Genomic DNA, 72,089 nt, shown 5'->3' on the forward strand with positions numbered 1-72,089 from the left:
TTTATTTTGTAGACCATCTTCCCAACCCATTTAAAGAGCCCAGAATCTTCCTGGAGTCCTTTTCATTCAAGCAACAATTTTAACTAACACAGGAAGAAAACAGAAGGGTATCTCTCTTCTCTTGTCCTCTCTGAAACAATTATGCAGGGTCTTTATCCATAGGTACAACTTGAATGGAAGAACAGAAAAACAACAAGTTTTGAAACCTAGAAAACAGGTGGCTGTGTGGTGACAGACTTATAACTCTTGAAAAGGCTAAGTCATGAGCAAGCAGTAAGGAAGGCCCAGAAGCAACCCAGCTTCCCTGGGAGAATCCCTTGAAGCAGAGATGAGTTGCCTTAGGGTACCACTGAAAATGAGGGTGCCAGTGATACTAAAGGTTGAAGCAGCAGATAGAGTCCCAGCCTCACTATACTACTCTACAGTCATTAACTGTCCTCCTTGTACCTCTGCAGGTGACTGGAGAAGTAGTCACCTGCAGACACACAAAAAAAGAAGACAGGTCTGGGGATCCACTATCCCCTTTGAGGGAATGCCCCTAATGACATAAAGACCTCCCATTAGATCCCACCTCTTAAAGGTTCCACCACCTCCTAGCACTTTGGGGACCAAGTCTTTTACATATGGGCCTTTCCAAGATACATAAGAGCCAAGCTATAGCACTGATATTGGGGGTTCCCCAAGGACATGGTGCAGGCCCACCCCCAGTTTTTGACAGGAAGCTGTAGTCCCAGGGAATCAAAAGGATCATGATCTGAGGTTCAATCCCTACCTGGTCAAGTGGGAAGGGAAGTAGTTACTTGCCAAAGGGGGCAACATTTCAAAACCATAGTTGCCTGCTTTGCAAGCACAAAGGCCTAAATTCAAACCTCAGTCCCACAAAAAAAAACCAAAAAACCAAAAAACCAAAAAAAAAAAAAAAAAAAAAAAAACCCAACAAAAACCCAGTTGCCTTTTGTGATTCTTCCCTTAGGGCATGTAAGAACCTCATACAGCGTCTGAGTCTGCTGGTAATCTACTGAATCATGAGGGCTGAGGACAGAGCTGCCTGGAGCCTGAACAGACAAAGACCAATATCATTCTAGGACCCACCTGAAGCAGGCAGCTTCTCAGGTTACTTCCAAGTTGGTTGATCCAAAACACCCAAATATGACATGTGTGTCATAAATCCAAAAATATGGGGGGGAGCGGGAGGGGGTGGAGTGGGTGGTAAGGGAGGGGGTGGGGGCAGGGGGGAGAAATGAACCAAGCCTTGTATGTACATATGAATAATAAAAGAAAAATGAAAAAAAAAATCCAAAAATACTAAGTACTGTACTTTTTTTTTTTTTGGTGGGACTGGGATTTGAACTCAAGTTTCACATTTCTATCACTTAAGACATTCTGCCAGCCCCAGAACCGTATTTCTTGTTTAACAGAGAGGGGTAAATTCCTAACTTAAAAAAATTATCCCAAGCTGGCCATGATGGCTCACATCTGTAATCCCAGCACACAGGAGGCTGAGACAAGAGAATGTCAAAAGTTGGAGTCCTGTCTGGGATACATAGAGAGACCCTGTCTCAAAAAAATTATTCCAACCATAGTCACTGTGTCTGTACATCATCCTTCAATGTTGGTAACTCCCAGAGGTGTGGTAGTGTTGATTTATTAGTTTGGCTGGGAAGAGTTCTGGGAACTTCCTCTCTTCCCTCCCTCCCTCTGTTTTTGCAGAGGCTTGAACTCAGGGCCTACATCTGGAGTCACTTCACCAGCCTTTTGTTATCAAACCATGATCCTCCTGATCGCTGCCTCTTAAGTAGCTAGAATACGATGTGAGCCACCGGCACCCAGCTCTTCATATATTCTGGATACAATGACTTTATCTCATGTTTTGAGTATCTTCTCTTACTGCTGGGTCAAGCCTTGCCAGTCTCAGTGAAAGCTCTTGATAGTTCTTAATTTTAATCTAGTCAACTCTATCAATCTTTCTATGTTCAGTCCTTTGCATTGCTCACCTTTATGAGTCAGTTTGTGCATGGGGGTTTGTTCCCGAGATCTGTATTCTGTTCCAGCGGTTTGTATGTTTAACCAGCCCCAATTCCGTGGTCTTAACTACTCTAGTTTTGTAATAAATCTTAAAATCTGGATCCCCTCAAATTTGTTTTCTTTTTTCAAGACTATCATGGCTATTCTAGATCCTTGGCTTTTACACATGTATTTTAGGATCATCTTGTCAGATTACACACACACATGTCTGGCAGATATTTTTTGGCGGGGGGAGGCAGGACTGGGGATTTGAACTCAAGGCTTCATGTTTGCAAAGCAGCCACTCTACCCCTTAAGCCACATCCCCAATCCATTTTGGTCTGGTTATTTTTGGAGATGGTATCTGGTGAATTATTTGTCCAGCTGGCCTTGAATCACAATCATCCCCATCTCAGCCTCCCAAGTAGCTAGGATTACAGGTGTGAGCCACAAGTACCCAGCTGTTTCTAATAATGCTTTCTGTCTTAAAGTCTACTTACTTACTTTTGGTTAATATTTGCCTGATCTTGCTTGGTCCATTCCTTTAAACATTTTCCTGCTCTCATGCTTCAGGCAAGACACAGAGACCTTCACTAAAGGAACTTTCAAAAGATACATGGTACTCAGGTGAAGGAAAGTGATCAGATGCAAGGTCTCAGATGCATGAAGGAATGTATTTTAAAAGTCAATCTACAGCTCACTCCTGTAGCTACTTGGGAAGCTGAGATAGGGAGGATTGAGATTCAAGGCCAGCTGGGCAAATAGTTCCTGGAACCCCAACTCTAATATCCAGAGCAAAATGGAGTGAAGATGTGGCTCAGTGGTAGAGCACCTGCTTTGCCAGCATGAAGCCCTGAGTTCAAACTCCAGCCCCACCAAAACCCGAACAAAAACAGTCTCTTCACAGTGGTGCAAGAGTGAGATATCTAGAACTCAAGTTTGACTGTGTCATCTTGCTGATCACACTTCTGGTTAAACTCCTTCCTAGGATAATAGGAAGGCTCCTGGCCCAACTCCACCTGTTTCACCTCATACCACAGAGTCATATCATACCCTACAAATATCCAACTGCTTGTGCTTTGCCAAAGAGTCTGTGCTCGCTCTTCAACTCTATTTATTTGTTCACATAATTCACTATAAATTAAGCCAGGTCCTTTCTTCCCTCCCTCCCTTCCTACTTGTGGTGTGCTGGTGATCAATCCCAGGGCCTCACACATTAGGCAAGAGCTCTACCACTGAGTTGCTTCCCCAGCCCTCCTTTTGCTTTTTTTTTTTTTGGGGGGGGGCACTGGGGTTTGACTCAGGGCCTCATGATTGCTAGGCAGGCACTCTAATACTTGAGCCATTCTGCCAGCTCTTTTTTGTGATGGAGTTTTTGAGATAGGGTCTTGAGAACTATTTGCCTGGGCCTGGCTTGGAACCACCATCCTCCTGATATCTGTCTCCTGAGTAGCTAGGATTATAGGCATCAGCCTCTGGCACCAGGTGCTCTTACCTATTCTTCCCAAATCCTAAAAGCTGGTTGGCCCCAAGGCTCAGCCTTCCCTTTAGGTGAATTTCTGAGGTGAATTTATTTGGTCTTTCCATACCATTCCTACCGATGATTCCCAAACCCATACCTCCAGCCAAACAATTAAGGACACACATTTACATGTGTTTTACTCTTTTCTCCGTATCTCCACCTCATGGGCTGTTTATTCAGGTCTCATTTCCAATGTAACCTCCTCCTGACTAATGCATCCAAATGGTCCCCACACCCACTTTCTCTTCTTACCTTATTACTCTGTGAAATTCAAATGATTTATCCATCCATCTCTTATCATATTATCCCACTTAATTGGGGAATTCTTATTAATGCTTTATCTCCAGAGCCTAAGACAATGTTTGGCACACTGTTGACATTTATTAAATATTTGTTGAATGAATTAAATCTAACATAGGTCTGGCAGAAAATATTTGCTAACATCTGAATACTTAACTCAGTGCCCAATATTGTGTGAACTGCACCACAGGCAATGGTTTATTTTGTCCTAAGTATTATAATTAGCTCCATTTTACACAGACACACTAGGGTTTAGTAGTCTGCAGGGATCCCAAAGTGAAGAAGGAATATGAATACTGGCAGCTTGCTCCACAGCCCACCTTCTTGGCCACTGTGCTATCCTCCCACTTACATCTGTAGGCATTCAAAGGTGTACTTGAAGGAGAAAGAAGGGGACAGAGGGCAAACAACCCCTTGTATTGAGAGCAGAACAGTCAAACAGAAGAGGAAATGCACTAGGGACCATTTTCCCTTTGGATTTCACACCAAGGGTGTGGCGCTGTCTCTCCTGACACTGGTTTCAAGTCCAATTTCTCCTTGTTCTGACCGCTTACAGGGGGCTGGGTTTCATTTATCAAACAAAGCTACTGCTCCCTTGGTAGGGAGAAGTTTAAATTCCCAATTTAATCACCCAGGTATAGGAAAAGGACAAGAATCTATAAGGCTACAAATTCCTGGAGGCTCTGCCAAGAAAGGGCTCTTTCTAGTAGACCTAGACATGTATTTCCTTTCTCTGAGTCCCAGCTTCTCCAGTTGTAGGGGAAAACACACTCCTAGTTCTGATCTGATGCCCTTGCACGTGCAGAGCTCCAGTTCCCTCAGCTCACAACTCTGGACACCACTGGAGAGAAGCCCCTTTACTGACTGCTGGAGCTTTGAGCCTGGCACTTGGTATACCAAGAACAGAATTCTTTAAAATATAAGTGAAGGTAGGAACTGATAGAACAATAATGTCGCCATTTTGTGAATCGGCCAAAATGGCAGCCCCGCCCTTAAACAAATTCCCGCGCTCTAAGACAGCCCCACCCCTACCAGAGACTACTGCGCATGCCCTAACCTCCTTACCCTCCCCCTTCTATAAAAGCCACTGCTCGCCCAGGCTCTGGGCTGCACCATCTTTTCCCAGCCAGCCTGGCAGTTTGGGCCTGCCATTAAACTTTGCTCTATGGACGTGAGACTTTTCTCGTGAGCTTTCTTTGTGAGCAGCGTTTTTCCTAACATTTGTTGCCGTGACTCGGCTCGGGTTGAGTTCCCGGCACTGACCTTGCTCTCCCAGCACTGACCTTGCTCTCCCAGCCTCCTCCACCCCATCCTGCTTTCTCTCTCTCTCTAATTCCCATTTCCTCCCTCCGGGATCTGAGCTGCTTTGCCGGGACCCCTGATCCTAGAAAATGCCACTCTCTCACTAGCTCACAGGGAAGTTCCTCTGCCCCAGCGTGCCTCCAACTGCCATCCACCACCGGCCAATCTTCCCTCAAGGTCCTCTCTCCCTTGGTGAGTCCTCCTTGCACACTGAGCTGTGGTCTCTCTCTCATTTCCTGGAAAACCCTAGTGCTAGGTCGCAGCTCACTCTCCTCCCTGGAAACGGTTCCCCACTGGGGTCACCACTGTGGACCCCAGTGGTGAAGACGTTTCCTCTGGGTGTTGTGTTTCACATTTTTCTCTCTCTCCTGAGGACATGATATTTCGGGGACACCCGCCATATCTCTCCTCAGGTCAGGCCTTCACCATGGGAGTTGGACCATCCCAAATTCCTTCAGACTCCCCACTGAGATGTCTCCTGGCCAACCTTGGGCCCTTGTGGCCTGATCTTAAGCCACAAAAGCTCATTTTTCTCTGTAATCAGGACTGGCCCCAATACCCATTAGACAATGCCTCCAAATGGCCACTTAATGGCATTTTCAATCCCAATATTTTAAGGGATTTTTACAATCTCTGTGAGTGTGCTGGTAAATGGAAGGAACTTTCCTACATCCAATCCTTTCCCTATCTCTGCATCAAACCCTCCCTCTATACTTTCTGTTCCCCTGTGCAGATTCTGTTAGCCTGTAAACCAGTTTCTAAATCAACCAATTTCTCTCCCAAACCTCCTCCTTCCCCATGTAAACAGACTCCTTGCACTGCTTACCATACCTATCTCCTCCTATCTTCCTGAAGGACTTTCCCCATCATGGAGTTAAGCAAGCCACTCCTTGCCAACTCTGGCCTCAAGGCGATTCCAGCTCTGGGAGAGCTCATGCTCCCTTCCTGTGGGCTGAGACCAAGCCCGGGGTTTATTCAGGTATGTCTCATGCTACATTGGTGGAGTCCTGTTTGATTATGTCATCTGATGACTGCTTCTCTTCCCCCTCCTATCTAATGTCCCTTTTTCCTGAGACAGCGACTGGAGAGTGGAGGTTTCCTTTTGCTGAAAGTGTTCCAATACCAGTCAATGGGAGTAACCTGGAGACACAGGTGATGGTTAATCCTTCCCCTCCCTGGGCTTACTGGGACCCTGCCTCCTATGAAAAACCTGTAGCATGGTACCTTATGACTTAAGTTATTCCAACTAGTTTGCCAGGCCTCTCAGTCTAAAGTAACTTTAAGTCAGCTGCTTTACAAAAGCGCTTACAAAAAATTGCAGCTACCACACTCACACTGTAACTCCGCCCCCACAAGGGGAGGAGGGAAAGCAAACAGGTGTGCTAGTGCACAGGATGCTGGCTCCTGAACACAGCAAAAACGCCTGCCATAGCTAAGAAAATCCGTAGAAAGGACCCAGCATATCCTGGGCTGCCAGCCACACGTGGTGATGGCTGCAGCCCGCAGCCACTTCCCCTAGAATAAACGCACGCAGAGTACACAGGAAGAGGGGAGGGGCGACAGGCTGCAGGATCAGGTCTAGGCAGACAGGCTCACTTGTCCCAGGTGTCTGTGGAGGGCATTGGTGCCTTACACACACCCTGCTCCTAGTCCCACCTCACACCTCGGGGCATCAGACCCAGCCCTTGTAAGTCAATTGTTAGCTCAAGGTTATAGTTCCAGAAATAACAAAATAGACATTACTGTGGTCTCTAAACTTCTCATTTAAAATTTTCTATACAGGAAATTAATGCGAGTCAACTCCCTGTATAGCCATCCTTATCTCAACTAGCAAAAACCCTTGTTCCTTCCTATTATTGCTTATACTCTCTCTACAACAAAATTAGAGATAAGGGCAAAATAGTTCCTGCTGGGTATTGAGGGGGTTGGGGGGAGAGGGAGGAGGCGGAGTGGGTGGTAAGGGAGGGGGTGGGGGCAGGGGGGAGAAATGACCCAAGCATTGTATGTACATATGAATAAAAAAATAAAAATTAAAAAAATAAATAAATTTTTCTATACCTTGGGCCTCAACATAAATTTTTCCCTCCTATTAACACTAGTTGTCCCATATGGTACTGTTATTTGCCTGAAATGCCCTCTGAATGCCCTTCTCTAACTTTACAAATGATTTACTTCTTTGTTAAAAAGTTAGCCTTTATTAAAGAGGCTGCCTGCTGTTAGCTAAAAGACGGGATCCTAGTGTTTTGTTCTTTCTAGATGGACCTGCCCCATTCCAGTCCTCTGGCCTATTAAAACATTAAAAAAATTATTAAAAGCTTTGTACTGAGGCCTGGCCTCAGTATGCCTTGGGTGACCAAGAGAAGTGGCCTTCACAGGGTTCCTTAAATTACAATACCATACCCCAATTAGACCTTTTCTATAAAAGTAAAAAAAATAAACTGAGGTCCCCTATACAAATTTCTACCTTCTAAGCCACCCCAATACTCAGAACCTCTTAATGAGTGCTTCCCTCTTCAACAGGCAATGGTAGGAAGAGGGCAAGTCTTATGTCCCCTTCCAGTTATCAGATCTAAGGGAAATTTAAAAACATCTGAACAGCTGTACTGATGCCCAGACAAATACATTCAAGCCTTTATCTCTGTGATCCAAACCTTTCAACTGACATGAAAGGATATTATGCTTCTACTAGACCAGACTCTTATCTGGGTTCTGGCCCAGGCCACTCAGGTTGGAAATGATTATATGGCTCAAGCAGTAGAGTGCTGCTTTACAAGCATAAAGTCCTGAGTTCAAGCCCAGTATACCCCAAAGCAAAGACAAAAAAATATATATATATATAACAACTTTAGTTTACAGCAACAACCTAAAAAAAAAATCCTCTTACCTTTCTACCACATCTTAAGGTGGTTATATCAGAAAGCATATCATGATGGACCCAGAGTCACAGGTGAGAGAGGTTTTCCTCAAAGATAAATTTCTAACAGTCAGTCCCAGATATTCATAAAAAACTCAGACTGTGGCTGAAGGGAAAAAGTCATTGAACCAAGTAATACAGGTAGCCATGTCTGTATTTATAGCTATGTCTGTATGTCCGGGACCTTACTAACAGGAGAGAAAAAGATAAGAGACACCATGGCCTCATTGCTGCTCTCAGAGTGGGCCCCACCTGACTGGGGCCTGTAACCTGAACTTGCTACCATGGTGGACAGGAGGGGCACTTCTGCAGAGAATGCTTAGAGGGGACAGCCCAGGAGACAGTCCCACCCCCAACCAGGACCCTGCCCTCTCTGCAAGGGTAACCACTGGTGGTCTAAGTACCCCCGTCACCAGACGGAAGGCGAGGTGCCACCTCCTATGGATTTATGTGTCCCGGCCTCCTTTCCATGCTCCACTTATTAATATTGATATTGAGGAGCCTCAGGTCATAATGGTAGAGAAGGGAAAGGTCATTTTCCTCCTAGACAGTGGAGCCCATTTCTCTATTTTACCTTTTTCTCCTAGTCCCCGGTCCAATGACAAATGTTATAGTTTGGGCAAATCTGGCAAGCCCCTAGAGTGCTAGTTTACCTGGCCTCTGGCCTGCTCTTGGGGAGACATCATCTTCTGTCACTCCTTCCTCACAGTACCTAAAACTCCAGTGTCCCTGCTGGGACGGGATTTACTATCTCAACTAAAAGCTCACATTCTCCTCCCCACAGACAGCTATCTCTGCTGCCTCCTCCTTCAGGAACAAAGAGATTCCACAGTGTGGACTGATGAGATGAGTGTAGGGTGGGCCAGGACAGCCCTCCCTATTCAAATAAAGCTCAAAAATCCCTCACAGTTTCCACACCCAAAACAATATCTCCTCAAGCCTGAGGGACATGAGGCCTTATGCCTATCATAAATTCCTTAAAACAACAAGGGCTACTAATTAATTGCTTCAGGCCCTACAATAAATTTAAAATTCTTATAAAAGTTAATTTTAAAATACAAGTTACAAAGTAAACAACTGGAAAGGATATAGATAGGTAGTGAATGTATTTTTTGAGAAGTTAAAGGAAAAAGAAGTGTTTTTAGATGAGAAAGGATTTTGTAAAGAAGGGTTTGTCCTAAAGATTGTTTCAAACAGGAGGGATAAAGACAAACCATCAAAGGGTTTAGTATGTTATATAAATGTCTAAGTAAGTTTTAAAAGTGTATAATAAAAAAGCTTCAGTGTGTTATAAAGTTAAAGTTGAGTATAATCTAAGAGTTGCCTAAAAGATTTTTAAGGTCATATCAAACTAAAATCAAATCCTCTGTCTATAAAATAACAAGGTTATCTTAATCTTGTTCTGCTCTGAGTAACATCTACAAAAACCATTACAGAGAAAGATTTTATCAAAAAAAATTATTTGTGTTTTCTACTGATCTTGTCAAGCTTTAAGTACTACTAAATCAGAGTTCATTTACATATTTGCTTATGTGTCTTAAATGACCACCTTGTAACAGCGTTGTTATACTTTATCTAAATATGGTACAAACATTTACAAAGTTAAAAGTGTCAATTTATATAAAATAATGAGCTAAAACTCTCTTTTACCCAAAGGTGTTACATTTAACCTAAATCCTGACAGCCCCTGCCTCCCACAGGTCACCTACCTAGGTGTGGCCTTAAAGGGACAGACTCACTCCCTGAGTCATGAGTGCATCAACCCAATCTTCTGTTTCCCTCCCCCTCCCCCATATCAGAAGGCAGCTTAGAGCTTTCTTGGGAGTTACAGGACTTTACAGAATTTATATCCCTAGGTATGCAGTCCCTTAGCAGACCCCTTTTTATGCTCCTCCTAATATTCCTACTTGGGTCTTAGATAATGCATGACCACCCATTTCTCCTAGAAAACTTGCCTCCAACAGACTTTGCTCCTCTGGCTGACTACCTGCCTTCTCAGGGAACTTCTCAGAGAAGTTCCAGATCCTGCCCCACCCTATAACAATTTCTGTTAAACCAGGGCATCTTGTTCTCCTAAAAGGATCTTCTACCCTTTCCATTGGGACTTTAATGGACCAGCCCTCATTTGGTCATTCTCATGACACCCACTGCTGTCAAGCTCCAATTAGAAAAATGGAGAAGGGAATTGGAGGACTCTTGAATTGTCTAGGGAAGAACATTTCACAGTGGTTCTCCTGGCCAATGCCCATCCTAATGCCTATGTTTCTTGCTCTCCTATTCTTAAGCTTCCTCCCTTGTATCATACTGCATGTCTGCTATTGCTAATCAAGTTTAACCAGTTGTACCTCCAGGGATATCAACCTCTCCAAAACCATCCAGAGGAGTGCTGTGAGGGCCCCCACCAGGACACAGGAGCCTGAGGATCCTGCCCCATACAATGCCCCCTGCCAGCAGGAAGCAGCTAAAGAGACAGATGCTTTGCCCCAATTCCTGATCCTCAGCCCCTACCCTCATCATTATTAAAGAAAAAATGGGGGAATGATAGAACAATAATGTCGCCATTTTGTGAATGGGCCAAAATGGCAGCCCCGCCCTTAAACAAATTCTCTAAGACAGCCCCACCCCACCAGAGACTACTGCACATGATGCGCTAACTTCCTTAACCTCCCCCTTCTATAAAAGCCACTGCTCGCCCAGACTTGGGCCTACGCGCCATCTTTCCCCGGCCAGCCTGGCAGTTTGGGCCTGCCATTAAACTTTGCTCTATGGACGTGAGACTTTTCTCGTGAGCTTTCTTGGTCAGCAGCATTTTTCCTAACAGGAACTGCCTCTGAAAAGCAGGAAACCTGAGTGTCCCCTACCATCCTCCAAGAGTGACATACAGTGACAGCCAAGCAAATGGTCCTTCTCTGCAATATTTATTAAGGAATTTACACATACACAGAAGAAAGATAATCAGGCATTGTGGTTCCCACACATGAAATCTTTTAAACAAAGTTTTCTTGTTTGACTTTCCCAGTGGGGTGAACAATGGCTGAGAGGAAAGCTGTCCAGGATCACTGCCTCACACACCTGGAAAAGGTGGGCAGAGCACCTAGATATTCAGGCATGGAAGAGTGACTGGGAGGAGATAGGAGAAAGGGAGCTATCAATGAGATGGCAATTTTTTAAAACTGTAAGAAAAACTGGCAACAGTTTTAAATTGTTGATAAATTAACTCCTCTCTGTTGTAAACCTAAAACAAAAAAAACAAATATACCCAGAGCGGAAAGGGAGAGGTGGGTAGTGGGACACACACAGACACGCGCACACGCACACGCAGTGCACATATTAAGCTCTGCATTCCCACATGGGGCTGGCCCTCCGGCCACAGGTCGGATCCTGCTGAAGGCAGGTAGGAGGCGGCAGGGCTGCATGTGTGTATGGGGCCTTCATGAAGTCTTTGGTGCTAATGAAGGCTGACTGAAGCAGCGAGTCCTGAAGCCCCAGATCCAGAAAGTACTCAGGGTGAAGTGCAGTAATATTTTTGCTCATCCTCATAGGAAGGGGCTTGCCTTACCCCAGGGCTTGGGCCAACCTGATCCAAGACCCAAGGAGTATTTGATTGCAGGATGTTCTTCATTCCCATAAAGCATGGCAACACGATGCTTACCTTTTAACTAAAACTTTAAACTCTTACAGCTTATTAACACATATAGAAGGATCTCTACACTATACCCTCTTTGCCGAATACGTACACTTACAGACCTCACTGAGGGTCTGATAGGGCTCCACCTTGAGAGAAGGTGTGCACATTTCCCCTGCAGTTCAAGTGCCTTCTGCCAACAATTTCTAAGGTGCTGGTGCCAGGAGAAGATAGGGGCTATGGCTGGGGAGGAAGTTGGGACAGTCAGGGAACATGAACAACAGAAAGCAACAGAGAGGTCTGTGTGTTTGGGAAGTGGTTGGGTTGGACAGGATGCCAAACCCCAAGTGACTTGTTGAGCAATTTATAACCCAAACAGAAAAAAGTAGGAAAGGGGATGGAGAGAGGAGTTGGGAAAAGAAGAGAAAGGGGGAGAGCGAGGGCTGAGAAGAGTGGCAGCCATACAGGTGTTTTGCTTTTATTTCCACATCTGAGGACTCAGAGTCTGATTTGTTGCCTGTCCATTTCCACCGTTCATTGACTGTCCATAGTTCATCATCCCATTGGCTCCATAGAAATTCATCCCCGCCATCTGCTGGGTCATCTGAAAGAGAGAGAGGAGATTTGCAGACTAGGCAGTAAGCATTGAGCCAATTAGTGTTCTGCACTAATTTTCAGGGCAAGATTCCTTCTGTCTGCAGTGAGAAGAGGATTAGACAAATGGAAACTGCTATGGTACATAAATGCCCTTAACAGATCACTTCAAGGACACCAGATGCATATATGAAGGACTTTGCAGCAGGAAAATGTCACCAGAGATTGTCAGGGAGGGAAAGAAGGAATCTTGGATCTAGTCAGCAAAAAGCAGCATGAGCAGTTCTCTTCTTCCTTTCCAGCCCTCATCTAACCAGAGGGGACTATTGTTAATGGGCCACAGTGGATCCAAAGACAAGTCCAAAGACAAGCCCCCACCTCAGTGCTCCTTCCTTCTCTCCAGCAGAGAGCAGTTAGTAAGCTTGTGCGAGCTCACTTGTTTACAAAGAGAAAAAGAAATAGAAACCATACTGTTCCAAATGAACAAGAAGAAAGACCAAAGAGTCTTCAGTGAATGACAAAAGGAGAATCAGAGGGAAAAGGAGTCTGTGGAATGAGACCTGGGTGGGGCAGGGGCCTCTTTCTGAATTAGATTGAAAGACTGGCCTCTAGCCATGAATAGGAGAAATAATTTGTCAAAGAAAAATGCCTTAAATTTCCTAAGTCTAGTACATTTTCTATGTAAGTTTTTTCTTTTGGAGAAGGGCTATTTTCTTCTATCAACATTTTAAGAAAATTTCAAACTTACTGAAAAGTTGAAATAGTACAATGAAACCCACATTCCTTCCTTAAATTCACCAACTGTTAAAATTTGCCCCAAAGTATGTATGTATGTGTATGCATGCACACATACATGTAGGTATGTATGTATCTATCTAAAACCTCTAAGATAATTTTGATGGGCATCAAAAATTGCAGATACTGGGCTGGAGGCATTGCTCAAGTGGTAGAGTACCTGCCTGGCAGGTGCAAGGCCCTGAGTTCAAACCCCAGGACCACACACACACACACACACACACACAAAGTCACAGATATGCCATTTCATCCCTCATAAGGAGGTACCTTATGAGAATGAATTCTTTTCTAGAGCCACAATATAATAATACACTCAAGAAATTAATATTCTTTTTGTCCTAGGACTGGAGTTTGAACTCAGGGCTTTATGCTTGCAAAGCAAGCACTCTAACTGCTTGAGCCATACCTCCAGCCACTCTGGTTATTATGGAGATGGGGTCTGGGGAACTATTTGCCTGGGACAGGCCTTGAACTGCAATTCCCCCCCCCCTCCCAATCTCAGATTCATAGGTAGCTGTGAGCCTAGCTATTCAAGAGGCAGAGATCAGGAAGATCATGGTTTGAAACCATCCCCAGGCAAATAGTTTGCAAGACCCTATCTTGAAAATACTCAACACAAAAAAGGGTTGGCAGAGTAGCTCAATTGGTAGAAAGCCTGCCTAGCAAGCATGAGGCCCTGAGTTCAAACCCAGTATGACCAAAAAAAAAAAAAAAAATTTGGAGGCCAGGTGTGGAGAGCTTGATGGGAGAGTGCATGCCTAGCATACACAGGTATTAGGTTCAATCCTTAGTATCTCTGAAATTTTTTTCTCGGTATTTAGTAAGCTTCAGATTTTTGTCTAGTGATTACCTATATGTTATTTTTTATAATGTCTTGCATATTTTTTTTCCTTACTAAAGCTTTTTGGTTTGCCCTTTGACTTCTACCTATTTCCTATGTAACAACTGACATATTCTACTCTGCTCCTTTTTTCCCTTCTCTTTCCGTTATTTTTAGTTGTACTATTCTGTTTGCTAGAATACAACATACATCCTTCCATTTTTTATTTTTATTTATTTATTTTTTTTTTGGTGGTGCTTATATTTGCTAGGCACACTTCTAGCCCTATTCTTCCACTATTACTACCTTTGTTTTGGTCTTAGAGTCTCAATTAAACGTTCAAGTCCTTTTGTCAAAAATGTCTACAGTCACCTCTTAGGTGGAAGAAGTTTACCTTCTATTAGATTCCTCAGGAAAAGTTTGTAACCATGATATTTTGTGAATTCTGGAATACTTAAGATCATTTTCTTATAGCCTTTATACTGAAGGATAGCTTGGCTGGCTATGAAATACTTGTCTCAGTCTCATATGTCCTTGAGTATCTTGAAGAAGGGACTCTTTTGTATGCTGCCATTAGGAAGTCTGATGTTAATCTGGGTGAAAGTGGCAGTTTTTGTGTGGAGGGAAGTAGGGAGAAGGCTGGAGTCCACAGAATTTTTCTTGTTCATTAAAGACTAAAAGCTTAACAGGATGTTTTATTTTTATTTAGTTTCTTTGGTGGCACTGGCACATTAATTCTTGAGCCACTCCACCAGCCCAACAGGATGTTTTTAGAGAGGACTGTTCTGGGTCCATTTCCCCAGAATCACAGTGGGCTCTTTATTATATCCAACTGTTTTATTTCTACAAAGTTTTTTTATAGTATAGTCTTAGATACATTAATTCCACACCATGATTTTATTTGTATTAAGTGTCTTCAAATATACATGTTAGGATTTCTTTGCCACTTTCTGCATTAACTTTCTCTGATTCGTCTTACTCCCTTGTATATTTAGTTTTCATTCTCTTGGCTCTTTCATGTCTTTCCTCAATGTCAAATATATTTTCACCTAAATCTATTCTTCTTTGACTAACTTGTACTTTCTCTTTACTTCTGAGATTATTTTGCTTTTTTCTTTTGGCAGTACTAGGGATTGAATTTATGCTTGCTAGGCAGGTACTCTACCACTTGAGCCACACCACCAATTCTCAACCTAGTCCTCAATTTCTTTTTCTTTTTTCCCTTTTCTTTTGTTTTTTTTGGCGGTACTGGGGTTTGAACTCAGGGTCTCACACTTGTTAGGCAGATGATCTACCACTTGAGTCACTCCATCAGTGCCTAGTCCTTGATTTCTTTCTTGAGTTCCATAAACTTTCACTTTACAACTTTCAGTTTGTTGTCCATTTTGGTTCTCATTTTTGAATTTCTGACTCATGCTGGGGTTTGTCTTATTTTGTTTTTAGACAGGGTCTTGCTATGTAGCTCAGGTTGCCCTTGAACTTTTGATCCTCTTGTCTCAGCTTCCAAACACTGGGATTGTAGGTGTGTACCACCATGCCCAGCTTCAAGTTTTTTTTTTTCTTATCTGTAAATGTACAATTTATTCAGGCTGGTGGACTATGTAACAATTTTCTTCTACTTCATGACTTTTTTGAGGGAGAATCTTCATTACCCGAAATGGTTTTGTTTTCTTCTCACAATTTTATAAGAATGTCATCTGACACCTTCTGCTTATTTTGTAGCACCTATTTTTCTGGATCAGCAATAATGCAGACAGGTGTGAGTCTGGGGAGGGTTGCTAGATTTCTGAATTTGAAAAGTACCCTCATCTGTTAGTGAAATGGTTATTTGGGGGCAGAGGATGGTATACCTTCTGATTTTGTGATTCTCTTCTCTACTTTTCATTTCTTTCCCTTCACCTCCAACATGCAATGCCTTTCCAAGACTACCACCTACAATCTTATGTATTTCAAGACCCTTATTACCAATTATTCCTTTCCCTATCTCTTTCCCCCACCTTCCCTTCCTCCCTCCCTCCCTCCATCTTTCCGCCCTCCCTCCCTCTCTTCTTTATTTTTACAGTACTGGGGCTTGAACTCAGGGCCTACATCTGGAGTCACTTCACCAGCCTTTTGTTGTGAGTTTTTTCAAAATAGGGTCTTGCAAAGTATTTGCCTGGGCTGGTTTCAAACTGCAATCCTCCTGATTTCTGCCTCCTGAGTAGCTAGGAGTACAGGTGTGAGTGAGTTACCAGCACCTGGCTTTCTTTTGGTTTTTTGAAACAGGGTTCACTAGACTAGGCACAATCCTCCTGCCTCAGCCTCCTGAGTCTGACGAATGCCACCAAGCCTGACCTTCAAGTCCCTTAACCCCCGAGTAACTAGAATTCTAATCTACAAAGTCTATCTGTTCTCAGTATGTCAGGGTAGGGCTTTCTTCTTCTGGAGGTGACTTTATCTGTGCTCTTTCACCTCTAGTCCCCTGTTCCCTCTCCTCTTTTTTGCAGTCTCTTCTGTAGTGCTATATTTGGGTGTTGCTATACCTAATGATGCATCTTTTGAAGCTTGTGGTAGTGGCAGTCATGGGTTATGGGTGGTTTTGCTTGCATGTTTTGTTTGTCTGTACAGCTTTCTCTTTGTTTTGGGGAGAGATTCAGATTTGGGCAGTTACCCTTATTCTACAGGAACTCAGAACACCTCAGAAAGTCTGACTTTAAACAGACTTTCTAGAAAAAAAAAGGCAAACCTAAGAATATCTTCTGCATTCTCTCATTCACATGGAAAGAATTCCGGGGATCAGGGAGTGGCACAAGGTGAGATACTGAGAAAGGCTCAGAAGTTTTGTCCAAGGTGAAAGGGGGTCACTTACCTGGGTAAGGTTCCACTGAAGCTGCTGAGCTGGCTGAACCCCATACATCGTCTGGGGCATGGCTGCCATGCCTGCCATGTAGCCAGCCTGCGGGGTGGTCATCATCCCATTCGGCACACCCATCATTGGTGCCTGCATGCCACCCATATAGCCTGCAGACATGGCCATGGGGGCAACCATTCCAGAAGCTCCTGGCTGAGATACCATGCCTACTGGTGGAGCCATCATGCTGCCCATGATGCTGTTAGGAGGTGTAACCCCAGGAAAGCTAGGGTAGGCTGTAGGATATGCCATCTGAGCAGGAGCCATGAACATTGCTGTCAAGAAAACATACATAAAGGTCTGTTAAAGAGGAAAGGACGCAAAGTTACTAGCCCAAATTCTCACTGACTACTCCTTGACAGTTAAGAGTTTTTCAAGACTACTCAACACAGAAGGTTGTTTTACACAGCAAAGCAGTTAAACATATTCTCAACAAAACTTGCTATGACTTAGTAAGGCACTCAGCTAACACTGACCCCTAAAAGGGGTCAGATTCAGATCTTAAGTTAGACTTCACAGACCTGTGATGCCACAGAAGTATGGCTCAAATGGTAGAGTGCCTACTTTGCAAGTGCAAATGCCTGAGTTTGAATCGCAATCCCACCAAACAAAACAAAACAATAAACTAGTGATAAAAATATCTATCTATAGATACTTTAGGCTCCACCAGTAATGTCATGTTCAGGCTTGTTTGGCGTATGATGTCCCAGTCCCTAGAGTAACTGTCCCCTGACAGAGCATGTCCCTGGCACCATTGCCAAGACTCCATGGACTCTACCTTGGGCAGGCATTTGAGGCGTCTGTGATCCATAGAGTGAAAGGATGGAGTCCTTAGAGAGCTGTTTTTTGCCTACTTCTTCTGATTTGTTTCCTGGCTCCGGAAACAGGTTCAGGTTTTCAGGAACAGAGCCAGCACTCCCTGCAGTTGGCATGGAACCTACAACCTTAGGGCACAGAGGGCAAGTGGAGAATTGGAATGAGGGGGGAGGCTCTGTAATAATCCTCCCTCACTTGCTGCTGCTTCTAACATTTCCAGTAAAAATTCATAGCTCGTATCAAGTTAATACCTTTCTGACATTTTTACCATAAAAATATCCAAAACTACAGGATGGTTAAGCTCTGGTATAATTCTTTGTTTTTCAGCAAAACAGTATGATTTGATAGGAAAAAACCAAACAAAATAACCCACAAATGATGCAGCAGAGAGAACTGACTTTAGATCCCAGTGTAGCCATTTCTTTCCCAGGGCTAGTCCCCTAACTTTTCTGAAGTACTGCTTCCTCACCTGCAAAATATCTGTTTTATGGTGTTCTGGTAAAGATTGAAATTATTAATAAAATATACAAAATGATACACAACAAACATCTGGCACTGTTCCTGGCACACAGCAGGCATTCCACAAATGATAGCCATGAAAGTTCAAGTCTTTTTTCTCTTCAATACCCTAAATGGAATGCAGGCTGAGAAGCTGACCTAAAGTATCACCCTTTACAATATGACACAATTGTGGTGGGTACAGGTGGTTCATGCCTATAATTCTAGCTACTTGGGAAGCTGAGATTGGGAGGATGGCAGTTTGAGGTCAGTTCAGACAAAAAGTTAGCAAGACTCTACCTCAACTAATAAATGGGCACAGTGGCCTGCACCTATCATCCCAAGTTATGTGGGAGCTAAACTCAAGAGGATCGCAGTTCCAGGCCAACCAGAGCAAAAAAGTTCAAGAGACCCCATCTCAACAGAAAAGAAGTTTAGTATAGCAGCTCATGCCTATCATCCCAGCTCCATGGGGAGCATAAATAGGAGGGTTATAGTCCAGATTGGCCCAAGCAAAAAGCAAGACTGTATCTCCAAAATAACTAGTGCAAAAAAGGGCTGGAAGAGTGGCTCAAGCAATAGAGTGCCTGCCTGGGAAGCACAAAGCCCTAGTTCAAACCCCAGTATCACCAAAAATAAATAAATAAATAAAAATAAATTAGCCACTCACAGGGCTACCCTTTTGGGACAAAAGACAAAATAGTATGAAACAGTAATCTTAGACTGGGACAGAGATGACACAGTGTCAAGGGAAGAATCAAGGAAACCAAAGAGCAATTCTACCAAGGAAGCATAACTTAGCTGTATGATTAGCACCCTTTCCAGAATGTTCTTTACCTGAGAAAAGCAGAAAACTCACCTTTCTGGAAACTGAAGAAGAAGGGGATGGAACAGAGGCCAAAAGATCTAAATCCTTCTCTAAGGTATTGCTGGTCTTACTATTTGAAATGGAACAGGCCACAGGAGCATCTAGAAAGAAAGACTGAAGGTAAACTTCAGCACTGCTCAGTAAGATCACACCTGCCTTCTATTCCAGACAAAAAGCGGACAGTGGAGGTTCTTATGCTCCATTACAGGCATAGAAATTGCATTCTGGACCCATGTAGTTTGGCTAGGGCTGCTCAAAAGATGCCTCACCCCACATTCCCAATAGTTTTCTGGGGTAACCTATATCCTAGCTGACAGGCACAGAGCACAGAAACCCAGCTAGGGGTGGGTTTACATCACCACCACAGCTGGGAGGGCTGGCTGGCTGCCTTCTGACTATTTGAAGGGTAAGGTATGTAGGATTCATTTCCAGAGAGAAATGAAAGGTATAGAAATGAGAAGCCTACACATCCAATAACCCAAATCAGCAGCAGTGGACTGAATGTACAACTAGGAATGCTATGGGGGGCATGACAGGGTTTCTTTCTATGAGCAGCAAAATCAGGATTGCAAAGAGAAAACGAACACAGGATAACAAGTCATCTCAGAAACTGGTCACGAGTGGACTATTAAGGGATGAGAACAGAAAGTTGAGTACAGGAAATAGGGCAGTGGTAAAAGACTCACAGGTGCTGTTTAGTGAAATTGCTAATATTTATTGAGTGCTTAGGATGAGTCAGGCATGGGGTCAGAGCTTTAGAGGCATTATATCACTTAGTCCTTCCAACAAAACCTTTGAAATAGAGACTCTTATCACCCTCGCTGCATAGATTAGGAAAGTAATATTCAGAGGTTAAGTAAACTACTCAAGGTCATACAGTCAGAAAGTGGCACAGTTGGGGCTCTGGCTCCAAAGCCATGCTCTTAACTACAATGTACCATCACTCTGAAAAATATTGCAGTACACACTTCCTTAGAGCAGCTGCTCAAACGTAAAACCTAACAGGAAGAACACAAGAGAACAATCTTGGTGAGGAAGACACAAACAGGGCTACCACCTCTACCAATCTTTACAGGGTTGCTGAGAATTCATCAAATTTATAGGAATATGGGATTTAAACAGTCTAAATCTTACCAAGGCCCAACAAATCCATGACAGGTGCTGTGGATTTCGGGGAGCTTTTCCGAGGTAGCTGTGGATCTTCTTTTTTCTGTGGCTAAAGTGAAAATGTTATTAAAAACATAAGCAGGTGTTTTGAGCTCTTTTTTTCCCCCTCTCTACTGTAGTAAAACCACAGGTGTTCTTGTGGTATGATTGGTGTTATTCAAAGACAGTTACCAAAAAAACAAGACTCACGAAGTGCCAGCAAGCATGAGTACATAAATTGAACCTGAAGTGAAAAATAAGCACATTGTCTGTGCTTGTCTAGCTTTCTGGAGAGGCAGATCTTTCTGAAACCTGAATAACCACTGAGCAGGGGATCCAATAGAAACTGCAATTTTTGGTCACAAGAAAAATGAAGGACAAAGGTAGGCACCTGATGGTAGAAGAGTTAGGAGCCAACAATCTCCCAGTGAGTAGAACACCTTTTACTTTGTTAAAGTAAAAATCAAAGGGAGATCACTTTAAAGATTCCTAATTCAGTTTGCCAGTATCACTAGCGACTGTATCCACAGATAATATGATTCATAATGATAAAACACTTCCTTAAGCAATAGTAGAAAGTCCTCCCCAGATTCTAAGCTCTCATAGTAGAGTATCTACTACTGCAGCCACAGTATGTTCACAGCGTAACCTGATGCTGGACTGCTCTTAACGGCAAAAGGAAAATGAGGCATACAAGGTGTAATAAGAGAAAGACTAATGTGAATATAAGTGTCTGTTCAGAAGATGTCATGCAGCCATGGCATTCTGGCATGGAACATGCCTCTTGCTGAATCAAGACAGATGCTGTTTCCAAGCTCCCATCTGGTCCAAAGAGAAGTAGCACACAGCACGTTAAACAGCAACCAGCAATGAGAAAGAAGCAGAAATGGCAGCAGGCCACCTGATCTGTATGTGGAACCCTTTGGTCCCAAGTGCAATGATACAACATAGTATCAGACCCACTCCACCCACTTCCACCCCAAGATCACAAGGTCTCCCATTTTCCTCCATATGTATAAACACTCCTGAGACCATCCACACAGCATTAAGTACTTTCCCACTTACCATTTTTACCTTCTCAAAAACAACAGGTTCCATTTTTTTTTCTGGAGCTGGTTCACTCCCTCTTTTCCACTTGTCATCTTTCTCTTTCTAAAATGATTTAACAAGGCAAGGAATGTCTTAGCATCAACACGATTAGTATTAGCATAGGCTCCATGCTAATAGTTCAGTGAGTTGAAATTTCAAATGTTCAAAAGTATGACCAACAGGAGTGTGTCCTGGTGTGGGACATGAGGGCTGGTCTCATCTATATTAGCCTCAAAGCTGTACATGAGGCATACTCCACACATCTGTCTGTTTAACCCACTCATGATTCATGAAATTTGCAATAAAGGTGATCTACAGAGGCTTAAAAGTCTCCTGCCCATCTTTGCCCCAAACTTAGCTTATTTGTGCTTTGAGAGGCTCCCTCCTCATCTTGGTATATTGGTAAATAAGTTCATGTTCATCATACTCATCTTATCTCCTTTGTGATTTTATAAATTTAATAACAAGCCTTCTCAATATTCATTTTTCAAAAATCTTAATTTCAAGATTTAAAGATTAGAAAAATAAAAATTAAGGAAATAAGGCAAGAACAAATTAGGATATTCTAAAGAAAAAAAGGATTATAGTATCCTTTTGAGGGTTTTTTGCATGAGTTCCTCATAAGACCAAAAACAAAAAAACCTCAAAAAGACAGAATACTAGATCCAGGTGTACACAACTGTAATCATGAGAATTTCATAATACTTTCACAGATTTTAAAGTTATTGGTCACATTTTAGCAACGAACAAACATCTAATGGAAAATAAGTAACCTAAAGAATATAGGTGAATGGTGCATAGGGCTAGAAGTATGAGTCAAGTGGTATAATGCCTGCCTAACAAACCCTAGGACCTGAGTTCAAGTCCCAGAACTCCAGAAAGAAAAAAGAATACAGGCACATAAAAGGAAGTATAGCATACATATGAAAAAATGTCCAGTCTTTCTAGTCACCAAAAATGCAACTTAAATGTTTTTTAAGGAGGAGAAAGATACTAATAGTAATAATACCTAATGTTGGTGAGGATGAAGTAAAACTGGAACTCTTATACAATGCTGCGAAGAGAGTGTAAATTGATACAATGTCTGGAAAGTATATTGACAAAAGTATGAAGAGACAAATATTGAAATCCTTTGACCTAAATAATACTGTATCTTGTAATGAATCTTTTTTTTTTTTTTTTGTGGTACGCAAGTTTGAACTCAGGGCCTACACCTTGAGACACTCTACCAGTCTTTTTTTGTGTTGGGTTTTTTCAAGATAGGGTCTCGAGAACTGCTTGCCCCGGCTGGCTTTGAACCATGATCCTCCTGATCTCTGCCTCCTGAGTAGCTATGATTACAGGCGTGAGCCACCGGTGCCCGGCTCTTGTAATGAATCTTAAGAAAATAATCCAAAATAAGAAAACAGTTATATTTATCAAGACATTCATCCCAGAACTACTTATACTAAAAAACTTAAATGATAATCTTCAAGTGACTGAAGAGGAAACAGTAAAAGAAAAATATGATTTGCCTACTAAGAGACGATGCAACAATAAACAACAGTAACATAGTAATGTATGACATCATGTGGAATGAAAGAGACGTTCTTCATAACTACATTTTAATTATGCCTCCACAAAGTAACTACATACAAAAAAAGAGGGATCACACCAAGATGTCAATCATCAGTAAAAATAGTAAGGGTACGCATGGTTTCTTCATCTTAGTTTTTTTTTTTTTTTTTTGTAGGACTGGAGTTTGAACTCAGGGCTTCATGCTTGCAAAGCAGCCACTCTACTGCTTAACCACACCTCGAGTCCTGGTTTCTTCATCTTAATTTTCCTATTTTCTGTAAAAATTTTTATCATTACAACACATGCAGCTTTGTCTTTTTCATAAAGTGTAACACTGTAAACTATAATTTAAAAAAACACTTTTTTTCGGGGAGAGGGGGCTGGCCTGGTTAGTGCTCTTTCTACCTGTGGTTTTCTTTGTAGGTAGATCCATAGGGACATGCCAACATGTCCAGCTTATTGATTTAGATGAAGATCTTGCTATTTCCCTACCCTCTCAAACCACAATCCTCCCAGTTTCTGCCTCCCCAATAGCTGGGATTATAGACACAAGGCACTGTGCCTGGCTCAGACACTTTATTTCTTGAAATTGGAAATGTTTTGTTGGGGAGGGACACGGGAGGGGAAGAGGGAGAGGCTGCCCAAATGATGTATACATATACAAATAAATATAAAAACAATGAAAAAAGAAAATGTTTTGTCTATTAAAAAAAAAAAAAGATAACCAGAAAAGGCTTCTGGTAGAAGTGTCAGGTATTTAGACATGAAGATAGACAGCATCAAGAGCAACAGGTGCCTGGGAGTAAAGGTGTGGCTAAAGTGGTGGAGCACAGGCCTAACCAAGCATAAGGCCCCTGAGTTCAAGCCCCAGTACTGCTAAACAAAAAAGTGTGGGTGGGGGAGATATACTTGGACTGGGGGTTTAGCTCAGTGGTAGATTGCTTACCCAGTATGTACAAGCTCTGGGTTGGATCCCCAGCACTGGGGGTAGGTGGTATTAAAAAAAAAAAAAAAAAAAAAGAGAGAGAGAGACAGACCTTTTTCTTTTTTTTTTGTGGCAGTACTGGGGTTTGAACTCAGGGCCTAGTGTTTGCTAGGCAGGTGCTCTTCCATTGAGACACTCTGCCAGCACCAAAGCCAATTTCTTTTTGTTTAAAATTGTTTGCACTTAACAAGTATCAATTGCTGGTATAAAAATCTTCATAAGAATATAAAAATATAAGCGTATCAAATTTTTTTAAACAGCTTTTGGGAAATAGGAGGCCTTTCTTTCCCAAGAGAAAACTTCCAGTGAGTAAAAGACTTGTTTTCTTGGGTGCACCATTTCAGCAACATAATTATGAACACCTGAGCCAATGTCCTCACACAGCAAGCCTCCCCTCCTCCTCCAATTTCTGGATTATCTCAGATACCCTTTTCTGACCTCATCTGACTTTATATTTCAAGCACAATGAAAAGAGCTTGGCAGATTACCATTTTCTACAACTAAAAGGAAATGTGTATGCTTTGGCTCTAAACCCTTTTTGATGAAGCCATCTCCCTGTACATTGTGCACCTAGTTAATTATTTCTCAGAACAGTTACAATAACTGACAAGTTTTTTTCTTCTGGATGACTGTGAAGTAACAGTCCTTCATATTAAGTTAGGAAGCAATTATTTTCCCTAACTACAGGTAATGCCTTGCATTTACTTGACTATGTTGAAATTCACCTACCATGTAATGCCCTTTTCACACAACATCCAAAAATCCATCTGGAGCTGATTCCAATTAACTTAACTGCTAATTATTTGGAAGGACTTAGAGAGCCCCATGCAAACATAGTGTTCACTAGCTATGATGTCATCCATTAAAATAAATAACTAGAATAGGAGAGGAGAGAGAGAGAGAGAAATAGATGGATGGATAAACAGATGGATGGATACATAGATGGATACCTGAGCTAGAACTAGAGTATCCTAGAGTATTCCTAAGAGAATTTGCTATAGAATCTTGTCAAAAACTACTTAAAGGTCTAAACAGTCACATTTATTGCTTCTCCCTTAGTTGTCATTAGTAGGGTATATTTTTTCTTACAGAAACCACTTAACACTGTTAAATGTTTTACAGAAAACACTTGCCCTAGTTAACATACAATATTTCAGACTTGGCAACTGGTAATCAGTCTCCCTCTGAAACTCGTAGGAACAAGAAAGAGTCCCATTGACAATCAGTCCACTGACACATTGGCCATCAGCAGGTAACAGTGGAAGTATACTTTGGTCAAACTGAAGTTAATTGATGATTTAATTACACCTGCTTCTGCTGACTTCACTTATAAAAAAACATATATGTGCACATGTTGATACATATATACATGTACAGACATATTAATCTACTAAACCCAACATATACATTTCAAGAATTTGGAGCCAGGTGGGAGGACACAAACCAGTAATCCCAGTACTCAAGAGGCTGAAGCAGGCCAGGTGCCAGCGGCTTATACCTATAATCCTAGCTATTCAGGAGGCAGAGATCAGGAAGATCGTGGTTCGAAGCTAGCCCCAGGCAAACAGCTCGCGAAACCCTATCTTGAAAAAATACCAACACAAGAAGCTGGTGGAGTAGGCCTTGAGGTGTAGGCATTGAGGTTCAAGCCCTAGTACCACAAAAAAAAATAAATAAATAAAAATAAAAAAGGAGGCTGAAGCAGGAGAAAGGAGGATCAGGAGTTCAAGACCAACCTGAACTACATAGTGGGACACTATCTCAAAAACAAAGAAAGAAAGAAAAAGAAATACTTTGATACTTTGGAAATACTAAAACCTTCTAAGTACAGATCAAGGCAAAGAATTCATTGGTGGTTTGCCCTGCTCATCCCTAAGGCAAAAGTTGATACCATGGCCTTAACCCAGTAACTGGTGTTTTTTCTACTTTTGCACATATTAAGTGATGTTTTGAAGTATGCTGATATTCCATTGGTACTGCATCTGTTAAGTGATGATTCTTCAAATTTTTCTCTGGCCTAATTAATAAGCAGATTACTTATTATGAACAAAATTTGAAAGATTTACAACCAACCCTAAAGGCATTGATGTCCAGACTTCGGTCCATGTATTTCTTCTTCTCATATTTATCTCGAATAAACCCCTCAACAGCTCTGCAGAAAACTTATTAAGGATGAATCAAATAAATCTCTCCAATTAGAATATGAAAGGTCAATTTTGTACCCCATGAAGCAATGCTCTCCTTCTTCCCTCCTGCCTGGTTTCCCACATGATTCCTGTCTCTTCATATGCAGTTTCTCTGACCAAACTCTTGAAATGCGTCCTTCAAGGTTACTGCAGGGAATCATTGCTTCCTGATTTCTCTTTAGAATAACAACAACAGCAAGTGGAATAAACCTTCTCATTGACATCAAGCGTCTGTGGCTGTTCTAGAATATAGGGAAAGCAGCCAATGATCTATTTTAAAGCCCTTCATCACCAGAAGACCTCAGACAAAAGCACCTAAATGCTCCTCAAAAATATAAACTCTTACTCCTCACCACCAGATTCTCATCAGTAGGTTTTCTGTGAGGCCCCACATCTACATTTACCAGGTTCCACCTGCACCCACCAAAAGGCAAATTCTAACAAGGTGGTTCACAAACTTTTTAAAGAAGCCCCACCTTTATGGGGTTTGGTTTTGTATACAAGTGCTATCCCCTATTAAGGTGATGGAGGAAGAACATTACTAATAAGCTTGCCAAGAACGGGTATTTCTTTTATACAAGATATAAAAAGGCAGTAGAAATGAATGGCAGCTTTGCTGACTCCCAGAGTTCAGGTTCAACAGAGCACAGTAGACTATTCTTTTTATCAAACAATAGTTTCAAAGACCCAAAAACTAATGGAGATGTCACTTTGTAGAAGAATTCATAGTGAAATCATGGCAGTCTTAATTCCTGATGTCTTTCTACTACATGACAATTTCAACACCGGCAAGTATACATGTGCTTTTTCTATCTTGGTAGCAGAACAGAGAAAAACCCAGGCCTTTTGACTAATCCATATAGAAACGGGCCAGTCAGATCACAGGCTTTGGGTCTTATCTGACTCTCCCCAAACTCAGCCTTCTAAGTTGCTCCAGAAAAGATACGGGTCTATCTGAGGTCGTCGAAAGGTCTCAGGAAGGTAGGCTTCATAAAGTCGGTTTGCCTTTCCATTCCCCATCTCTTGCATGCACTGCAATCAAAGATAGTGTAGAAACACGGAGTGTCAGATCAGGGAAGAAAAACTTCTCATCCAATTCTCCCTTGTACAATTGAAGAACCAATCTAGAGAATGATAGAACCGAGATTTGCACATTCTAGTTTTCAACCATGATTAGTCTAGGAATTCCCCCACTGCTGTCTTTCTCTTCTCCATGGGCTCTTTATATGGGAAAATTGGTCAGCCAGGATGCATGTAAGCCAGACACCAGTGGCTCACACCAGTATCTTAACTACTCAGGAGGCAGAGATCAGGAGGATCTGGGTTCAAAGCCAGCCCAGGCAAATAGTTTTCGAGACCCTATCTCAAAAAAACCCTTCACAAAAAAGGGTTGGTGGAGTGTCTCAAGGTGTAGGCCCTGGGTTCCAGCCCCAGTACCACACACACACACAAAATGCATCTACTTCAGTAATAATTTGAAACACGTAGCTACCAATCAAATGTCTATTTGGCAGGCAATAATGGATGTTACAATTCTAAGTTTATACTACTAACTAACCTTTCTCAGCTCTCCTACCAATATATGTGCTTCCTATTAGGCATTTGAAATTAACCCAGGCTGGCCTCAAACTTGCAATCCTCCGCCTTCTGCCTCTTGATTGGTGGACTCCAAGAACTTTTTAGATCTTCAAATTCTCAGATATTTCCTTCATCAGATAGTAAAGTGTAACTGAAAACTGCAATTCACTGTTTTAGACTTTAATGATTTATAAACATAATCTAATTTCTGAAGCCACTTTTTGGATAAAGAACCTTCTTATTTCTATCATCAACTTTAGCAACTGGTTTTCTTTGGAGCCTCTCTTCTCCCTACCCCCCACAAAAGGAAAAAAACTTTTAATTAAAGACCTTTAATGTAGGAAGGGAATGAAGAACACTGAGGCTGCATCAAGGTGCAGATCATAGGCCAGCTGGACTCTTAATTTAAATGTCTCACTCCCAGCCCACCAAGCTAACAGCCAGCAAGATTCATATATGCATTTTAACAGTAAAATATGAAGCCTATGATTCTGAAAGGTGTTTTATTTTGCTCTTTAGCAGTGCTGGGGATCAACTCAGGACCTCATGCATATAAAGTAAGCACTCTTATCACTGAGCTACATCCCCAGCCCAGAAGATGGCTGTTCTAATTGTTTTTTTTTTAAGTGACTACCTCTATCTAAAACTACAAAGTGATGATGGAGTGGCTCAATTGGTAGAGTGCCTGCCTAGCAAGCATGAGGCCCTGAGTTCAAACCCCAGTACCACAAAATAAATAAACAAAACTACAAATGTTAGATCTGTAAATGCCAAGAGTTTTAGAAAATAATCCAAAGCTAGACCACAGACTATTTGTGTTTTGAAAAAAGTAAAATATAGGTAGAATGACTTGTATCTTAAATATAAAGATTAAAAATTCCTCTGTTAATGCACAAGAATTTGACATAAATGTTTAACAACTAAATTTTCCTTTATCTTCCCTTCCTGCCTATTTTGACTGCACTTCATCTGGAACTACTTTACATGGATATATGGGAGCAGATGACTCTTGGCTGTGTAAGTACCTGAATCTGTTCTTGAGTCCACTGGTCAAGGTTTACAGATTTTACCCTGGATATGTGCACTCCCAGATTCCTGTGGATTCCAGCACATCGAATGCAAATAAACACGCCAATGTTCCAGGAGGCCCATCGTGGCCCTGTGAAGATCAGGAACAAGACAATCAAGTATGAATTATAACAATCAAGGCCCCAGCTGCAATACTTAATAGTATCAAGTAGTATCAATAGTATCAATCTGCTAGAATAAAAGTGAAAGAATTTTACCACAATCACCTTTTTATTGCCTTTGTTCATGCTTCTATAGCATAGTGTTTTTTAGAATATTCACATAGTTGTGCAAGGATCACCACTATCTAATTCTAGAGCATTTGTATTACCCAAAAGAAACTCCAAGCCACCAGGCAGGTGGCTAATATCTGTAATCTTAGTTACTTGGGAGGATCATAGTTCCAGGCCGCCTGGGCATACAGTTTGGGAGAGCCCATTTCCAAAAATAACCAGAGCAAAATGGGCTGGAGGCATGGTTCAAGTGGTAGATTTCCTGCTTTGCAAGTGCATAAGCCTTGAGTTCAAACCCCCATGGGAAGAAAGAGAAAGAAAAGGAGGGAGGGAAGAAAGGAAGGAAGGCAGGGAGGGAGGGAGGGAGGGAGGGAGGGAGGGAGGAAGGAAGGAAGGCAGGGAGGGAGGGAGGGAGGGAGGGAGGAAGGAAGGAAGGAAGGGAGGAAGGAAGGAAGGAAGGGAGGAAGGAAGGGAGGGAGGGAGGGAGGGAGGGAGGGAGGGAGGAAGGAAGGAATCCATTAGTAGGAACTCCTCATTACTCCCAGCCCCTGTCAACCATGGGTCTACTTTTTGTCTCAAGAGATTTCTGGGCATTTAATATAAATATAATTTATTGAACTGAGTGGAGGTACATTGTGGCATTTACAAAGGTTCTTACAATGTCATGGAGCAGTTTTTTACAGTGTCTGATGATGAGTACAGAAATGCAGATGCTATAATACTGTTACTTATATAAAGAAAAATCCCAGGAGAGCAGTTTAAAACATGTCACATTCTACTTAGCCTAGCACCTCACATGAGCAGTCCTCCCCCACGAGACTTTGCAAAGTTAGTGGGCCTGGATTCAGTTTTCTCACTGGGGAAAAAAGATATAGACATGGCAGGCCAACCTAAGGCTGAACCTGAAATTGAAAACTTTGTTTATGCTCTCCTCCCCTCCAGGCCTATAAAATATGCATCCACATTAACTTAATAGGATCTTCTCCCCTAAGGCTGATGTCCCTACTTTATCCAACTACAGAATTATTTAGACTCAAAATTGCCAAATAATGCAATTGTTTGGAAATCTCAGATGTGAATTTTAATAAAGTGTTACAGTATCTCCCACCCTCTGCCAACTTTGCTCATGCTAATAGTCACTCTGGAAAATTATCGATTTCTTCTTCATAATTTTATATGGAAAAAAGTGACCTACTTTTACATGACACTTGCCAAAGACTAACTGAAATATTTCCTTCTCCATCATTCCAGGGATAATTACCACATAAAATAAGCATAATATCAAAAATCAAGAGGTTGTAATAAAGAGGTGAAAAGACAATGATATTCTATAGAGATAAAAAGGAACTGTGTTTGGAAAAACTTCAGTTCTATAGGACACAGACAATTATTTCATTTGTTTGTGGATTTTTAGCAGAATCATTAATGAAGGAATGCTAGAATCCTGTGGCAAAAATTATTCTTAGAAATCTGAATCCACAGTTATTGTAAGAATGTAATTTTTTGACAAAGACAATGCTCATTTAGCATGGCAAAATACAGAAATACAGAAGGGTCAAATCCTGCTAATCACCACCAGGTGGTGATCTCTGCTTGAAATTTTATCCCAATACTTTCTCATTGCTATTATGTTGGTAGGTACAGATTTATCTGCTAAAAAGATCTTAAATTCCTTCAGATCCCTAGATGAATCTGTATATCTTCCATAAAACAACACACAAAGAATCATATACTTGTTCCAGGTGGTCAGGTGTTATACAAATGCAAAATGAAAAACCTGAACAAATGTGAACAAGATTTCTTAGGCTGCTCTTTATTTTTGGTAACAGTTTCAGAACTCCAATAGGATTTTACTTATGTAAGATTTAAAATGGGAACAAAAGTCAGTATTTCATTTCTTTAGCACTTTCTCTTTTTCTCTAACATCAAGAACTCATGATAAGATAGTTAAAATGTAGCTGGGGATGTAGCTCAGTGGTTGAATATTTGCCTAGAATGCATGAGGCTAAGTTCTAATCCAAGCACCAAAAATCAAAACCAAAAACCAGTAAGTTAGTTAACAATCTTATCTTTGTTTGCTAACAAAGTCAGAGCCAAAAATAATCATTAAAAGTTAGCTGTGGAGCTGGAGGTGCCTAGCAAGTGCAAAAATCCTGAGTTCAGGATCCTCTTACCACCACCAAGAGTAAGACTTGATGCTTTGAGCCTAGGGAGGGAGAGAGGGGTGACACACCTATATAATCCTAGCTAGTCAGAAGGCAGAAATCAGGATGATTGAGGTTCAAAGCCAGGCAAATAGTTCATAAGACCCTATCTCAAGCACACCTAACACAAAAACAGGGCTAGCGGAGTGGCTCACGTGGTAGAGCACCTGCCTAGCAAGCGTGAGGCCCCGAGTTCAAACCCCATACCACAACAACAACAACAAAAAAGTACAATCTTTGCAGATAAAAGACTTAGGTTTGAATGCAGCTCCATCAATCAGAAAGATACTTATACTTCTCAAGTCTGTTTCCTCATCTATGAAATGTGTTCAATAACATCCACCTCATATTAGTTAGAATGCAGAAGGATGGTAATAAATGAGAGCTACACATAAGAACATGTTATAGAATGAGGTTTTCAGAACTCATTTCCCATTCACTTTCACTGAAATGGTCATTTAACCCATTCACATGTATACTATTCAACACTACAGAATGATTCTTTTTAGATAGACATATGAGTTCAACTCCTAAAATGTCAAACCAAAATCAATTGCCGAAGTATTAGAAAGAAGAAATTTACTCTTAGTTTTTCCTTCTTCTTTTTTTTTTTTTTGGTGGGACTGGAGTTTAAACTCAGATCTTCGCAATTGCAAAGCAAGCACTCCACTGCTTGAGCCCCATTTACTTTGGTTATTTTGGAGTTGGGCTCTCTCTCTTTTGGTGGGACTAGAGTTTGAACTCAGGGCCTCATGCTTACTAAGCAGGCACACTAGCACTTGAGCTACTCTGCCAACCCCTTTTTTGTGTTCTGTATTTCTTTCTTTTTCTTTTTTTTTTGAACTCAGGGCCTACACCTTGAACCACCTCTGCCAGCCCTTTTTTTGTGATGGGTTTTTTTTTAGATAGTCTCACAAACTATTTGCCTGGGTTGGCTTGAAACCACATTCCTTCTGACCTCTGCATCCTGAGTAGCTAGGATTATAGGCATGAGCCACCAGCACCTGGCTCTGTGTTGGGTATTTCTGAGATAAGGTCTCGAGAACTACTTACCTGGGTTGGCCTCAAACCTCGAACCTCCTGAGTAGCTAGGATTATAGGTGTGAGCCACAGGAGCTTAGCTTTTCTTTATTTTTAAAATACATTTTATTGTGTATCTCTAAGATATACACATGATATTATAAGATAAACGTATACTAAAATGGAATAGTCTTCTAAAAAACATGAAATTTTAAGCAACTTCCTTTATTTCCCTCAAAGTATTCTTTAAAATTACACTATCTAAACCTGCACCTGTTATCCTCCTCTGACACACACACACATATACACACACACACTACACACTATCCTGGTGCTTACCCATGCCCCCCACCACCACCTACTACACACACAAAGGAAGATGCCCAGTTGTCAGCCAGATGCTGAGTGGTGGGTGCTTGGACTCCACAACATCTGGCTCACTGCTGAGAAGGGCTGCTTACTTATATGTAATATATGCAAAGATTAACCAATTGTTTATTACACATTGATTATGGCAACCAAAGAAAAAATAAAAAACATATGTTTTGAAATTGAAAATGGAAAGACTACTCAGAAGGCAGAGACTGAAAGGCTCACAATTCGAGGCCAGCCTGGGCAAAAAGTTCACGAGAACTCTTGTCCACCAATAAAAAACTGGGCATAGTGGCATGCTTAAATAGGAAGAATAGGAGGATTAAGGTTCAGGAGGGCCTGGATAAAAATGCAAGATCCTAACTCAAAAATAACCAAAGCAAAAAGGGCTGGTGGCATGGCTCAGGTGGTTGAACACTTACATAGCAAGTGCAAGGCTCTAAGTTCAAACCCCAGTATCACCAAAACACAAAAAGAAAAGAGATACTAAAAGGCATACTCTGAACAATTTTGAAAGCAAAGATAAACAAGTGATATAAACTGATAGTGATTAACACAACTCAAGAACCAGATCACAGCTTACATGAACATATCCAACAGGAGCCAAAGAGCTGAGCCAGGAAGCATCATACAGTATCAAAATCAACATACAGTCATTCTATAATAAGGAATCCATGAAAATGAGAAAAGCATATGGATTGGGTCAATCAGTCAAGAAATCAACTGTAGAAAGTACCAGTCCAGTATACGGAAATCTGGGCTTCCATGGAGTAGCTGCATGCATTTTCTTTTTTTGTTTTTTTTTTGGGTAGTACTGGAGTTTGAACTCAAGACCTCATGCTTGCCTAGGCAGGTGTTTTACCACGTGAGCCACTCCGCCAGACCAGTTTCATGCATTTTTGACAAGTCTCTCTAGGACTAAAGTCTCCACTGGTAAAACAGAAAGCATGTAAGTAATAACCCAATTCATATTCAACTTCTGAACACTCACACACGTCAAGTGACTACTGCTGCCCTGCTGTAAATTTCCCTTGCCACTAAAACTTCCCCCATCACTAGACCTGCCAGGGTTAAGCAAGGTTCTAGAACAGAATGAGAGTAAAATAGTAATTATAGCTGGCTGGTCTCTGATCTATGGAGTTTTAAACAAATGTTTGGGGGAAAACCATAAATAAATTGATGGCTACCCATATTTTGACTTGGACCTGTTGAAAAGTCTTCAATAGGCAGGGTGAGGGAGCACAGAGAAAAATCTCTTCATCCTCCATCCAAGCCTTTTTGAATGTACTTGGAAACTTGTAGAATCTATCCATTTCTACATGGACCATCTCATCTCTCACCGATAAGCATTCATTCTCTTAGTAGATTACTAAGTATTGGGGATACAAAGGCAGAGACAATAAAGGTGAGATTTCTTGATTCAAAAAAAAAAAAAAAAAAGCAGATGATCTAACCAATGCAAATATAAGGCTATTCAGAATTGCCACAATGACTACCCCCTGTACAACAAATATATCCTAATAAAAATTGGAGCGGGAGGGAGAAGCTTACAATTAACAACTAAATGATCTCCAGACCCACCAGAAGAATCTCTTAAAAACACAAGTCTGTACAGAACAGATCTCTGAGCCAGAAACCAGTGGCTCACACCTATACTCATGGTTACTTGGGAGGCTGAGACTGGAAGGATCTCAGATCAAGGCCTGCCCGGGCAAATAGTTCACGAGACCCCCATCTCCCAAATAACCAGAAAAAAATGGACTGGAGCCATGCCTCAAGTATGCACCAGCTTTGCAAACGCAAAGTCCTGAGTTTAAATTCCAGTCCCGACAAAACAAAACAGAACACAGATCAGACCTCTGACTATACACCTTCCATGTAGTCTCACTGTTTTTTGGAGGGGGGAGTACTGGGGTTTGAACTCAAGGCTTCACACTAGCTAGGCAGGTGCTCTACCACCTGATCCACATATCCAACTCCATGTGTCTCATAAAGAGGTAAAAATGTAAATTGGCACAAATTTCATAATAGCATATTTCAAATTGAACTCTCAATCTCTTGTCACAAAATCTGCTCCTTCTCCATTCTTCTCAACTAAACCCCCACCCATTCAATTACATCAGTCAGAAATTTATTCATGTTTGAAACCTTTCTCTCCTCCAACTCCCACATCACCATGATCAAAATATCTGTCAAACTGGTATCTTCTCTCATCTATGCCACTGTTTCTCAGATCTAAAAACACCAGAATCTCCTGGTGACATAACACCCTAATGTCTCTGCACTTTAACATTCTCCCTAGAACTGACACCAAAACCACTCTCCACAAAACAGCCAACTTAAGCTCTTCAAGAAGCAAAAACCACTTTGTCACTCTGCTGCCTTAAAACCCTTCTATGGAATGCTGCTTTCTATTAGTTGGGTTAAAGAACAAAATCCTTCATTAAAATGGTCTCCAAGATCTGATATGCCTAGCTCGTGACTATGTCCCCAGCCTCTCACTCCTATAACACCAGCCTTCTTTCATTTCCTCAAGACCAACACATTCTTTCTTAGGACTTGTGGCCTTTATGCACACAGCTCCCGCTGCCTAAAGGGCTATTTCCCAACCACCACACACCACTCATAGCCTGGCCAACTTCCACATATCATGAGGGTCTCAGCTGAAGTGTTTGTTCATCAAAGGAGCCTTTCTGAGGACTGGGGATGTAGCTTAGTGGTACAGTGTTTGCCTAGCATATGTGAACACCTGGATTCAATCTCAGCGCCTCAAAAAAAAAAATAGGCAGAAGCTTTTCCTTAGCCCCCTTTGTGTAGCAGATTATAATGTATCTCCCCAACCCTTCCTTTTGCTTTTTACATTTTATTATGGAAAAAAAATTTCAAATGCACAACAGCAGAGTATAATCAGCAATTACCAACTCCTCACCAATTAGTTTCAGCTATATTCCTCCCTACTTTCTCTCCCCCACAAACCTTGTATTACATCATTATATAGAAGCAAATTTCAAACACCTGTGTATACTTCAGTCTATATCTTTAAAAGGACTTTTTAAGTGTTTAAGTGCTCTGAACTTTCATTTGCCCTTTCCTTTTTGGTGCTAAGGCTTGAACTCAAGGCCCTGCACTAACTAGGCAGGTGCTCCACCACTTGAGCCACTCCACCCATCCCTGCCTTTTACTTTTTAACTTGTACTACATTTTATTATAATATATTTATTCATGTGATTGTTTAGCTGAGCAATGACACAGAAAAGGGATGGTTTTCAAACACCCTAAAGGCTGAGCTTACTCTAGTGAGGCTTCAAAGGCAGAACTAGCACCAATGAGGAGAAGTTGATTTTAGCACATTCTGGGGAAGTGTTTTCTAACAATTAGGTTGTGTGAAAGCAAATGCAGCATATCCAGAAATAGTAAAATCCCAGCAGGGGCAAAGGCTGGATAATCAACTGGCAATGGTAGAGAAATGAGGCCCACATAGTAAACTAAGGGAGCAATAAGCCTTAAGGTCCTTTCTAGTACTACTGCTCTAGTTGATGATTTGTAGGTCATTTTTAGATCCCTCCCTGTGTTAGTTTTCATTGCTATGACAAAATACCTGAGCAAAACAACTTAAGGGAGTTTATTTGGGCTCAGTTTTAGAGATTTCAGTCCATAATGGCAGGGAAGGGAGAACAGAAAGTTCACATCATGGCAGCCAGGAAACAGAGCTAATGCCTGAGCTAGCAGACTTCTTCCTTCCTTTTCATTGCATCTGGGCCCACAGCATAGCGGATGGTGCAGCCCACATTCAGCACCTCAGTTAATTTTCCCAGGATTACGTCCCTCACAAACATCCCAGGTGTGCTTTTCTAATCCCCTAGGCAGTTCTCAACCTAACCAGGTTGACAGTTAAGATTAACAATCATACTTCCTGAGGGGGAGCGGAGGCAGGTGGTACAAACAATATATGCACATGTAAGTAAATGTAAAAATGATAAGATAAAAGAAGAGGAAAAAATCATACTTCCTGATTAACAGTCAATGCAAAATGAGAAAATGACATTTTGGAGATGTTTTAGGTATTCCTGAACCTAAAACACTGAATCAAATCAGTTCACGAGCCCAGAACTAGCATTCAAAACTGGTTTAAATGTGATTATATACATCAGCCAACTCTGATTTTAAAATACAGGAAGGTTAGTTTCTTTGACTTCTGTCTGTCATTAAATAACATGAAAGCTGAAGTTAAAAAAAAAAAAAAAGCAGTATTTGTTATTTTTGGTTTGTGGTGCTGGAAATCAAACCTAGAGCTTTCCACATAAGCACTCTACTTCTAAGCTCTATGCCCAGCCTTGTAATTTGTTTTAAAAACAACTCTAAAGATGGTTACCTAAGTTCTGCTCCTTATATGCCTCCATTTTCTGATCCATTATAAACAGGATACAGAAGCTGGGCACTGGAGGCTTACGTCTATAATCCTATAACAACTCAGGAAGCAGAGATCAGGAGGATCATGGTTTGAAGCCAACCCCAGGCAAATAGTTCTTGAGACAGCTATCTTGAAAAACTCATCACAGAGAAAGAACACTTGAAAAGTCTGAGGCCGAGTTCAAACCCCAGTGCCCCACCCCCCAAAAAAATAATGCACAGAAACACCAATACCATCTTGGAAAAATTAAGTTAGGGTTGCTGAGTGGCACATTTAGAAGCCTATTTTCATCTACACAAAAGAGGATTCATCCAGTTCCCTCTTTCAAAATAACAATAAACAGTAACTTAGAACTTCTGTAAGTATAAACATTTTAAGGAACTAGGAAACCAAAATAAGGGCTTGCTCAATCAACCTCTACTCTCAGACTGCTCTACAAGAGAAGTAAGTCCTTTTCCATCTGGGCCATCCTGAAAGAATGTTGTTCCTGTTTGCCAGAGACACTGTCCACATCGTACATTTGAAGAAAAAGCAGAAGTTTCTTTCTGAATGTTTGAGAAAAAGCAAATTGCAACATTTCTGAGATTGATTTAGCAATAAAGGTTAAGTACTACCCTAAGGAATTTAAAATAGAACCCTAGAAGTCATTGGGTCCAACCTCCCACTGGATATAGATCTTTCCATAGGTGACTACCTGACTCTAGGAGTGCTAAGTCAATTAAGAACCATTTTGAAATATAGTTGGTTCTACTATCATATGACAGATTATTAGAGAAGACTTCTTTTTTGCCGAGTTCCATTAATCTGTCTTATCACTTCTTTCTTGGTGCTTGCTTTTCACTCCTCCCACATTTTTATAAAATATCAAAGTATGCAAGATAAAGATGGAGGTTTGGGGATTCTAACAGAGGGGAGCAGCTACTCATACCTAAACAGTGTATAAATCAGCTGAGCCAGCTTAATCAAGGACATCAATAAAAGAACAGATGCAGCTATTAGATTGCTGCAACATCAGTGGAGATAAAGCTAAGCAACCTCACCTTCTTAACAGGTAATCAGAAAAAGGAAGCTAGTGAAGTCCAACACTAATAAGTACTTACTTCAGTGTACAGTTATACCTATTGTGCGGTTAACTACAACTGGCTTTTCTCAAAAGACATTAAAGCCTATAACACTAGGAAATCAACATGAGCCAGACTGGGGTCTAGGGAAAGAAAGGCAGGACGACACATTCTTCATCTTTTTCAGGTTGTTAGCAGTTCTTACAAACAATGGAGCTGTCTTGACTTTGCTCAGCCCAAGGCAAGAGAGGGCTACAAACTGAAGTATAACTAAAAAAGAAAGAAAAAGGGAACAAAAAAAGAAGAAGTCCAAAGCAGCAGAACAGCCAAAGAACAGGGCCCATGTCTACAGCTGGGTTCAGCAGCTTTGCTCAGCCTCTCTATACAATTACTATCCACTCCCTGTAAATCCTGGGAAACCCAATCCTCACTTTGAACTGGTCAGTAAAATATTTGTACATATCTAAGGCTGTATGCCTGGCCCCTGCAATCCACATAATTAAAGATAAGGATTATCTAAACTATACTACTAATTAACTATGTGACTTTAAGCAACTCAACTCAATTCTCTAAAAGTCAATTTCCTTACCTAGATTAGATTATCTCTAAAATCTACCTCTTTTAAAACAGATAATAACTATGCCTCAAAAATTAACTACTTTACTTCAGTAAAGTTAGGTCCACATTAATCTTATTTCCCTGGTTTACTGTCACTAGGTAGGATTTACTGTAGACTAGGTTGTGACTCTTCCTTTCTGTCTATCCCAGCAATGGAGGGATTGCAGATTTATGTGATGTTTCTGATAATAACAAGAACTAGCAAATGAACCAAACTGTACCATTATCACTTAACTCCAGCCCCCAGAAGACTTCATGAGGGAAAGGATAATGTCCTAGCTTGAAATTTTTGTTGGCTTGGAAAAGGATGTGCTCTAAGAATGTTCTGATGGGGGGCTAGTGGAGTGGCTCAAGTGGTAGAGTGCCTGCCTAGCAAGCATGAGGCCCTGAGTTCAAGCCCCAGTGCTGTCAAAAAAAAAAAAAAAAAAAAGAATGTTCTGATGCCATTGTCTCACTCAAAGACATATCTTCTGAACTCCAAATTTCTAAGAATGGTGTAAATTCCTCCTTGATGTGGGTTTTCTAAAAATCAATTGTTATCATTCTTCTCACTTCTATGTCAACAGTGGCATCACTTTCTCCTTAAAATTGTGTACACAGACACCAGCTGTCATGCTCCAGCCACCCAGAGAAACCTGAGAGTACATCCTTACCCACAGACATCTGAGGCATTTTTCATACAGACAGAGGGATTCCTGGGTGTGGCAAGATCTTGATTCCAACCAGCAAACCAGCCACCTGGCCCCCCAAAAATCAAAGTATACACATATCAAAACACATATCATCATGTTGTATGCCATAAATATATAATTTTCATTTGTCAATTATGCCTTAATAAATAAAATTTATCCAGAAGACCCTAGCTCAATCCTCAACACCCAAAAATTTTTTAAAAAAATTATGTCCTTAGCCAGGCGCCAGTGGCTCACACCTGTAATCCTACTTAGGAGGCAGAGATCAGGAGGACCAAGGTTGAAAGCCACCCTAGGCAAATAGTACATGAGACCCTGTCTCAAAAAGACCCATCACAAAAATAGGGCTGGTGGAGTGGCTCAAGATGAAGGCCCTGAGTTCAAACCCCAGTATCACAAAAAAAAAAAAAAAAAAAAAAATTACTGTCTTTGCCAGACACCAGTGGCTCACACCCGTAATCCTAGCTACTCAAGAGGCAGAGATCAGGAGTATCTTAGTTTGAAGACAGCCCAGGCAAATAGTTCGTGAGACCCTATCTTGAAAAAAATCCATCACAAAAAAAGGGCTGGTGCAAGGTGTAGGCCCTGAGTTCAAATCCCAGTACCACAAAAAAAAAAAAGATAAAAATTAGTGTACTTCCAGCTGGTCCTAGGGTAGCTGCACAGAGATCATGGTGCTAGCTAAAAGCTTGTGACAAGTCTCAAGTCTTTTGCATTTCCTTGGGAAATTCTGGTGTGTGCTGCTATACTTGTCTTTACAGTAAAGAACAGACATTTTAAGGAGGGAAAAAGAGCTAGGCAAAAGATTTTCTGCCTGTGTTGAAGACTGACTACACAAGCCAATGAAGCCCTCAAGTTTGCTTCCAGGAGAGACCAGTCCTGTGACATTACGGAGGCTGAGGATGGTAAAAGTTAATGAAAGAGTTGGGTGAGACTGCCCCAATCCATAATCCCAGCACTGGGGAAAGTGAGGCAGGAGGATCATAAATTCCAGGTCAGCCTGAGCTACATAGTAAGACCCTATCTTGAAAAAAAAAAAAAAGAAGATTTAACAAAAATCTGAACAGTTCTACTTGTTCACTTGACTACACATACACAATACCCTTTCTCAAAAAAGAATAAACATGAGCCACTTAAGCTTTCAATTTTCAGAGTGAAATGATATTGGCTTGCCTTCAAGGAGACCCAGTCACTTTTATCAAAAGCTTTTTATTCCTTCATGACTAAGACCCAGAACATGGAATGGATAGGACTTCTTAGAATAGTGATGGTGTGGTTGAAACACCTACCTTCAGGAAAGTATACAACAGCAATCCCCAAGAAACCTCATGATGGGAGCAAAGAGTGCAGAAACTGAGAGAACGTGCAGAAAACTCGAACACAAGAGTGAACTAGGTTGTAAATGGAAAATTTTGCTAAAAATCTATGACTGGAACTGTGCTGGAGATAAATTTGCCAGCCCTCTCTGGAGTGGATTAGGTGGATAATGGCAACTTGGAATAAGAAAAAGGGTGAATCAGAAAATGGAAACTACCTAGAGTATCAGCAGAAGTAATTTGAAGAAACTCATTGATGCTGTTAACTTACATGTTCCCTTTGAAGGGCTTAAAGAAGTTCCCATACTTCCTGATAAACTGTAATAGGGAAACCATTCCCTCTGTTGGCAAAGCATCCTGTGAAAAACTTGCTCCGGTTACTTTCCCCAGGAAGCCTTTTCTCCTTCCTATTCCTACTCCTGCAGCACTCTGCAGCCTCTCTTGGGCACCTACTTATCCATGGTTTTTCTGTTGTTAGGTTTTATTTTTACTGTTGTTTATTTCTGTCAGCTCCTTTAAATAACAAAACTGCCTAATTTAGTACAGCTTTAAAAAAAACTAGTAGGAGTGTCTTTCTTATGTGAATTAAGTTTTAAATGACTTACAGTGAAATCACACAAGGTTAATATAAACACAGAAAGTCAGAGGAAAGGGGTGTCCATAATGTTCCTTCTCTTTAGGTTAACCCATACTTTAGCTCAACAATTTCCTCTACACAAAGACCTTGCGTAAATCATTAATGAATAAGGGAGAAGAGTGAAGGATGAGACATGCCTCCTCTCAAAGGGGAGGGAGGAAACAAAAAATAGCTGCTTTCATTGGGGGCAGGAAGGAGGTTATTTCATTAAGAGCCAAACACTGAAACTATCTCACTACAAACAATTGTTAGGCTTGAAGGCTCCATGTGAGCAATTAGTCCAGCAAAGGCTCAGCTGGAATGGAATGCAGAGCCTGCCAGGATCCAGGGACAGGGACTGACACAGGCTTAAGTATCAGAATCATGGCATTTGGAATCCCAGCATATCCCAGTGAGGATGCCCACAAAACACATTCTGCCCTGCCTGGCACCATTCTGTGCCTGACCCAGCAAAGACTGAGGATTTGAAGAGATGAGGAAAACTGAGTCAGTGGGAGCAAATTAAAAATTACTCCACCTAGACTGACAAGTTGTAGCAAGTTTAACAAGTACAAAAGTTAGCTCTCCTGAGAAATCTAATACATTCTAATCACTGCTTTAATGGCTAGTGGCAGGCTGTAGGAGGGGGCGTGTGCAGAGGCAGTCGTCCCGGTAGATCTGCTAGTTCAAAACTTGACATTATAATTAAACTAATTTCCTAACACTCATGACCTCACTTCAGGTAATAGATGCTAACTTGGTTTGCCAGCAGTAACTGTCTTCACCTACTGAGGACATTCAGTTCTCTGTATTTTTTAGGTTACTTCAGATTAAAGCTTTAACTTCCTCTTTGCAACAACCAATGTCTACTCATATCCTCAAAAAAATACTGAAGATGCAAAAAGCCTGACCATGGGTGGAGGCTGGGGAGGGAGGATGCAGTTAGAAGAAGCCAATGAAGAAGGGTGATACGGCCACTGATCCATGAGATTGCTTGACCCCACCACCCTGATGACAAATTAATTTCTTCCCCTGGGTAGCTGAAAGGATAAATGCCCTAACACTGGATTCTGGAGACACAAGATCCAGTCCTGATCCATAATTCACAAACCCAGGAGCTTCCTGCACTGCTGACCTGAGAGACTTTGCAGGTAAATGCTTCCACACATGTCAATCACTACCTCAACCAGCAGCTAACAGCAGGAGGGGGTAAGCAGATATGCAGGGAAATTCTGCTGGGCTAAGAGGTACACAACTGCTTCAAAGTCAGCCAGGTGCACCTGCTATAGCAGAACTTGGCATTATTATCATTAATCTCCCGTATAATTGAGTTTTGGCATTCACCTGCATATACTAAGTTCTGAGTGCATATTTTCTGAGAAAATAGGTAGTAAGCATCAGAGGAATGATAGGAAAGTTGGTAGTAAAAACATTTCACATTCAAATACTCCCAGCTGTTCTTCTGGACCAATGGTTCCCAACCAAAGCAGTTTCTCCTCAAGGGCCAATGCCCATGTCTGGAGAAATTTCTGGTTGTCGTAACTGGCAGAGGGTGGGAACATGTTAGCATCTAGTGGGCAGAGAACAGGGGATGTTGCTAAACATTCTAAAATGCACAGGACAGCTCTCACAACAAGGAATTACTCAAAATGTCAACAGTGCTGAGGTCAAGAAATCCTACTCTAGGGGAACCATTTTTAAGCCATGTGGTTTGAAACAGGTGAGATATAAAAACATGCCAATACTGCAGAAGAGACGTCTCTTGTTCTGTAACAAACATTTAGAATAGTGCTATGGTTTGGATGAATGCTACCCAAATGTCCATGTGTTAAAGGCTTGGGCCCCAGGGTAGTGCTATCAAGGAGCAATGGAACATTAAAAGGTGAGTCCTTGTGTTTTCAGAGAAGGGTGTGGGAGTCCCACCTATTCTTCTTCCTCTTTGCTTTCTGGCTCATAATGTAAGCAGTTTTTCTCCACTTGTACTCCACCATGATGTGCTACCTCTGACAAAGGCCCAAAGTTCTGGGACCATTTGGTCCTGGACTGGGCTCACCAAACCTCTTCTTTTTATAAATTAATTTCCTTGGGTTTTTTTCCTAACAGTGACAGAAAGCTAACTAATAAAAGCACAGAACTCTAAAACTGGAAGAAATCGTAGGAATTTTTCTAGTCCAAGCACAGGTGAAGAACCTAAGGTCCAGAGAGGTCAAGTCAAACAGAAAGTTAGAAATATCTTTACACAATCCAAATGTGTGTTTTACATAGCAGATGCTCAATCTATACCTTAGCCAGGTGTGGTGGCACAAGTCTGTAATTCTAGCACTTAGCGGCCTGAGGCAGGAGGGTTATGAGTTCAAGACCACATAGTGGGCAATATAGTGAGACCCTGTCTCCAAAAACAACAAAAAAAAGTTATCTTGTATTTTAGGTGTTCCTGTTTATTATAACATGCTCCACTCTGCTGCTCAGAAGTTAAACATCTGAGATTGAGCGTGGAGACTTGCTCACATCCCTTCCCATTGGGAAGAAGACTGTTACATACTAGAGCTCGAGACCAAGTAGCCAGACGGAAACTGTTTTTCAATCGTTCCTAGCCAAACACATGCCTTTCATCCAGGCAGAGGCACTAAACAAAACCTTCTGAGTCAACAAATGAGCCCTATGCAAGGCCATGGGCATGTGAACTTCTTTCCACCAGAACTGCAGAAATTTTCCCAACACATTAGAGGAGGCCCAACCAATGGCAAACAGACGCAAATACACATTTAACTGAATCAAAACCACATCCAAACAAACTAGAGAACTTTCATTTCTAAACAAACAGCAGACTAGAAATGAATTCTGGGATCAAAGTACAAATGGTCAGTCCAATGGCATGCTGAATGTTAGTTATCAGAACAGCCCTGCCTTAAAAAGGAGGAAGGCAAATGGTAAACATTTGCCCCATCAGAAAGAAAAGACTCACTGTGGTGTTTTAAAGCCTAAATGTTTCAGAATTGAGTAAAATGAGGTCAAAAGGTAGTCCAAGAGTTAAGGGCAAAGACGTCAGCCACATGGATAGAAATGTCTTGCACAGCGAACGTTATGCAAAAGAACCTGGGGCAGGTCTCTAGGAAAATAATCACAGCTTCAAAAGAGCCAAAGTAAGGTTTTTCATATTAAACAAACCTGTTCCAGTGGATACAAGGAGCGCTTCAAAAACTGCTGCAAGGTTATTATTAAGTTCTACAGCACCTGAGACCACTGTCTAAATATTTACTCCTATCCCACAAAAGGGCTAAAGGACTGCTATTTCAGCCTCCTGTTCCACACCCCTTGCTACATTCCCAAAATGATGATGTGTCACTTTAAAACCTCCTACAGAAAGGACAGAGGATTAGCTTCGTGACTGATTCCAGTTTTCAATGCCACACAAATGCCAGAAGCACACAAATGAAGCAATTACCACAAAGCAGCTAAAAGATTCACCTGCTGAGCTTCCTCAAATGTCACAAATCTTAAATATGTGAGTTAGCAGTATAAAGGTCAATGTCAGGAAAAACAAAAACAAGAGTATGATCTGAATACATGTCAATGAATAACACTATTCATGATGAGGACAGAGATACTACCAGACACTGTGCACTAGGTATATAGGCAAACAAAGACACAGTCCCTGCCCTTACAGTCTAAGGAATGCCCAGTTCAAAAAACAAACTTAAAAATGCAAAAGTATTACCCCTTTCTACGAATGTAGGGCCTCTAATCCACCTTCCCAGTGGATAAATTTACATGAAGGACTATGTGAACAATGTCAGAGGCTAATCAATGCCATGACAACATTCCCACACAACAGGCATATAATGGAAGGGCTAGCCCATCTTTCTGTGATATGACCATCAAGCTGTCCTTATGGTCAGGCCAGGGTTCTCCCCAGCTCTCCACTCCTTGCTTCAACACATGTCTACTGCAATGAAGCATTTCAGAATGACAGCCCCCATAGCAAAGCCATGTCCAAATGGGCCCAACCCAGAAAAATCCCCCAACTTTTTAAAATTAGAGGGCCCCCATGACTATTCAAGCCTGAAAGCATAAATAACCCATCAGCCTAACAGCATCACAAAAATTTACATTGCACCATTATTTATAATGCTGAAAACCCAAATGCCCAATGCTAGAGTATAATAAAGATATTTAAATGTCTTACTGGCATGAAGATGCTTTTGATAAATGTGAAGTGAAACAATAATGATATAAAATCATGGTTTAAACTCCAGTAAATAGTGGTTGATAAGAATTATGAGAACTATCTTCTGCATGATTCTTTTTTTTTCATATTTTCCAATTATTTTTATCATGAATGTGGGTAACTTTCATAGTCAGAAAAGATGAAGGCTCTGCTTTTTAAAGAAGCAACATTTAACATTTAGATAATAAGCACAGGGACTCTCACACTTTCCCACTCCCCCAAATCTCATAAGACAAAAAACAACTGGTCTGAGTCTGTTCCTGAGGCAACAAATCTCTCCCCACACCCCCCAAATGCATGAGAAGTCTAATGAAACTAGGACCTATTTTTACTCTGCCATAATATAGACCTTTAATTTGAGTCACTTGTGTCAGGATGCTTCTGCTCAGACTAGGCTCAGAACCAACTTAGCTCCTGGTTCCAACATCGCATGTATGACGCCTCCTTGCTCTCTCTCATACAAACTGGGAGCATGTATACAGCAGAAAGACCTTTTCTCAAATTTCTCCTCTGGCTGCAGCAGTTTCACTAATCAAACTCGTAGTGCCCACTGTCAGAGCAACAAAGTCAACCCCTGTTCCAAACAGCTACTCTGGGTAAAAATGTTTCCAACACAGTACAAGCGCCTAAATCTTTTAATTTTTTTTCTTTTTCACATCAGCCATCACACTCAAATTGGTTTCCATGAGCCCTGCTGTTTACAACTATTTTGAACAAAAGCAGGCAGTTTCCTTCCTATTTCTCCTCTAAGGATGTATGTCAGTTATCACATGAGTTAAAAGATCAACAGCAGCCAAAAGATATCAATGTCCCCTCCCCCAGAGCTTTATATTGCAGCATAAGATGTCACCAGCTTACACAGGAAATTCTGTAAGAATGGCATAAGAACAAAAACAACCATCTAAACATTAAGGCAAGATTTTTAACTCAAGGCTAGAAATGAGAGAACTCATTTCTAAATCCACACATTTGGGGACTTCCAGTTAGACAAGAAAAGAGGAAGAAGTTAAAACAACAAAATTTCCTGCATGTGCACTTCAGGCAAATGAGGTGAAGAAACATTTGAGGATTAACAAATAAACCTACATCTATGGATATAGACTGTGCAGAAGAGACTTAAGAGATTTGTGATGGAAGCATCACTAGCAACTGCTACAAAAGACAGAATGGCTTTTTGAAAAGGGGAAAGAAAAGATGCTCTATGTACTCCAATCACCAGGCCAGGACAGACTTATCAGCTACAGCTGAGCATAGGTCCCTCTCCCTCCTGCATTTGCTTTACTACTCTCAATACATCATAAAATGGGAGCATACATATTTGGTTTGGGGGTAGGAAAAAAATGACATGAAGCTGGAGGGATTTTTGGACTAAGATATTTCTTTTTTTTTTTTTTTAAGTTCCGGCTTACAATTAAAAAAAATCAACAAAGTATTCTCTATGTGGACTTATGAAAGAAATCCAGTACTTAGATAAATTGTATTCTGTATGTATTTAAAAGCAAACTGGACTACCTATAAGAAATTGGGAGAAAAAAGTGCTTTGGTCAACGAAAATTGTCAGAGAATCACTTCACATTAATTGAACGTGAAAAGAAGTAGCAATAATAAGAGCCTATTAGGAGCCAGTGACATGTTACAAAGGTGGATGCCAGGGCAAGTTTCAGGCACACAAGGGGGAAGACAGAGGGAAGAGGAGAATCATACAAACCGAAGACAACCACCAGGGCAACCTTACGCTGCTGGATGGCCACAGCTGAAGGTAAGTTTAGCTCATCTCTGGGGTTTTCCACTGAGGAGGAACCTGCTGTTCAGCCATCAATGACCCAGCATTCACCAGGCCTGTGAGGAAATACAGGATCCAGAAGAGGGGGGTAGGGAAGGAGAAAGTTTGAAAAAGGGAAGAGTCAAGCACAGTAGTGGAGTATTATACTTATTAAATATGAAGCTTCAAAAAGGCATAGATGTACCTTTTAGGCTAAAATGGCCTGGCTGAAAAGAACAGATACTCTGGAAAGCAGTCAGATATGCTTTTTAAAATACTAAGTGATATTTTCATTATATCTGTGAATTATAGCAATACCTACAAAGAAGAAATTAGCTTTTTGGAGAAAAGTGAAAATCAATGATATATGTGATTTTTACAGTCGGTGATTCAAACAATGAAGTCCCCTTATTGTGGTCTCTGAAGAAAGTAACAGCCCCAAAGCAAACATATTCAGACTGCACTGAAACCCTTTACTGGCCTAGTTCCACCAACTCCATTAATGTAGCAAGGGCCCAAATGCAGGTGACCTGATTGACAAAAAAAGCACTTCTAGAAAGTGCTGAACTTGTATCATGAAACTCAGACACTTTCATAATCAAGAAAAAAATTAGCAGCAGTAATTTGGGAAACTTTGCCTCTAGACAGAACAGCAGCAACATTCCTTATAAGACAAAATGCTTTTCAGGTTTAGTGTAGAAGAAAATAGATCCAGGGATCTCACCTTCCCAATGCTAATCTATCAGAAGTGTTTGGGGAAAATCGACCAGCCAACCAACAGACTAGCTAAAATGATGTGCAACCCAAGGAAAATTAGTACCCAAAGCAATTACCTTACTATCGAGGAAAGACTAATCAGTACCGTGTTTTAAGCCTGCCATCCTCAAAACTCTTTGGGCATCCTCTGTGCCACTCACTCAAGTCACCCAGCTGTAAATGGATGCATATCAATGTAAAAACACCAGGCCTAAGCCTAAAACTTCCCAGAATTGACAGGGTGGGAACTTATTTTCTGAGTAAAGGAAAGATAAATCACTTCTGGCAGCCAGCAAATTCAACAGAAGTAATTTGCCTAGTCATACACCCTAATTACACAGGCTATGGCTAAGTTATTACATTACTTCCTGGGACTAATTATTATTTCAGCAACAGCCAACATTCTTTAGAAGCATAGAGGTTGTATCTGGCTGAACGCCCTTTCTATTTCTTGTCCATAATAACTCAAGTAAGCGGGAAAGATTGTATTTTAGAGGTGTTTTAAGCACCTTTGTGTTATTGCCTATTGGTGCTTGGATCCTGACCTTATTCTACTCTTAACTACATCTCCCAGCCTCCCTTGCCAAGTGGCTTCTGGATAAGTTCCCTGAATGGGAGGGGAGAAGTAAAGATTCTTTCTAACTTGGCCCGAGTTCCAGCTGCCACTGGACAGCTCCACTCTCCATGCTTCTGGCCCTCATGACACCAGCACCTTCTAATTTCCTTAGTGGCACCCTAGCTCCCAGGTATTGCTAATCCCTGGGTGCCTCACCAGCCGGCTTAGCTTCTTCACCCTTATATCACATATATAATCTGTGTCCTATATTAAATTCCCTCTGCTTGTATGACCCGCAGTAGTTTCTGTTTCCCTGACTGGTTCTAACTGAGAGGACCTTAAAATAGGGACTTCAAAACTTCAAAACTTTTAAAACTTATTTTTCAGAAAATAATTTTCTTAAGAATTAAAACAGGTCTGGTGGAATGGCTCAGGTGGTAGAGTGCCTGCCTAGCAAGCATGAGGCCCTGAGTTCAAGCCCCAGTACCAAAAAAGTAAAAAAATAAACTAAGGAGGAAATTGTTAAAAAAAAAAAAAAAAGAATTAAAACAATTATTATTCTGATACCCTATAAAAGATGTCTTCCAGGGGCTAGGGATATAGCTCAGTGGTTGTTTGCCCAGATGCACAATTGGGTTCGATCTCCAATATAGCAAAAAAAAAAAAAAAAGTCTTCTAGTAAGGAAGAAGAGATTTATAGATGACAAAATCTGTTCATTCATTCAAAGATTTACTGAGCCTGACCTTGCCAAGCCCCTAATCACCATTTAAGAAATTAACCAGCCTGGCACTAGTGGCTCACACCTGTAATCCTAGCTGCTTAGGAGGCAGAGATGGGGAGGATTGTGGTTTGAAGCCAGCCCCAGGCAAATAATTCGTGAGACCTATCTTAAAAATAACCCACCACAAAAAAGGGCTGGCAGAGTGGCTCAAACAAGAGCATCTGCCTAGCAAACATGAGGCAGTGCCACCAAAAAAAGAGAGAGAGAGAAAGAAATTAACCAATACAGGAAAATTGCTTTAACAATAACAAAGGAATCTGGTAGAGTGAATTAATGTTAAGGTGTTCTCTCTATATACACTTGATTCCTACCTATTCAATGTGGTCTGCTGAACTATCATATTCCAAGGACCACAAGGACCAGTATAAAACTTCTTCAAAGTTAGTATCTACTTAAACTGGCCACTTGCTCAAACAGAAGAACAACTGTGATAAGGATTTAAGCAGACGTAATAAAAAAAAGTTAGGCACTGCATACTTAGAATGAAAAACGTGTGTTTTAGGCAAATTCTTGCTAGGCATCTTTTTTTCATAGGGAATATCATTTGGAGGAAGAGAATTTGATCCATTTAATAAGTCCCTTTATCCCTTCTCAATGGCACAGGTAGATTCCAAATGTGGCATACAAAGCCAGAGCAATGATCATCATGAATAGCATGTCACAGTCACCAATTACATATTATCTCCCAGATGGAATTTGCAGGCAGAAGAACAGAAACAGACAATGACTCATGTGATGAACAGTTATACAGACAACTGTTCCCGAGAAAGCTGCCACCTACATACCATAATGACATAAAATGAAAAATGCAAAAAAGTCATTTTCTGATTTATCTAGAAACAAAAGACTTGCTGCAAAGTGCACCTAAGCACTTTACACAGCCAAGAGCACACATCAAATACTCATTATATGCTTGAGCATGTTCAATCTCAAAAATCACTAGTGGCTCCAGAAATGACCATACTGCTGGCATTTCATTAAATTTTTCTAAGATAATTTAATGTATCCATGAAGGTACATTTCCATGGAGATTATATGAACACAATACTCAGCGCTTTCTTACTACCCACCAATTAGAAGGCATTACATATCTGTAATACTAACAATACCATTTGGGTAGCAGGTGAACCTACAACACTATGGGCTTCCCACACACAGGGAGTCTAAAGCATGACACATTTCACAATTTGAGTGCAATAAAGAAAGCCAACTACAGGATGGAATTTTAACCTTATAGGCCCTGGACTAGTTGCCCAACTCTATCCCTGGTCACTCCCTAGCATGTAGTCAAAATACACTAAAAAAATCCCTCCATCCACCCACTCCTCCCCCCACACACATATTCAGCACACCCTGGAGGCTTTGCACATTGTTTGCTCTTCCTAGAATGCAAAGTCCCCTAAATTCATCTGGCAAAGTCTTGCTTATCCCTTAAAGACAAGGGCTAATTGTCCCTTTGAAGCCATAATCCTGACGAAGATCCATTTGCCTTCTTCAATGCTTTCATTGCTCCCTGTACACAATGCCATAACAATAATTATCACATTGCATCATTTGCTCAGCCTCAAAAATGCTTCACTATTAAGACTGTAAAATCCTTGAGATCAAAGAAACTTGTCATTGAATCCATGTGTCCTATTACAGTGTCTGACACAAAGCAGGTGCTTAAAAACTATTTTCTGAATGCAAATGTGTGGTGTGGAATCTCAGGCCTGCAAAGATTGCCCCCCTCCAAGACATGGCACTTTGGGCTCTTTCTCTCATTGACACAGAATGATATTTAAAGGACAAACAGAGTCAGGTGGTTCATTCCTGTAATCCCAGCTACTCAAGAAGCAGAAATCAGGAGGATCCTGGTTCAATGCTCCCTGTACACAATGCCATAACAATAATTATCACATTATTCAGCCTCAAAAGTGCTTCACTACTAGACTGTAAAATTCTTGAGATCAAAGACCTTTGTCATTGAATCCATGTGTCTTACTACAGTGTTTACTACAGTGAAGACAGTTCGGGCTCTGTCTCAAAAAAAAAAAAAAAATCACAAAAAAGGGTTGGCAGAGTGACTCAAGCAGTAAGAGCACCTGCCTAGCAAGCATGAAGCTCTGAGTTCAAACTCCACTGCCACTTAAAACAAAAAGAAAGAAAGAATAAATAGGAAAATATCTCCAGGGAAAAGGTTTAACATGCTGATATGAAAAAAGACAATTTAATGGGGACTTCAATAAATTACCTTCGATAAAACTGTGTCAATCTAATCATGAGAGTCAGAGTTAAAGTGCATTAGCTGTAAAGACCCAGAAAGGTATTTGATCTTGGCTAGAGAAGGGTGTTTAACAAGATCTCCTGTTAGTCTAGACTTAATGAATTTTTTTAACCTTTCAAAAGTTTCCGTAGCTACAACTAAAATAATTAAAAATTGATAGGAAAGTTTGTGTTCTAAGGAATGATATCTAAAAAGTAATGATTTTACTATCAAAAAACAAACAACAGGAAAGCTAGAGATTAATGGAACAGAAGTTAAAACTTAGGACTACTCTAAGAAAATTTCCACACAAAGAAATGCCCTGATCTAATCTTTCATACACATTTGAAAAGTCAGGAAATATCCAGAGACCATCCTCAAGGGTAACATAAAGTACATTAGCAAAAACGCCAGAATTCCCATATATAGGAAATGGTTTTGGCTTAAAGACTAGGGAATTACTGTGAGTCATTGTGGCTTCCAGTAACCAGAATATTTTAAGGGAAAAAAGTTAAAAAGTGAAACTACTAAAATAAAGATAAAACAAGTAAGATAAACAAGGTAAAAATAAAATGATGCTTACATTTGAGTAAGGCACTTTCACATTTCCAACTGAGAAAATCAAACTGGGAAAGGAAGGTGGCATGCTAAAGGTCACAAAGCAACCATCAGCAGAAGAAAGGAGCTGAACTACACATCCTTCGTAAGCCTTCTGCCCCTTCCACTACTCTGCTTCCTTGCCACCTCAAAGGTGGGCTTGTAAGTGCTGGGGATGGGCCTCGGACACTTTCTAAGATGCCTCCATGCAAGAAGCTACCTTCCAAATCACTTAGGAATACCTGCCAAAGAGACAACCTGGGTATAGCCTCAGACAACACCTAGAAGTAAGGCAGAAACTCCTCATTCTTCATGGTCTCCACATTATACTGTTGACTAAAAAATGCACAGTACCAAAAGCTCTGGGTAATATGCTACTATTTCCATAAAAACACTGAAGAGGAATATATTTAAACATCATTGTTTATTCATGAATATATTGTTTCTCAAAAGCCAGGTAAGAAATGTCCAGGGAAGGAAAAAAAGAATCAGAGACAGTGACTTCTCAGTGTACATGTTGTCTTTTGGACCTTTTGAATTTGAATTTTGAACCACATGAAAATGTTTTTTTTTTCAGTATTGGGACTTGAACTCAGGACCTACACCTTAAGCCACTCCACCAGCCCTTTTTTGTGATGGGCTTTTTTGAGCTAGGATCTCCCAAACTATTTGCCCAGGCTAGTTTTGAATCTCCACCCTCTAAAATGCTACCATTTTTAAAAATGAAATTTAGCTGGTCACCGGTGGCTCAAACTTGTGATCCTAGTTACTCAGGAGCCAGAGATGAAGAGGATTTTGGTTGGAAGCCACTCCTTGCAAGAGTTTGAGAGATCTAGAAACACCCAACACAAAAATGGGCCAGCAGAGTGGCTCAAATGCTAAGCACCTGCCTAGCACCTGAATTCAAACCCCAGTACTGCTAGAAAACTTTTTTTAATTTAAAAGTATATAAGGCTGGCAAAGGGGCTCAAGTGGTAGTGTGCCTGCCTAGCAAGCATAAAGCCCTGAGTCCAAATCCCAGTACCACTAAAAAAAACAAAAACTCCAGAGCTGCCAAAAAACAGATACTAGGTAGACAGATATCTATATCTGTGATACAGTATATCCATAAATATGGGGGGTGGGACAGAGGCAGTAGTTAAGTGGTAAGAGGTGAAATACTCCAGAGACAAGATACAGCAGCAGAGGGAAAAGTAAAAACTTACTACAAAGATTCTCTCAGGCTCCAAAATTCCAGTTGGTATTTCAAGGTCTGAGGTAAATATTCCTCAAGATCACGAGGATCCTATTCCAGTTTAGTTCTTTGGCCACTAAACAGTGCTCCATTTCTCACAAATTTTGATACTGATAAAGGAGTGTCCCAATACTAGACACAATGATCATCAGAAAGGCAAATCATTCCCAGTAAATAAAGGTGTCACCTTCTGCCAGGCGCTCACACCTGTAATACTAGCTACTCAGGAGGCAGAGATCAGGAGGATGGAGGCTCAAGGCCAGCACGGGCAAATAGGTGGTGAGACCCTATCTTGAAAAAAAAAAAAAAATCACAAAAAAGGGCTTGTGAAGTGGCTCAAGGTGTAGGCCCTGAGTTCAAGCCCCAGTACCACCAAAAAAAAAAAAAAAAGAGTGTCAACTTTATTTAAACCACAGTCTCAGAAGAGTTGCTTAGAGGTTCACTCCAGGCACAGTGATAAGATCTGGAACTGCATAGCTAAAGACCAAGCCAAAGACCAATACAGAGGAAGTAAGACCTGGCCCATTTTACTAAAAAATGGGATTGGCCTCAACTAATCAGAGTTACCATTGACATATCTGGAATTTTCAGTAGGTTTGTCCTCTGAGCATCATTTCTAAGTCAGTCAAAAAATTTACCCTAAAGGTCACATTAACTTAAGGGCTTTGATGATGAAGAAACCACATCTTCGGCTTAAAGCAAGTCACAACATTTTAGTCCCAAAGCAGCTTCCTTTCCCACACTGTAATCACTCCAATGCTTTAGCAGTCCCAGACACCAGGGAGCCTTGTGCTCAAGAGAATTAAAAACCCCAGGACCAATAGAACTTCTACTAAATAAAAAGAACACCCACTTGCTCTCTACTCTGATACTTAAATTATATATTTCGAGGGCCTATTAATAAAGAAACATCATAAGAGTCACTGCCAAAGAGTTATTTTGGAACATTACAAACAGGTCTACATTCCAGGCTACATTAACTGATTGAATATTAATGGATGAGCACTAACCAGAAGCTAACAGTCAGCTCTTAAATTTCTAAGAAAGGACGTTAGAAAAACAGATAAGTATACTCAAACTCAAGTATAATTTTAGACAGCAGTTTTTACATTCCCCCTCCAACAAACTTGTTTTTCTTATATACATATATATATAGTAGTACTGGGGCTTGAACCCAGGGCCTACACCTTGAGCCACCCAAACCAGCCCCTTTAGGTGATGCTTTGTTTGTTGTTGTTTTTTAATAGAGTCTGCCCTGGGCTGGCTTCGAACCTCGATTCTCCTGATCTCTGCGTCCTAAATGGCTAGGATTACAGGCGTGAGCCACTGGCACCTGGCCTAAATTTATTTTTTAAAAGAACTAACAGGTAACAATCTATTGATGCAAGTGCCTCTTCCTTCCATCTTCTGAGAATTGTCTATGTAATCACTACAATCTGTGAAATTAGAAAAGAGGAAGGGGAATGAGTAAAGGAGTTGAAACAGTAGTATGAGTTAGATAATTCACAAAAGATACACAGAGGCCTCATTAAATGACTACTTAACAGAATGGAAAGATAAGTGACACAAGGCATCTCATTTTTTAATACAATGGCAGGATCATACCATCCATGGCAATAAAGTTTACAAGCAAGCAGTTACTAGTTCTCATTAAGAATTAATTAAGCCGGCCCCGGGTGGCTCACGCCTATAATCCTAGCTACTCAGGAGGCAGAGATCAGGAGGATTGCAGTTTGAAGCCAGCCCATGGCAAATAGTTCTTGAGATCCTATCTCAAAAAAAAAAAAATCACACAAAAAAAAGGGGCTGGTGGAGTGTCTCAAGGTATAGGCCCTGAGTTCAAACCCCAGTACCACAAAAAAAAAAAAAAAAAAAGAATTAAGCTGGTGTAGAGGCTCAAGTGGAAGAGCACCTGCCTAGCAGGCATTAGGTCCTGAGTTCAAACCCCAGTACAGCCTCATCCCCAGAAAGGCTATTAAAAAAAAAAAAAAGAAACCAAAGGGAAAACTTGGAGGAAGAAATATTGAATCATTCTCTCTCTTCTATATGCTATATTTTATTGGAAAATGAGTAAGAATAAATTAATGAGAAATGGGGGAGTGTTGCTACTAACCATCAAAATGGCATCTGACACCCCAAATGTAGCAGTGCACACTCCTGCAGACTGGTTTACTGTGACTCAAGATCTGTCAACTGAGGACATAAAATAATGTGAGTAAAGCCAAGGCACACTCCTAAATTCTAAACAATCTTTGAATAGAGGATCTAGCACAAGAACCAATCTATAAGGAATTAACAAACTTGGGTTGGTGGAGTAGCTCAAGTGGTACCAGCACCTGCTTAGCAAGCATGAGGCCCTGAGTTCAAACACCAGGGCCACCAAAAAAAAAAAAAAAAAAAAAGAGAGAGAAATTAACAAACTCAACATAAATTGATTCTAAAATACCCTTAAAAGTGAATTCCTACCGATGTAAAAATCCAGGAAAGAAGTCTGGGAACCTTCTTTCCTAATGAGATATTCCATTTACCAATTGATAGAGGTCACTAAAAAATATACTACCAGGTATCTAAATCAATGCATCATTCATCTGCCCTTCTTATATAACCTTCTAAAATAAATGGCAGGCAAGCGAAAGCCAAAATAAATACAAATTTAAATTTTTGATTTGTAAAGTATGCCCCACATGCTATATGGCAACAACCCTGGCAAATTCATCATGAACAAAAGCTCCCAAAATGTAGCAGCCTTTATCTACAAATGTCAAGTGCAAACATTTCACTATTATCTAAGTTTGCCTAACACTGAGTTTTAATTGTATTGAATCATGAATCTTTAACAGCACAAGCAACAAAGAGTAAAAGATTCTATCAATTTACAGCGACCCTATTTCATCTTTAGCGGTGTAATCACCATGGAAGCAACGAATTTGATGAATTCCTTCCTTCCTGTTCTCCGCTGATTAAATGGATCCTGCACTAAAGCCCAGATCTGCTAGTTTCTGCCAGCACGCGCGCGCACACACACACACACACACACACACACACGCACACGCACGCGCGCGCGCGCGAGGCCTCCAACGCACTCCGCAAGCCAAGGCTAGGCTGTCTAGAAATCCGCACTGTGTCACTGCGTAAGGCAGCTTCCCACTGCACACATCCTGGGAGAAGAAAGCCACCTAAGCACTGTCAGATCTCAGCAAGATTGCAAAATGACAGAAGGAAATGCTAACGGAATAGCAGGCAGGCAGCAACACTCACCACCTTTAAAAATCCTTTCAACAGCTTTCCCCTCTGTCATCTCGCCCCCCTCCCCATACACACACAATGCAGTTCATCCACACCTTTGCAAGCGAAAGGCTGCTAGCTCTGCTAGCTCGGAGCTGACAGTGGGCCCAGAAGGCATTCAGAGCCCTGAAATACAGACATTCTCACCCGAGCACACCAGGACACTTCCACACCCCCCTCCCCCACTCCCACCGACCGACACCCACACACTCGCCCACACCAAACCCCGAGACGTAGAAAGCCCAGCAGGCTCGTCCGCAAGAGTAGCACGCGTTGCCATTTACAGATGATTCGGGCGCCATGAAGTTCCAGAAGCCCCCTCCCCACGCAGGCCATGCCCCCGGGCCGCTGGACCCCTCGCCCGCCGCGAGGTTCGCGCTACCTTTGGACTGGCAGTCCGCACAAAACTTGTTATCTTCCTCCAGCAGCAGGTTGGCCAGGACCGCCTGGTACCGATCCACGTCCTTCACCGACTTGCCTGTCATAGCCAGGGTGCCGGCGGGGGCAGAGGGCGAGGCGCCCTCCTCGCCCCGAGAAGCCCCTGCCTCAGCTGAGGGGCGGAGGACTCGCGGTCCTCTATCCAGGGACACCTCCCGAGCCGGAGAGAGCGCTCTCTTCCCCCTCTAGGGTCGGCGCCGTCCGCCCCCTACTCTGCAGCCCCTCAGTGCGGCGCCCCCTGGCGAGCTCAGGGGATAGCCGGGTCCAACGGAGGCTGCTGGATTGGGAACTCAGCCCAGGCAAAGGGAGCCCTCCTCCTCCAGGGACAGGGGGGCAGACGACCCCCTGGCCTGCCTGTGTGCCCGCCGTGCGTCCCGCGCCTAGGTTTCCCTGGCAGCTGCCGCCAGCTCGACCACCACCTCCACCGCCTACTTCCGGCAGCTCTTCCTCTCCACCTCCACCCAGCCCAGCCCGCGCATGCGCCCCGCCCACCGCGCCGTACTGGGCTCTTCTCTCGGCTCCGCCTCCCAGGAGCCAATCCGGAGAGAGATGGGGGGCGGGGTTTGGGTGAGGGAGGAGGACACGCCCCCTGCATGTCCTTGGAAAAGAATGAATGGAGCCTGCCTGAAAGGGAGGGGAAGGAATGGAAGAAAGTGAAGGAAAACAACTAATGTTTACTGAGCTCTTACTATGTGCCAGGCACTGTGCTAAGCGTTTGACATGAATTACCCCAATATAATCCTCACAAGTCTATGAGTTACGTACTTACCATTCTTACGTAACCTAAGGTCTGTGGATACCCCAATGTCCTCCAGCTTATTCTTTCCTTCAACCGACAAATACAAGGGCCCAACCCCCTATCCCAGGTTAAAGGGACGTCAGTTTTCGGAGGATTCTTGTCACCTCTCAGTTGGAATGACTGCTCCCACTAATGTTCATTGTGACTACTGCCATCTTGGACATTGTTCTGCCCAGGGCATAGACAGTTTGTTTTTTCTTTCAGTCTTTAAATCCTCACAAAACAATGCAGTTTTGTGTACTGAAGGTTATTGGTGGAGGTTGGGGGTGATTACGGCATAACATAGAATAATCAACTACTTAAGAATCAACTAGCTGGGCACTGGTGGCTCATGCCTGTAATCCTAGCTACTCAGGAGGCAGAGATCAGAAAGATCGTGGTTCGAAGCCAGCCTGGGGAAAATAGTTGACGAGCCCCTATCTCGAAAAAACCCAACACAAAAACGGCTGGTGGAGTGTCTCAAGGTGTAGGCCTTGAGTTCAAGCCCCAGTACTGGAAAAAAAAAAAAAGCCGAAAATTAAACATCATTGCCCAAATTCACACTTGTTATAAATCATTTATGGATGACTGTCCTTTTCTTTAGGAATCCACCTGCCATCTTGCTACAATTTTCATTCATTTATTTATTCACTCAGCAAATTGTTGCTGAGAAATTGCTAAGAATCAGGCTCTGTGCTGGATAAAGGGAAACAGTATAATCTGATTTGAGGATTATTCTGAAGGCTGGAGGTATAGCTCAGTGGTAGAGCACTTGCCAAGCATCCGTGAAGATCTGGGTTTGATCCCCAGCACCAAATCAGAGGTAAACATTCTGGCTGCCATGGGAATGACAGATCAGAGAAGCTAGTAAGAGGAAATGCTACAGAGTCATTTTATCTCTAATGCAAACTTCTCCATCTCTACTTTCGCCCAAGACCAGGTTCCCCTTAAAGCATTCACCTCATCAGAGAAAAACAAATTTTTCTGTTGTTTTATTCATCACAACAATTTAATTCTCTATCTAAAGCTTTCCCTTCTAGTCATGCTTAGAAGACTTCATTTGCATAAACACACAGCTCATTAGGTGTTTTCCAAAAAAAAAAACCACACACACACATAAATATAGGTATTACCTTAGCCATTTTCTTAATCATGAAACAGATGGTCAAGATTACCAAACTAAGCCAGGTGCCGGTGTCTCCTACCTGTAATCCTACCTACTAAGGAGGCAGAGATCAGGAGGATCTCAAAAAAAAAAAAACCCAACACAAAAACAGGGCTGGCAGAAGTGGTAGAGCTATCTGGATTCTTGTGTTTTGAGAAAGAATAATTCAGGCCAGACACCTAAGTGTTCCCTTAGGTGATAGTAAAGTTCATTAGCAAAATAATACATTCTCAATAGACTGAAAGCTGATCATCTGCAGTGTGAGAACAATTATCCTCCCACACACAGGTTTTTATTGAAGGTTTATTGAAGGCTTGTAGGTTAAGTCCCTCACCAAGACCAGCCCAGAAGGCAGAGGTCAAGGAATATCTTCAGCCTGATCATACCCTTAGGGTATGGTTTATGGGTCTAGGTCTTTATTCTGTTAAGTTAAAGATCTATTGCTCCAGGCACTGTCTTTAGCCTTGAATAAAGCCTGTTGTTAATCAGTGGGGGACTCAAAAACCCTTGTGACATCCCATGATTTTGGCCTGCTACTCTGATCCTAACAGAGGCTGGTCACCTGTAAATTGGAAAATTAATTACAATGCTTTCCTATCAGAGACCTTGTGAATCATCCTTATGTTTACCTGCTACCTAACATTCTTCCTCTCTCCTCTCAAGGACTCAAGACCTTCCCAAGAATTCTCCATTCTAGGATCCCTTTGCATATCCCTATGGCTTATATCTAACTGTGCCCAATCACCTTCACACTGCCTTTCTGCCCTAGTCTAACTGTAGTTCAGTTGATCCTTCACCTCGTTCTTTACAGAGAACTTTTAAATGGCAAATCACACTGAACACACTTGCTTCTTCAAAGTCCTTTGGTGGCTCTCCATCATCTATGGCAGTACTTCTCAATTTTTTTCATTTAGTGAGAGATTGCATACTCTGGAGATTAAGCACACACACACACACACACACACCACACACCACAGGGCCAGAATATCTTGGTTTCAACACTTAGTATCTGTGTGACTTTAGCAGGTTTTTCTTTTTTTTTTTTTTTTTTTTGGTGGCACTGGGGTTTGAACTGGGGACTTCGAACGTGCAAAGCAGGTGCTCTATTGCTTGAGTCACGCCCCCAGTCCAGTTTGCTCTGGTTGTTTCCTAGGGCTAGCCTTGAACTGTGATCCTCTTAATCTCAGGCTCTTGAGTAGCTAGGATTACAGATGTGAGCCACAGATATGATAGGGTTTTTTTTTCTTTTTGGCAACACTGGGGTTTGAACTCATGGCCTCACACTTTCTAGGGAGGCACTCTCACAGTTTGGGCCACAATTCTCTTTATCTCTGCATCCTGAGTAGCTAGGATTATAGGCATGAGCCACCGGTGCCCAGCTTTAACAGGTTTTTGTTTTGTTGAGATTTTTTTTTTTTTTTGTGGTATTTGGGCTTGAACTCAGGGACTTCACCTTGAACCACTCCAAGAGCCCTATTTTTGTGAAGGTTTTCTGATATTTGCCTGGACTGACTTTGAACCACGATCCTCCTGATCTCTGCCTTCTGAGTAGCTAGGATTACAGGTGTGAGCCGGGTGCCCGGCTATTATGTGTGTGTGTGTGTGTGTGTGTGTGTGTGTGTGTACTGGGTTTGAACTCGGCCTTCTGCTTGTTAGGCAGGCACTGTACCACTTGAGCTATTCCGCCAGCCCCAACAGGTTTCTTAACCTCTCTGCACCTCCCTGTTATTTGATTATAAAATGGGAATGATCATGATATTAATAGTACCTATTTCACAGCATTGTTCCAAGGCTTAGCTGAGATAATGTCTGTAATGTATTTAGAATAACTCTTGGCACATAGTGAATGTTAGAAAATTAATGTTCTTCATGAAACATTTCTGGCTTTTTGCCTCCTAGGCACAGGCACGTGGTAGAATTTTATTTCCTGGCCCTCTTATGGTTGGGTAAGGCCAACCATACCCAACTCAAGTCTGAGCAGAAAAGACGTCTCACTTGTGGCTGGAGCATGTATCTGCTGCCTTGAGACTTCTGATTCCCTTTCCCTTTGAAATGGCAACCACCAATGTACCTACCAGATGACTGCTTTATTAGCCTGGTCTCTTGAACAACTAATAAGCAAGACCCCACTGCCAGCTCATAAGAAATAAGTAGCTGAGCAAGAAGTAAGCCTGCTTTGTATTAAGTTACTGAGGTTTGTTTATTTACCCAGCATACCCTAAGCTATCCTAAATGATACATCAAGTATTAGCTGTTTTTCTTTTCTTTCTTTTTTTGTAGTACTGGATTTAGAACTGAGAGCCTACATGTTGAACCACTCCACTAGCCCCCTTTTTTTTTTTTTTGTGATGGGTTTTTTCAAGATGGACTTTTGCCAACTATTTGCCAGGGCTGGCTTTGAACTACAGTCCTTCTAATATCTGCCTCCTCAGTGGCTAGGATTACACTTGTGAATCACTGGCACCCGACTCCAATTATAATTAATGGCAGAGAAAAATAAATGCACATCCCAGGACCTGAGGATATGGACAAGGCAAATATCTCACCTTCCCAAGTACAACTGAGGTAGGCTAAAATTAGGGAAAGTTCAGGACTCAGAAAAACATTACATCTTAGATTAACCACACTTTGGCTCAGGAGCTGCCCTCACCTGGCCGGGATCCACCCATGTCCTCCCCACTCATTGATTATTGGATGGGAATCACCTGGTTCTCCCCTTCCTATAGGTTAGCATAGGTTTTAAAAGCTCCTGAATGGCAAAAAACACACTCTCTTGGTTTCTGGCTTCCGCCTGGGTCCCATCATGCCTCCCTTTGTATTTCCCTTCCCTAACTTTTAATAAACTCTATTTACACCCATGGGTCCTGCCACGGATTCTTCCATGCGGTCAAAGAATTTGGAAGTCTCATCACTGGCACTATTAACACAACGACTTTTTTGAGACTTTGAATTTTCTTTTCCTGGCCAGGCGGGACAGGTAGGTTGGAGAAACGGGAAACACAGAGTTGTGTTTCAAGACATTTTCACCTGCAGATAACCCATGGGAGGAGAAACACCAGGGCAGTTTCCAGTACCAATAATGGGGGAGTGGGAAGTTCTGGCTGTCCCTGGGCTAGGGTGTGATCAATAGTTACGTTTCTGACTGAGGGATAATGGGGGACAGAATCACCCCAAGGCTTTTTGTAGCTTTGGACAAAGATAAGGAGTAAGCCTGAGGTCTGAAGAGTCCCTGGCATCTTTCCCTATTTTTAACCTGCCTCATTATCTTATCGTAAAACTGTTTCACTTATAATTTCCTACCTGTCCTGTGACTACGGAGCAGTTTTGTTGTTCTGCATCTATGGAGTTCAGAAAATTGGTAGGAATTGAAGAGTGTGTCTTTTGCTTTTTTTTTTTTTTTTTTTTTTTGACAGCACTAGGGTTTGAATTCAGGGTCTCATGCTTGCCAGGCAGGTTCTGTACCACTTGAGCCAGCCCTGTTTTGTGTTGGATAGTTTCAAGATAGGGTCTACAGAACTATTTGCCCAGGGCTGTCTTCCAACTGTGATCCTCATGATCTTTGCCTCCGGAGTAGCTAGGATTACAGGCGTGAGCCGCTGGCACCCAGCTGAAGAACACTTCTTCTTCTTCTTTTTTTTTTTTTAAATATTAGATAATATTGAAAGCATCTTCTTTATTTTCATATTACTGTTGTGCTAGGGGTGCACTGTGACATTTACAAAAGTTCTTACAACTCCCCCTCCATCATTCCCCTTATCCCTTCTGCCCCTATTCCTAGAATAGTTTCAGCAGGTCTCATTTTTCCATTTGCATACATGAGTACATAATATATCCACCATATTCACCCTCCTACATCCTTTCTTTATATCCTCCTCCCTCCCTACCAGCCTCCAGACAGGACCTGTTTTACCTTCCTATTCTCTGGGGTTTTTTTAATTTTTTATTTTTATTTATTTTTTCTTTTATTCATATGTGCATACAAGGCTTGGGTCATTTCTCCCCCCTGCCCCCACCCCCTCCCTTACCACCCACTCCGCCCCCTCCCTCCTCCCCCCACCCCCTCAATACCCAGCAGAAACTATTTTGCCCTTATTTCTAATTTTGTTGTAGAGAGAGTATAAGCCATAGTAGGAAGAAACAAGGGTTTTTGCTGGTTGAGATAAGGATAGCTATACAGGGAGTTGACTCACATTGATTTCCTGTGCGTGTGTGTTACCTTCTAGGTTAATTCTTTTTGATCTCACCTTTTCTCTAGTTCCTGGTCCCCTTTTCCTATTGGCCTCAGTTGCTTTTAAGGTATCTGCTTTAGTTTCTCTGCATTAAGGGCAACAAATGCTAGCTAATTTTTTTGGGGTGTCTTACCTATCCTCACCCCTCCCTTGTGAAGAGCACTTCTTGATGCTCAACTCAACACAGATGATTTTTTGTGATGAGCACATACAAGGTTTCTGTTGTATTGATGGATTGTATTGTGTTAAACTATGGAAAACTGTTGTGATAAGAATTATTAGCTAGTGTGTGTTAGGACTTAGAAACCAAGCCAGAGAATGACAGGCCGATATGCAAATGAGTAAACCCCAAGGTGGCCAGCTCAATATGCAAATAAGCCAACCCTAAAGTGGTGAAGCTGATAACAGTAACTATGAGGTCACCACCAAGCATAAAAATCCAAGCCTCGCTACCACTCATCGCTAGCTTCCCGAACGCTGAAGACCTTGCTGTCAGAGCCCATCCTGTAGAGGCAGCCGCCCCTTGAGAGCACTGCCCTTCTCCCAGGGACCACTGGGTGGTGCCCGTGAACTGCGAGACTGGACCTGCAACTAAGAGCAGCCGAGAGGATTCCCTGGAGCCCTGCTGCACTCCAGGCCTGAGTAAACTCCTGGCTGGCTAGGGTAGTAGAAAACAGGCATTAGGATCCATGTGAGAGAGAGTGCCATGTGGATTTGTTTGAATAAAATCCTGTTCTCTGAAGTAAGAGTCTCCTGAGTACTGCTTACCTGTACTTGATTGGTAATGAATTATAAGTGCTCGAGACATTTTTCTTCTTGGCCTTTTTTTTTTTTTTCCAAACCCAAGACCTTGCACGTGCAATGTAAGTGTTCTGCCACTGAACTGTGGGGTTTTGAGACAAGGCCTGGTTATGTAGCTCAGACTGGCCTAGCCCAGGCTGAACACAACCTGTGATCCTCCTTCCTCTATTCCCACGTGCTGGGATTACAGGAGTGCACCACCATTCTAGCACTCTTCCTGATCTTTAAATCAGTATTTTCCATCCCAGATCACATAAATAAGGGGATAAAATAGAAATCAGTTTTTAAAGCTGTTATATTAGAATAACCACTACAGTAAAATCCCCAGAATCTACTCAAATGGTGGTATGGTGAATATTTTTGGACTAGTGCCATAGAAAATTTTCATTAGTGCATCTTCTTGCTAAGAAATCAAATCTCTTGAGTCATATGTTGAACTAAAATAGTTCTGATCCACTAGTCACTTTATCAATTGAAAGTAATATCAATAAAATGGCTTTTTCATTAGGAAAGCTGGATAATTATTCTCTCCATTTTACTGTCACCTCTGTACTATTTGTCACATTAAATCAATTATGGATCTCAAATGAACTGATAGAGACCATTTTTACCAATCAACTAGCTGGGTCCTTTTGCTTTACCTGTATGGGAACCATTGATACGTGAGAAATTGTTCCAGTGCTGGCAGTCCTGGGTTTCTGAGTGCTCAAGGCTGGACTGGCAGACTCAGGAGCTTACAGGTCCAAGCCTTAAGGGCTGGGCTGTAGCTCGGTGGTACAGTGCTTACCTAGCATGCATGGGGCCCTGGTTTGATCCCAGCACCAAAAAAAAAAAAAAAAGCTTATAGCTCCAAGCCTTGAGGGCTACGGACCGATTGCTCCAGGCTTTAGAAGCCAAAGACTTAGGCTCTATCCACTCAGGGTCGAGGCCTATTGGTGTGGACTTTAACCTCCAGCAGGCCCTGACACTTGGCACCTATTGTAATCCTTGGTGTCCAGCAGCAGAGAGCGGCAACAGCAGATGGCAGCAGCAGGCAGCACCTGCTCTCAAACAGGTCTCAGGTACTGGGACCTTCAGCCCTTGACAGTAGCCCTGGTGACAAATGTTACCACTCTTAGGCCTAGAGTATCCTCAGCCCTTGACAGTGGCTAGTGTTACAGCTCTCTGACCTAGGATGTTTGAGATGTTTGAGACCTTTGGCCTTTTGGCAGCTCCCTGGAACTCTTCCAAAAAGCAGGGTCTGCAGCTTCACTTCTCTGCCTCTTCACAGTCTTCTTTCTTCAACCTCACCTTACCACCCACTCTCACCTTGTCTCTACTTCCTTGTTTCTGCCACCTCTGCTCCCTATCGTTTCTGACATGGCCCCTATGTAGAACTCTTTTAGCTGCTCTCTCATCACTACTGCTGCTGCATTTGGCACTGCCACTTCTGACTCTTCTCTTCCTGTTACCAGCTCAGCCTACTCTATTAATGATAAAGATCAAAAGTACGCAAGAAAAGACCTCTTGAGAGAGGAGTTTTATTGATCCTAATGCTACAACCAAGAGGTTGTATGGTGAACACATATAAGATTGCTGTTGTATTGATGGATTGTATTGTGTTAAAGTATGGAAAATAGTTGTAATAAGAATTATTAGCTAGTGTGTGTTAGGACTTAGAAACCAAGCCAGAGAATGACAGGTGATATGCAAATAAGCTAACCCTAAGGTGGCAGTGCCAATAGCAGGAGCTATGAGGTCACCACCGGGTATATAAACTCAGAACCGAAACCCAACCTTGCTCGCCTCCCGAAGCCGGAGACCCGTGTTGTTGGAGTCCGCCCTGAGGCTCTGAAGCAGAGGCCACTTGAGAGCACCGAACCTTCTCCTGAGGACCAGGTGTCGAAGATCGACCTGCAACTAAGATCAGCTGTAAGGATTCCCCGGGAGCTCGGCTGGACTTCCCTTGTCGGCTAAGAAGATGTCGCATGGTGAGCGAGGCTTGGGGAAGGCCTGAGTAAGTTCCTGGCTGGCTGGGGTAGCAGAGAACCCGACATTAGGATGCGTGTGAGAGTGCCGTGTGGATTTGTTTGAATAAAATCCTGTTCTCTGAAGTAAGAGTCTCCTGAGTACTGCTTACCCGTACTCGATTGGACCTTAAGTGCTCACGACAGGTTGTCTCCCAGTTGACTCAGAAAGTGAGCCAAGCTGGGTGCCTAGTTACTCAACAGGCATAACCAAGATCAGGAGGATCATGGTTCAAAGCCAGCCCCGGGGCAAAGAGTTTGTGATATCCACACCCCCCCCCCAAAAAAAAAAAGAGCTGGTGGAGTGGCTCAAGGGGTAAAAGCACCTGCCTAGCAATTGTGAGATCCTGAGTTCAAACCCCAGTGCCCCCTCCACCACCCCCCCAGCCCCCGCCAAAAAAAAGAATATGAGCCAAGGGCTCAGGGCATGGTTCAAATGGTAGAGTGTTCTGCCTAGCAAACATAATGCCCTGAGTTCCAACTCCAGTACCACCCAAATCAAAAAAAAAAAAAAAAAAAAGGTGAGCGGTATAGCTTGTTTATATAGCCAGAAGTGGGGTGTGGTGAGGGTGTTTGCATCAATCCTGGTACAGTCACTCACGCAAATGAAAGACCATGTTTGCACCAGTCATTGGTCTTTTGCTGGGTCACCAGAGCAAGTAGCCCTCTGCCCTGAGTGAGAACAACAACAGGGGAACTCTAGATCTAGAGTTCACTGAGGCTTGTGATGGCAAAAAGGTTCTGCAGAAGCTGTTTGAAACCCTGGTAGCTGGAACAGTACCTTCATGAGCCAGAATTGTGCTTTGGCAGCAGGCAGCTGTGGTTGCAGTGTAGCCTCCTCAAGGCATCCATGCAGTGTTCAAGGCAACTGGCTGACTGGCCGATGGTCCTTCACTCAAGGCAGCTGGGGCACCAAGGAAGGGCCTGCCAGCAGTCAACTAGGGAGTAAAATCACCCCAGCCTCCAACGTCTTAGCTTATTTAAAGGAAAAGTAAACATTAAAAGAGGTACTTACACCCAAGGCTTCTCACTGACAATATGACCTGGGACTGGGGGCATGGCTCAAGTGGTAGACAAGGTCCTGTGTTCAAATACCACCACCACAACCAAAACCAGTAAAAATATTCAACAGTATTCTAACAGTACTTAACTTCTGTCCCAATGCCCCACAAAGAGGGAAACTGAGTCTCTCTTAACATTCAAGCAACTTCACCCAACCAATCCTCAAACTTTTCTTCAATGTAGAGAACTTTTTGTGACTATTAAAAAGCTTCCACTTCCTGCAGTGTCAGCTTAACAGTAAACACTTGCTACATAAGCCAGCTCTGTGGGCTTCTCTCTTCCTATACTTCACACATGTCCACGTCCTCAGCCTGACTCTCCTAGAAGTGCCTTGGTTTGCCATTGCTGTGGTTCCCACTGTGACTAACCCAGAATCTTTCTCAGTGGTACTGTTTCCTGATGCTCATGGCACTAATATTGCTTGAGATTCCAGGGAATCAATCAGCAGTTACCTGTCCCTTACAAAGACAAAGAGAATGGCCTATCCTCAACTCTGTGTCTCACTCACTTTGTCACCTGAACCCCAAGTTAGCCCAGCTTGTATGCAGTCTTACAAAGTCTTTCCTAAAAACATCTTGGCTGGCCTTTGAAGCTCTCCTTCCAACTAAAAGGTCTCAGGCCCAATGCCAGGACCAGGGAGCCCTAACTTCATGGTGAAAACTTCCATGGCTACTCGCTGACACAGATCCTGGGAGAGGAGACTGGGTTGTCCCTGCCAACCCTGTCTGACCCTGGCTCAGCTCACCACCCTAGTGTTGTCACTGCATAGTTCACAGGAGAATAATGACAGAAAGCATCCACGAGCATTTACATTACAACTCTGCAATGACACCAGAGAGTGGGTGTCTATATTTATACTTCCTGCATTTTCAGGGCCTTCAGGGTCCAAGTCCAAGTTTACCTGGCCAAAGCCCCGCCCCCCCCCAGCCCTGGGACTCTCAAGTATAATGATAGGAAATCATTCCACATCAAAGCATGTCATCTCAAAATAGCAGAACATGGGGCGAAAGCAAGACCTGAAGCTTCCACAGAGGAAAAACAAACCATGTGAAGAAAGGTCTGGAATCAGAATGGCATGGAGTTCTCAACACAGCTCAAGAAGCCAAGGCACCATGGAACAGCACCTCCAAGATTCTGAGAGAAGAGTTGCCAACCCAGAATTCTATGCCAGCCAAAGTGCCGTTCTAGAGGCAGGGTTGAACAAGATACCTGCAGACAAACTCGATTTAAACATTTTACTTCCTGTGCTGGCTTGTGTTCATTGTCCTTGCATTCTGTCTCTGGCCTTCATCTCACTCTGGGTCCTGAGAGGACGACTTTGAAGGACAGCATGAGCCTCCCTGCACCCTGGCTTCTGTTTGTGTCTGGACACTGGGAGTACAGGCAGGAAGTCAGAGGGCTGGAGCAGACAGAGGTTGAGTTGCTTTTGTCTCTGCTTTCTCCCTGCTGGCAGAGCTACTTCCTCCAGTGACAGCGAGTGTCTGCGAAGTTGGCCTCTCCTATAGCTATGGTTCTTACTACATTCTGGCAATACTGTCTCCCATTTCCCCTCAGGTTTTGAGGTTAGCAGCTTTCTGCTGGTACTGGTCTCAAGAAACACCACGTTGCTGAGTGTGGAGGCTTACACCTGTAATCCCAGTTAGGAGGGTAGAAGGATGGTGGTCTGAGGCCAGCTGAGCAAAACACAGTGAGAACCTATCTGAAAAATAACTAAAATCAAAATCAATCAATCAATCCTGTCCTTTGTTGGGTTTTGTTGTTAAGGTTGGTAGCACTAGAATTTGAACTCAGGGCCTTGCACTTGCTAGGCAAGCTCTCTACCACTTCAGCTACACTCAACTCTTTTGCTTTTAGTTTAGTTTTGTTTCATTTTCAGGTAGGATCTTGTGCTTTCCCCTGGCCTCGGCCTCCTAAAGAGCTGGAATTATAGGATGAGTCACCTGGAACCTCCCAGCCCCCTTTCTTGGCTTTCTATAACCTTTGAACTCTCTTCAGCTGCCCATTCTGCACCAGCCAAATGCTTCCTATTGGTTAAACCTAACCAATGCACCTTCCATGCAAACTCTGTTAAAAATGACAGGATAATCAAGAAAGAGCACCAAAAATAGAAAACAGAGCATGCAACATGAAAGATAAAGACTATCACCAGTGCAACAGTGAAGGGCAATAACCACATCACCCCAGGATGGTGGTTATGCAGCAGAATGGACCAGCAGCACAGAAGCCATGGGCAGGGGTGGAGTCTAATTAAGATACATTGTAAGCACATGGGTAAATGTTGCAATGAACCCCTCTTACAACTAATATATGCTAATAAATATATATTTATAAACAGTCTTAAAAATAATGGCATCAAGAAAGGTTAGTTTCTAGGTCAGCTGATGTGTTGGAATTTATTATATATTTATATATTATATATTTCTTAATTATTATAAGAATCTCTTCTGTCAGAATTCTATGAATTAATCTTAGATTCTTAGAAAATTAAACCCCTCATGATGGAGTGACTCCAAAAAAATAAAGGTTTAATTAAGAGGGAAATATAATTGATGCATAAAAAATTCAGTGTCAATATCAGGAAAATTCTTTTCTTTGTACTAGGATCAGTACAAAGAAATCCAAGTCCTGGCTGGCAGAGTGGCTCAAGTGGTAGAGCACCTGCCTAGCAAGCACCTGAGTTCAAATCTCAGTACCACCAAAAAAAAAAAAGAAATCCAAGTCCTCATTTTCATAGCAGGAAGTGAATAAACACAGGTAGAGAGGTAAATAATAGTAGCATAAGCATGTCATAAATTCCAGAAGTTAAGTGCCAGTAGCTAGTAATCCTAGCTACTAAGGAGGCAGAGATCAGGAGGATTGAGGTTCGAAGCCAGCCCAGGCAAATAGTTAGTGAGACTGTGTCTGGAAAAAAACCCATCACAAAAAAGGGGCTGGAAACAGCCAAGATGTCCCACCACTGATGAATGGATTAAGAAAATGTGGTATCTATACACAATGGAATTCTATGCAGCCATGAAGAAGAACAAAATGTTATCATTCGCTGGTAAATGGATGGAATTGGAGAACATCATTCTGAGTGAGGTTAGCCTGGCCCAAAAGACCAAAAATCGTATCTTCTCCCTCATATGTGGACATTAGATCAAGGGCAAACACAACAAGGGGATTGGACTTTGAGCACATGATAAAAGCGAGAGCACACAAGTAAGGGGTGAGGATAGGTAAGACACCTAAAAAATTAGCTAGCATTTGTTGCCCTTAACGCAGAGAAACTAAAGCAGATACCTTAAAGCAACTGAGGCCAATAGGAAAAGGGGACCAGGTACTAGAGAAAAGGTTAGATCAAAAAGAATTAACCTAGAAGGTAACACCCACGCACAGGAAATCAATGTGAGTCAATGCCCTGTATAGCTATCCTTATCTCAACCAGCAAAAACCCTTGTTCCTTCCTATTATTGCTTATACTCTCTCTTCAACAAAATTAGAAATAAGGGCAAAATAGTTTCCGCTGGGTATTGAGGGGGGGAGAGGGAGGGGGCGGAGTGGGTGGTAAGGGAGGGGGTGGGGGCAGGGGGGAGAAATGAACCAAGCCTTGTATGCACATATGAATAATTAAAGAAAAATGAAAAAAAAAAAAAGGGACTGGCAGAGTGGCTCCAGGTGTAGGCCCTGAGTTCAAACCCCAGTACTGCAAAAAATAATAATAATAATAAATTCTAGAAGAAACTCCAAGAGTTGAAAATAATTACTTCAAAGGAGTAGGGACCAGAGTGAGCAGAGGAGGGGCAGGGCAATACAGTCTGTCACTATAAACCTTATTCATCTAGCACTTGACGTTTTAAACTTGGGAAGCAGCGGCAGGAGGATCACAGGTTTGAGGTCAGCTTAACCTTATCTCAAAAAAATAAATAAAATCCTGTTAAAGCAGTTTTTCCTTGATACTAATTCAGCCTCAGGGAAGCGTCCTTGTGGATTTTTCTGCCTTCTGTCCTCCCTACAGATTTCAGTAAGTTCAGAATCGTTTTAAACAGGGATCATAAGAAACCTCCCTAACAGTGGCTTAAACAAATAGTGGTTTATTTTCTCACAGAACAAGAAATCCAGAGCAGGCAGCTCAGGGGTTTATATTGACTCAGGTCCCTGACAAGACCATCAGCACATGGCTCTGTCATTCTGTATTGCCTTCCTCATGTTCAATGGTTTTCAAAGTGTGGTCCACACCATGGCAGCATCAGTATCACCTGGAACTTATTAAAAATGGAAATTCTCACGTCTACTCCAGATCTATGAGTCAGACACTGAGAAGGTAGGGCCCACTCCGATAGGTGATTCTGATGGACTTGAGTTTAAAAACCATGGCTCATGCTAATCAACTCTTGGTCACAAGATGGTCACTATGGCTCCAAACATCACATCATCTTTTAGAGAAGGAAGAGCTGCAACTTTTATCAGGAAAGCAAAAGTTTTCCCAAAAACTCCCAGCAGACTTTGGATTAGGACTCCCTGACCAGAACCAGGTTGTCTGACTCAATCCCTAACTACCAAGAAGGCCAGGAAAGCCCCCTATTGTGGGAGACAGCAGAGAGGGGCCTGGGAGTGACTGGATGGCCAGCAGACAATGTCTGCCATGGAGTGCAAGACAGGGCCACAAATAATATCATTCCTGACTCCACCCTGGAAAAGTAGTGGAAGATGTTGACTCACATCTGCAAAAGTAGCCTTAGAGAGTGGCTCACACCTGTAATTCTAGCTACTTGGGAAGCTGAGATAGGGAAGATCAAAGTTCCAGTCCAGCCCAGGCAAAACCAGTCCAGGCAAAAGAAGTTTGTGAGATCCCGTCTCAATGGAAAAAAAAGCTGGTGTGGTGGTAGGCGCCTGTCATCCCAGCTATGGTGGGAAGTGAAAACTAGGAGAATTGCCATCCAGGCTGGCCCCGGCAAAAGGTAAAACCCTATCTCCAAAATAACAAGAGCAAAAAAGGGCTGGAGGCCAGGCTCAAGTGACAAAGCACTTCCCTAATATGCTGAATTGATCCCAAGTACCGTGGGGCAGTGGGAACCCAGTTTTG

The 72,089-nt window shown here is 42.0% G+C and overlaps 1 protein-coding gene across 2 annotated transcripts; it reads right to left on the reverse strand.

The window, feature by feature from the left end:
- Window positions 1-10,943: 10,943 nt before the first annotated feature.
- Smap2 (small ArfGAP2) lies at window positions 10,944-57,446 on the reverse strand. Of its 2 annotated transcripts, none has more exons than XM_020171674.2 (10): window positions 56,928-57,446; window positions 28,515-28,648; window positions 26,858-26,943; window positions 25,799-25,877; window positions 21,160-21,246; window positions 20,083-20,164; window positions 18,940-19,049; window positions 17,545-17,710; window positions 16,725-17,041; window positions 10,944-12,271 (listed from the first exon to the last, which is right to left on the reverse strand). In XM_020171674.2, exons 1-10 carry the CDS (start codon window positions 57,028-57,030, stop codon window positions 12,146-12,148), a joined length of 1,290 nt encoding a protein of 429 aa, XP_020027263.1. In that variant the 5' UTR covers window positions 57,031-57,446; the 3' UTR covers window positions 10,944-12,145. The 2 variants fall into 2 exon arrangements, with proteins under 2 accessions (XP_020027263.1, XP_020027266.1); XM_020171677.2 differs by lacking the exon at window positions 56,928-57,446 and adding an exon at window positions 39,130-39,214.
- Between the last annotated feature and the right edge of the window lie 14,643 nt (window positions 57,447-72,089).

Source organism: Castor canadensis, chromosome 7 (assembly GCF_047511655.1).
Source record: "Castor canadensis chromosome 7, mCasCan1.hap1v2, whole genome shotgun sequence".
In the NCBI taxonomy this organism is placed as follows: Eukaryota; Metazoa; Chordata; class Mammalia; order Rodentia; family Castoridae; genus Castor; species Castor canadensis.

Bases quoted from the DNA above. Each gene is read 5' to 3' on its own strand.
- Smap2 (XM_020171674.2), bottom strand. From the start codon at position 57,030: ATGACAGGCAAGTCGGTGAAGGACGTGGATCGGTACCAGGCGGTCCTG. The intron at 26,944-28,514 runs GTACTTACACAG...CTTTGATTGCAG, and splicing joins GGACTCAAGAACAGATTCAG to TGCATGCAAGAGATGGGGAA. The intron at 12,272-16,724 runs GTAAGTGACCCC...TCTCTCTTTCAG, and splicing joins TTCAGTGGAACCTTACCCAG to ATGACCCAGCAGATGGCGGG.